Here is a 72,089-nt window from a genome sequence, read left to right on the forward strand (position 1 = left end):
AGTGAATGATTGGGTTTCAAGAACCTTTGTATTTTTGTAATGCAGAATGCACATAACGTACGTGATGGCCCTGTAAGTTGGTGTTTTCCAGCCATAGGATTAACCAAAACTGAATGAAAAAGGAGATTAGATTCAGTGGTTGATATTAAATTCCCACGACAACATCATCCGGCTTGCATTGTATCATTCAGTAATACAAGTTTACTCCTACTTTGACATATTACAAAAACATCCATCCCATTAATCATTTCCATTCCAACACTAAATGGATGACAAAAAATCAATGGGCATGGATTGAGTAGACGGGTCAGCTGCAAGCATTTCCACATGGTTCACAAGTTTCAGTAATATATAGACAACATTATATATACAGAAGCGACTAAATTCTAACACTAAACTAGAAATTACTTATGCACTAAACTGATATTACTTATGCAGCACCAAATAATATGCTACAACAAATGCTAAAGCCCAAAACCCACGGAGTAATGTGCGTGAACGTCTCATTTCTGCTTCATGTACAACAGCCACCAACTCCTTCAGTAACTCCTCATTTCTATTAGATAGTATGACCTCGAATTCGTCTACTTTTTTACGCAAATCAAGAATGATCTTTTCAATGTCGACCAGTTTTTTCTTCAGCTCCTTCTCCCTGCTGGAAAATTCAGTGTGGGTTTCACTTGGGTCCGACAATGGGTATTCATCGCCCTCTACCCACTTGAAATACTTACAATATGGTAATCCCTGTGATTTTATACACATTTTAAAGAAAAATGTTAGATGAACTAAAAAATAATAATAAGCGGAAAAATATTTATTTAGTTACCTCTTTGTTGTACTTTGGACAACCTAAGAAGGGTCGTCCCGGATTATGCTGAGTATTTGAGTATCTCAGTTGGGCTTCAATCTCACAGAAGCATAATGGATGACCCCTCTTTTGTTTGGCAAAAGAGGAAGAAGATGTCGTCGTCGATGATGACATATTCTCAGACTTTTAACAACGATGCCAGAGCTCTAGTAGAGATCAAACCAGGGCAATCAGCAGATGTTGTAAATCCCGATTATGAACTTCGGAAACTTAGGCTCAGTTTTGAGGCATGGAAAAAAAAATACAAAATTAGGTTACGGGAGACAAAGGCAAAGCTTCATAAACTGATGTTCCCATAATGTGAGAGGCAGTGAAGGCATTTGAAGGGAGAGAGATTGTATTTCCTAGTCATTTCTTATAAGATGACTCTTCTTATATAAGTAAATGGTAAAAACAGTTTGGCCCCATCAAAATTACAATTCATGTTGATAAACAGTCCTGCAAAAATCCAACACATTTGTCTTATATCGTTTATTTTTATAAACTTTCTACCAAACTTAATTCTAAAATGAAACAGTCTTCCTTATCTACATCTCTTGAAGTCCTCAGCAAAAGATGTAACAGATCTCTAGTCAACAAAACTATCACTAATTCAAATGATCAAATCTATGAACTAAATTTATGTTTCTCCAAATATTTGAGACTCAATTTGGTAGGGAAGCATTTTTATATCGAGAGAAACACAACCGGTTTGCTTCGGGTATTTTCTTATGAATGATAAGTTCAATGAAAAAGCACCAAACTGACACAACACATTCTTCTCCAAGAAAAGATAAAAGAAAAACTAAACTTGTATTGAACTAGTGCTTAGCTGGTAGGAAGAAAGTCCTAACTCAAGGGGAAGATACATATATAAAGTTGATCTATATGCATTTTTTTATTTTTTTTTAGTTGACCTCTACATAATAAACTAGGCATACCTTTATCCTCCAGGTGGATATCAAAAAGAAGTAAGCGACTAAGGATTTTGGAACAGAGATGGGACTGTTCAGTATCACTAACTGCATTTGTAAAGCCTGCTCATAACATTTTCAACTTAATTTTCTGAATGCATTCACTCCAGGGAGATGTTTAAAGCAACTAGATCAGTGTAAGTTGGGTCAACTAGATCAGTGTAAGTTGGGTGGGATTTTTTGCCCTATGACCAGAAAATTGATGAGCAGCACCATCTGAAGGGTTTTGGACCATAATTGGCAGAAGTGAAAATAAACTATTTATTTATTTTCGTACATTTTCCATAAACCAATAGGAAGATTAAATGCAAAGATACTTATCCTTCAATAAAAAAGTCTGAACAGTTTAGCACTAGGAAATTTCTTACAAACACGGATTCTATATAGAGCATTTTATTTTGTGGATTTTCAACATGAAATAAAATTTCACCCAAACGTGAGACCCACTGGGATTTTGTACAGAGACCCAAACGCAAATAACGTGATTTCCAGAATATGAAAACAATACAGACCACACTCAAACGGCATCCTCCAGTTCAACATTTTTGGAACCCACATTTATCAACCATCTACTGGGATTCTCGAAATGCAAAAGAAGATGAAGTTCTAAACAGTAGGAAGAGGAAGCTCTAAACGCGTACCTCAACAATGGACGCTAAGCTTCTGGAATCGACAAAGATGAAAGTGCGAAGGTGCAGGAAATTTCTTCCCTCGCTGCACAATCGGTTTCGCACGACCTGGTTTCGATTTCAAATGAGTGTTTTCGTAGCATGAAGGTGCAGGAAATCCCTGGGTTTCGCAGCGTGAAGGTGCAGGAAATTTCAATTGGGTTTCGCTGAACAATCGTTTACAAGGAAATTTCTGGAATCGACGACGAGAGCAATGTGGAGGCAGCCGTCGTCTAGCCCTAACTTCATCCGGCTTCTGTACGTGAAGGAAGAGGAGAGGCAGAAATCCAGAAAGGGGGGAATCCCAGCTATTTGCACAGAAAGGTCGACATTGAAACGGAACGCACCGTTTCATTAACACGCCACGTGGACGCGTGTACGCAAAGGGTACGCAGCGCCGTGTGCAAATAACATTTTTGAAAGAATATACTTTAGTCATTTACGAAAAATCATAAAAAATAATGGGCCCGGCCCATTGGTAAAACGGTAAAATCATTTGTATCATTTTGATTTTGATCAATTTTTTTATTTTCCTGTGTTTCTCGCTCTGTTTCCATATATTCCAATCATCGTCCTCTCCTTCCCCTAATAGATTTTTTCATTCCGTTTCAAATGCACAAATTCCACAAATTTCAGCGATCTCTCTCTGTCTCTCAATCCCTGTTTTCGTTCCCTAGGACCCTCTTCTTTTTTCTTCTCTCTGTTCTTTCCCACAAAACCTAATTCTTCCATCCACGCCTCTCTTCTTTCCCCCATTCAAACCACGGCCTCCCTCCCTTCTCACATTTGCAATTTGGCCTCTTACTCCCACCATTGATTCGCCAACACTCCGACCTTGTTTCGATTAACCAGCGTTTTGTGTCTCGTTGGGTTTTGATAATATCTTCCGTATTCAATATCGCCGATTTTATTTTTTATTTTTTCCTTTTTCCCTTTCCTATAAGGGTTTTGTACCCGTTAACCTTGTAGATTTTATTTCAATTTCTCACCAAGATATTCCTAACTTATAATTGTTATTTTTGCAATATATTTTTGCATATACAGTGTTAATATCTGAAATTATTTAGGGTTCTGTGTCTGTGATCTTTTCTGAAACGCCCATAATTCTTGGCGGCATTTACAGCGCACATGCCATTTCTAAAAAGCCTATCTGGGCCTGCTTGTTGAGCTCTGAAAGTTTCCTTTTTAAGCATAACTGATAAATTGTCAGATTCGGGGGTTTATTGGACCCCAAAACAACTTCTTTGTATTAACGTCCAAAGTTACGTCTCTTGCTTTTGATATCTGTTTTTTGTCTTCTTTCTTGTTGTTTGTTTTGGGTGGAAGGAGATATTGTAGTTATTGAGGGTTTTCGGGGAGAAAGTCTAAGCTTGCATGGGCGAACATGAGGAATGGGCACAGCCACCGAGTGGGCTATTGCCGAACGGCCTGTTGCCCAATGAAGCAGCCTCCGTAATGCGGGTGCTTGACCCTGACCGATGGTTGATGGCTGAGGAAAGGACTGCAGAGCTTATTGCCTGCATCCAGCCCAACCCTCCGTCTGAGGAGCGCCGAAATGCGGTGGCAGATTATGTGCAGCGGCTCATTATGACGTGCTTTCCCTGCCAGGTGGAGCATCGATTCATGCATACATGTCCAAATTCTTGAGTGGTTTATGTTTATCTGTGCGTTATTGTTGTTTACACTGATTTGATATGGTGGTCATCGGTATAAATGAATTATTATAACACACGCACAAAGATTGACGGGGTAATAGTTCTGTATCCACACCTATCAAAAAAATAAGTGAATTATTATGCCTTAATAGATGAAGAATTATTAATTTTTGGACAGGTAGATGAAGAATTATTTAAATTTGAAATGCTTGTTAAGTTGTTGCGAGTGTAAAAGGGGATTGTTAGCTGTGAAAGGGAGAAAGTTTTTTTTTTTTTTTTGATTGACACTGGGTGTTCAGGAACAGCTTCCCGACTAATCCCAGGGGTGCATAGGCCCTCGGCAAGAAGTTTCTCACAAATACACCTTGGGTACTTCAAGGGAAGCTGTGAATGTGAGAAGTTAATTGAATAGACATAGTTGATTAAGAATGTTGAGGTGGTAAGCTGCATGCAGAAAGAATAAAGTGCCGGCGTAACTTTGGAAAAATATTAAGCATGATGTTTTGGGTGATTGCCTGTAGCCACTAAAGGCATGAGGGGACAATCATTAATCTTTTGATATAAGTTAGGGAGAGCTAAGAAGGGAGTCGTAAGTTAGATTGGGAGATAGATGGATTTGACCTTGGATTGAGTGCAATAGTGGGATTGAATTATTCTGGAAAATTACAATTAGTAGGTAGTGGACTTGTTTGATTTCAATATTTGTCTTTCCATGATGCAAATTTGGACCAAGAATCATGTTTGTGGAATACCTCATTGTTTGTTCGCATCTTTGAGTACATTAGAAATGCATCATCTTCATGTTTTGTATTGTTATATCACTGGGCCTTGTCTTAAATATCTTAAATTTTAATTTCACTCCACAGGTGTTTACCTTTGGGTCTGTTCCGCTCAAGACTTATTTGCCTGATGGTGACATTGATTTAACAGCCTTTAGTCAGAATCAAAATATGAAAGAAACATGGGCTCATCAAGTTCGTGATATTCTGGAGAATGAGGAAAAGAACGAGAATGCTGAATTCCATGTAAAAGAGGTTCAGTACATTCAGGCAGAAGTATGTCCCTCTTATGTATTTATAATATACTTGATGTTTTTCGATAACTACAAAACAGGACTACAATTAAATGGGCAAGGCTCATGTTATGTCATAGCAATTATTTTAAATGTACAGTAACGTATAAATTTGCATCCAAATAAATAATCCTACACACGTTAGCACTAATCATACAAAATAAACTTCAATATTGTGATTACTATTTAACAAATCTCTGCATTTTCCTAAATGAATATCTCATGGTAGACCAGATTATTAATACATACAAGAAATAATTCTTTTTAACAAAGCTTATTTAACGTGCATATGTACTAACCTTGCTTACTTGAATGCTTTTACATAACCTTATTATATTTGGAGACCAGGTTTGTACATCAAACAAAAGACTAAGTACTTAGTACATCATACGCACTTCAAAAATTAGTAACTATATATGCATGCTTATATGTAGATATATTCATGTTGCACTTTCTCGTATATACTCAGCTATTAACAAATCTACATGCGCGCACGCGCGCGTAAGTAGATTTAGCTACTCTATATATACACAAACATTTATATAAATATTTTGCATGTATATGTGAAGTTGTTTCATGTATCAGCAACATTTGCTAGTATGTACATCAATAAATGTGGCAACCATATATGTCTATGGTGGAATCTTTTGGATTCATATTCGAATTTACCTCTTGTGGTCTTGTGGGGGCTCCTTCACATGGTCATAAAATTGAGAGACAATCCCTCTTGGTCTCTAATAGATACATGTCTTGTATCATTTTGGGATGAGCATTACCAGCTTTAAATTAAAAGACTCTACAATGCTTGGACCACTTCCCATTATGATGATATCAACTTGAGAGGTCAACTTTATTTAAAGCTGTAGTGGATTCCAAGTATGGCTGTGCTTGGGAGAGTGGTGCTTTAATGAGGTAAGCAGACTACATGGAGTAGGCTTGGGGAAGAATATTAGTAAAGGATTGGCAGTCTTTATTATACAGACCTAATCTGGGCAATGCCACCTGGACCAGATTTTAGCATGACATTTGGTGTGGTGAGAGAGCTCACAAGGAAGATTTTCTAGAAGTATATAGGATTGCGAGAATGTAGGATACTTTGATGGCTGATTTAATGTTACTTTTCAATGCCTCCCCTGTGGAATGCCAATTTTTTCAAAGCAACTCAAAACTGGGAAATTGATGCCTTCACAAACTTTTTCAATCTATTTTACGATATGAAAATAAGCACTAGAGTTTTAGAAAAACATTTTTTGGGGTCCATCCAAGAAAGTAAAGTTTAACATCCACCTATTCTAATTGCCCCTAACTATTTTGGACATGAATTCCTTTCCTTGGAAGAAAACGTGGAAGACTAAGGGATCCTTAAACACAACTTTCTTCGTTCAAACAACTTCTTTAAAGAAGATTCGCATCACGGATGACCCAAGGAAACACTGGATTATTGTCATGGATTGGTATTTGGTGCTGAATGTGCAAAAGGGGTGGGGAAACTGTGGACCACCTCCTACTTTATTGTGAGATTGTTAATGCTATGTGGTATGGTATCTTTTGTAGAGGTGGCTTAGATCATGCCTACAAAGGTAGTAGACCTCTTGGCTACATGGACAGGATTAAGGCCTTGTTTAGGAACCTATCTCATCTCATTTTCTTCCCAAACATCACTCAAACAAAAGCACTTTTCAATTATAAATATTCAACTTTTGCATTCAATCATTACCTAATCATTACAATTCTCTCAAACATCCAAACAAAATACAAAAATCAATTCAACCTTTTCAAAATTCCAAAACAAAAATTATATTAAAAAATTATATTCTAACAATATTATAATTTTATAATATTTTTATTTGACTTTTATCTCTTCTTTCCAAAAATAAAAATCCAAGAAAACATCTTAACTCAAACTATTTCACTACTATCTACAAACCATTTCACTGCTATTCATAGATTTCTCATCTCATCTCATTCCCTAAATGAGGTCTAAGAGGCAATACACAAATTGCAGCTGTATGGAAGATGGCTCCCATTTGCATACTTCAGTGCATTTGAAGGGAAAGAGCAGTAGATATTTCAAAGATTGTGAATCTAAAACTTTTTTCCTTTGGTCAATTGCTATGGATTTTAATGCACTGAGCCTCCATGAATTTTTCCTCTCAATTTTGTAGTTTCAACTAGGCGTTTCTCTTATATATGATAGTGTTTGGGCTATGCTTATTGTTATTTACTAATAAAATAGACATTTACCTATTAAAAAAAATATTCAACCCACATAGAAAGTGTCAAATGGATTGAATACCTCCATTGTGAGGGTTTCCTCTCATTATAATGGCAATAATGTGCAGTATATACGGCTAGAATTAAGCCTAAATTACAACAATCAAAATCTGTCTAAGTATGGAAACTAGGATCCTGTACAGATTCCAAGGAAAGAAATATATACAATTGTCTAAAGATAAATAAGGAAACAAAGAGCGTATCATGCAAACATTCCCCCTCAAATTGATGTGGGTCGGTCAAGAAGTATCAATTTGCCAACAAGAAACTGATGACGTTGTCGTGTCATGACATTTGTAAACACATCGGCGATCTGGAGGTTAGTAGAAACGTGAGGAAGTGTAATGATACGAGTGTCCAATATTTCCCGAATGAAATGACAATCCACCTTAATATGTTTGGTACGTTCTTGAAAAGCAAGATTGGCAGCAATCTGAAGGGTACTTGTGTTGTTAGCATGTAGAGGCGTAGGAGCGGACTGAACACAACCAATTTTAGCAAAGAGACCACAAAGCTAGAGAATCTCAGAACAAGTAGCGGACTTGCACGGTATTTAGATTCAGTGGAAGATTTGGAGACATGATCTTGTTTCTTACTTTTCCAAGATATCAAGGAGTCACGAAAAAACATGCACCAACCAGTAATAGATTGGCGCATATTAGGACATCCTGCCCAATCAGCATCATTGTAAGCCACAAGACGAAGAGGAGTTCCAGTAAGGAAGAACAGGCCACGACTAGGGGAACTTCGAAGATATCGAATGATACTACAAATAGTAGCCAAGTGTAGATGACGTGGAGCCTGCATGAACTAACTAACCTATTGTACAACAAAGGAAATATCAGGTCGAGTAATAGTCAAATAGTTTAGACTCCCCACTAACTATCGATACATAGTGGGGTCAGAGAGGAGATCACCCTCTTCCCAATGATACTTCGTGTTTACTTCTAGAGGAGTATCCATAGAAGAAGTATCCTGAAGACCAGCCAAAGTAATCAGATCCTGAATGTATTTATGCTGATTCAAAGAAATGCCAGAAGGATCAGTATGGACTTCCAACCTCAAGAAGTATGTAAGAGGACCAAGATCCTTCATATGAAATGAGGCTTGAAGATCCTGCTGCAGTTGGGTGATCAGAGCAGAGTCCATCTCAATAATAACAATATCATCAACATAAACCAGAAGAACAATGCCAAGAGATGTCTTGCAAAAAAATAAAGAAGAATCATAGGCACTCTGCTTAAAAGAAAATTGAAGCAAAGTGGAGCGGAATTTATCAAACCACGCTTGGGGAGCCTGTTTCAGCCCATACAACGATCTTTTCGACTTACAGACATCCAAGGAAGAATAAGAAGAGGATAAACTAGGTGGAAGGGTCATGTAGCTCTCTTCTTTGAGATCACCATGAAGAAATGCATTTTTGACATCCATCTGATGAAGAGGCCAGCCTTGGGAGGCAGCAACAGAGAGAATAGTTCGAGCCATAGTCATCTTGGCAACCAGAGCAAAAGTCTTCTCATAGTCCACCCCATATTCTTGTTGATTGTCAAGTGCAACCAATTGGGCCTTATACTGATCCAGAGTCCCATCAGAACGCAGCTTGATGGAATAGACCCATTTGCAACCAATGGCTTCACCTGAGCAGGACAAGGGACAACATCCCATGTATGTATATCCTGAAGAGCCCGAAGTTCCTTGGCCATTGCCGCATGCCAACATTCATGTTTAGCGGCCTCAGAATAACTTGACAGGATGGGAATGGAGGATAGAGTAATATGAAGAGAGGTATGAGAGAGACCATACCGGTCTGGTGGACGAGATAATCTGGTCAAACGGCGAGGAACTATGGTGGTATCTAGATCACCCGTAGAGGATTCAATCTGAACAGGCTCAGATGGCGGACCGGTCTCAGGAAGGGGCAAAGTAGGTCATCGTCTTTCATATACAAGTCCAGATTTGAAATAGGTCAGGAAAAGGAATTGGGCATGCATCTCAGGCAAAGACTCAATAGGAGAAGAAAAGAATGACTGATTTTCAAAGAACACAACATGACGAGAAATACGAAATCAGTTAGAGCATGGATCATAGCAAACATAGCCTTTACGAGAAGCACTGTAACCCATAAAAGCGCACCGAACAGATTGAGTAGATAACTTTTGTCGTTCATGGGAAGACAAATGAACAAAGCAAACACAGCCAAAAGTATGCATATCAAGGTATGTAGGATGTTGACGATAAAGACGAAAGTAAGGACTTTCAAAATTCAAGACACTGGATGACAATCTATTAATTAAATAAACTGTCGTAGATAATGCTTCGACCCAGAATTTAGGTGGAACAAAGGATTGGAGCAGTAACATACGAACAACATCCAACAAATGTCTATTTTTACGTTCAGCAACACCATTTTGTTGAGGTGTATTCGGACAAGAATGCTGAGAAACAATGCCTTTTTGGTGAAGAAAATCATGAACTCACGAGACATGTATTCACCACCTGAATCAGACCTCAGAATTTTAATGGTAGAAGAAAATTGTGTTTCAACATAAGCAGTAAATTGTTAAAAGACAGAGAAGACCTCAAATTTTGAGTGAGGAAAATAAATTCAAGTATACTTCGTATAATCATCAATGAACGTAACAAAATATTTATAGTTTGCATGGGAGATAACAAGAGAAATTCCCCACACATCACTATGAATCAAATCGAAACAACATTCAGCATGATTACTATGAGAAGGAAAAGCAAGAGACTTACTTTTGCCTAATTTACATGTGGAACAATCAAAAGAGAGAAGAAAATTGATCTTTATTACCCAACAAACTAGAGTTTATGACATGAGATAAAATAATGGAATTAGGATGACCTAACCATTTGTGCCACACTACACACTTATTGTTCACAGTGTTACAAGCAAATGAAATGACATCAAGAATGGAAAAATACAAAGGAAATAAACATCCAACTTTAGGCCCCTCGCGAGTATCTTTCCCGACACTTGATCCTGCACAAGACAACTATCACGAAAAAAACGAACATCACAGTTGTTATCAACCATTGACCTACTGAGATTAGACTAGTAGAAAGTTGAGGAGATACAAAAACGTCTCTAATAGTGGAATCCATATCTCCAATATCATGAATAGGTAACTGACTACCGTTAGCAATCTGAATGTGTGCCGATTCAGTATAAGTCCGAACATTGCTAAGTGTATCAGAAGAACTAGTCATGTGATTAGATGCACCCGAATCAACAAGCCATGAGGGAGAAACAGAAATGTTACCTTGCAGCCCTAAGGCTGAAAAAGCTGAAATAATCATCTGCTGAACCTTCCTAGTAGTAAGAGTAGAGGAGTCATCAATAGTAGTAGAATAAGCGGAACCCACAGTAGCTTGATAAGCATTAGCCTGACGATTTTGAGGACGAGTAGGACAATCTTTGATAATATGCCCAGGCTTCTTACAATAGTTGCAAGATTTCTGTGCACAGTTATTAGCAATATGACCGTATTCTTTGCAGCTGAAACATTGAACTATCCGTAGGTCTCGTCCCTCACCTTTTCTGTGAGCAGTATAAGCCACTGCATTGGGTATCATTTATTGTGCTGATAAGTGGCCTGGGTGGCAAGATGTTGCTACTTACAAAGTAATTCCCCAAAACAAACATCCAAAGACGGCACGGGAGGACGATTCATCAAATTGGAGCGAGTGATCTCAAATTCAGGACATAACTTCATTAAAAGTTGATCTCCCTTGCTTTGCTCATGAACTTCTTGCACAATAGAGAGAGACTTTTCTAGTACCTTGGTATAAATTATGTCAGTAAATTCTCCCCAGAGATTATTAAATCCAGAAAAATAGTCTTGAATGGAGAGATCGACCTGAGTATAACTGGCAATTTCGTACTCTAACTAAGACCGTCGGGCCGTATGGTCCTGATTATACACCTTTTTGAAATATTCCCACATAGATTTAGCAGTCTTATAGGGTCTCAGATTAAGAACAATAAGAGGATCAACCGATGCGAAAATCCATGTCATCACCCTATCTACCACTGAGCTAATTTAGGAAGCTCAGTAGGAATCGGATTACTCCCATCAATATGACCCCATAACTCTTTTCCCATAACAATAAACGGAATTGAAATTCCCATGCAAAATAATTTTTACTTGTGAATTTCACAGTGAAAGAATCGGAAGACATGATACTTAGTAAAAAAAAAAAAAATAATCACACGTCCAACAAAGAGAATACCTACCCAATTGAAATATGTTGATAACCAGGAAAAAAATTAAAATAAGTTGCCGACACCCAAAGCTTCACAAGAATCTACCGACAACAACCCACAAAGCAGAAACACTCACCAAGAGCACCGAACACCACAAAGCAATCACTGAAAAAGCAACAGAAATTGTCGACAAGAAGCCTAGAACCAGAGCCATGTAGCAAGGAAGCCGAAAGTCACAAAAGCACTAGACCCACAACCAGACTGCACCGAAAATTAGAGGAGAAGCCAAAACTGAACCCAGATGGTGCCGAAACACAAGAACAGAACCAAAAAGCAAGCACAGATGCCGCCGATAACTCAAAAGAGAAAAGCCCGAGAGAAAAAAAATATCGAAGAAAAAATCATAAGGCTAGTAACCTACTCTTGATACCATGTCAAATGGATTGAATACCTCCATTGTGAGGATTTCCTTCGATTATAAAGGCATCAATGTGCAGTTACATGACTAGAATTAAGCCTAAATTACAACAATCAAAATCTAAGTATGGAAACTAGGACCCTGTACAGATTCTAAGGAAAGAAATATATACAATTGTCTAAAGATAAATAAGTAAACAAAGAGCGTATCATGCTAACAGAAAGAAGAAAAACCCTCTCTCACACAAGCATTTGGAAATATTGGTGCGCAAGCTTTTGAAAACTGTGTGACCAGGTTTTTTTTTTTTTTTAATATTTAAACTAACCTTGAATGCTTAAGGAAACTATGTAGATGGGGTTGTTTCTCCCATCAAGCAAATGGTATGCTACCACGTGGCATTATTTTCGTGTGAGCTGGAATCAAATATGTGCCTCATTTAGTGAAAATTTTATTTGACATCAGTTCGAACTATGAACGACAATATCAATTTCAACCAGCTGGATCATACCATATTGTTCAATGGACAGTGTCAATAATTGCATATAGCCAAAAGGGAAGGCAGGGAAGTTTACTTGGTGCTATATAACCCCCCTAGTATTATACAAGGTGTTGTATAGTCCTTACTAGAATAGTTAGTGTTGTATAGTCCTTTTTTTATCAGTAAATGAGAATTTTATTAAAATAGGCAAACCCAAGTACATGGGACATATACAAGAGCAACACCTATGCATGACTGTCTAAAGATACAAGGAAATCATATACGTTCATGCTTTTGAAGTCTATTACAATTGACCAATGGAGTAGAGTATGAAAAGTTGTATAGTCCTTAGTACTATACTTAATGAGACATAGTCTTTTGTATATTATATTGCATTAAAGTATTATACTTTTCCCCTAGTCGATGCTATATAATGTTTTGGTATGTAGGACTTATTATACTTAAGTGCTTCGCTTATAGTATTTTAAACCCCTAGGGTTTGGCTCAAGTGGTAAAGGCCTTGCTCTTGGTGGTATGCTCCCTCCAAGGTCCAAGGTTTGAATCCCACTGGGTGTATCGGATTGGGGGATTCTCCTCTTGAATTACCCAAGGTGCACTTGTAAGAAATTTCTTGCCAAAGGCCTGTTCACCCATAGGATTAGTCGGGATGCTGTTCCCAGACACCCAGTGCTAGTAAAAAAAAAAAAAAAAATTAATTATAGTATTTTAATCATAGTAATTATTGCTACATCAATTATATTATTATCTGATGTGATATGAACTTATAGAAAAAAAAACAATTGTATTATTATCGGATATGAGAAACTATATTATTATGATACATATTTTGAACTATATTACATATGCTATTAATGTTTATGTTAGTATATTGTAATTGTAGTACCTTTAAAAAAAAAAGTATATTGTAATCGTAGTATAATATAAATTATCTCGGCCTTTTTATTTTTTAACTGTATATATATATTTTATAAGTAAGAAGTAATTTTATTACAAACAAATGTATAGGCAAAACCCATGTACACAGGAAGTATACAAAAGAAAACACCTATATACATTCTATGAAACAAAAGGCGACAATAGAAAATCATGAACCTGGGTTGCGTTAATCACTAAAGCAGAAAACCAAAGCAAGAAAGAGTGCACAAAAAAGTTCTGGATTTGCTCCAAAATATACCCTTGTCATTAAAACACTGCTCATTCCTTTCCATCCAAATGCTCCACATAAGACACAAAGGAACCATCTTCCAAGCCATATCAACTTGAGCACAACCAAGAAGCCCGTTCTAACACGCAAGAAGATCAACCACTCTCAAAGGCACCCAAGCCAAAACAATTCTACAAAAAACGCCATCCCACAAAGCCCTCCCAAGGTCTATGTTTCAAATCTTGGGTGCAAACAATTTCTAGAAGCCATGTCCCATCATTTAAAGGACAATGATCTACCTAATCTGTGGGATGTTAATGCGTCCCGGTATTTAATTGGGTGAAAGACATGTTGCGTCTGCCTTGTCTCCGGGGTTCTTCTTTATAAAAAATAAAGTTATTAAAAAATTGTCTAAGAGCATTCAGGCTAGAACTGCAGGTCAACACTCAACGCTCAAACTCCCACCCCTTTTGTTTGCTTTACTTCCAGGATACTTGTCATCCTTGCTGTGAATGTCCCTTGCTAATTCATCTACACATTACCGTTTAGGGTTGAGCTTTTTTTTTGTTATTGGGGCATTGGGAAAAGATCATGCATGGTTGATAAGCTATTTTTCATCTCTTTTTTCCCAGCTTTTAAGCTTATTTTATTTAGAAGGTGCTGTAGCCTATTATCTCCTGATCTTTTTTCTTCTTGTTGTTTTTGTTTTATTTATAATATTTTAGATGTAGCGTTAGTTTATGTTCCCCATAACATAATCTAAAATATCATAGTATTTTGGCTCTTAAGTCTTTACCTGACAATTGATTAGCAATCTTTCTTGTCTTCTTATATTTGCAGGTGAAGTTAATCAAGTGTCTTGTGGAAAATATTGTGGTGGACATATCATTCGACCAGCTTGGAGGATTGTGCACTCTTTGTTTCCTTGAGGAGGTAAGTGCTTCATTTTGGAAACTCATACTGATTCTCTTTCCTTGAAAAAAATACACCATGATGATGTCTAAGTCTCTTTGCTGAATCGTAGTTTTTGCTTCTTTAGGTTGATGATTTGATAAAACAGAATCATTTGTTTAAGCGTAGCATTATATTGATAAAGGCCTGGTGCTATTATGAGAGCCGGATCCTGGGTGCTCACCATGGGCTTATCTCAACTTATGCCTTGGAAACCTTGGTTCTTTACATATTTCATGTCTTTAATAATTCCTTCGCCGGACCTCTTGAGGTGACTATGATTAGCTCCCATACTTGTTTTGTATTATTTCTTTGTCCATACTTCTTTATGTTTTTGTTTTTAATTTCTTGGCATGTTCAGGTCCTCTATCGTTTTCTGGAGTTCTTTAGTAAATTTGATTGGGACAATTTTTGTGTGAGCCTATGGGGTCCTGTGCCCATTAGTTCACTTCCAGATGTAACAGGTATATATAATTGTCTTCAAGATTCTTGTATTAGTACTTGCTTGAAAAAATCCCAGATTTTGCCAAGGTCTTGCAGTGATTTTTTCTTAATTGGAAATTTTCCAGCGGAACCTCCTCGAAATGATGGTGGAGAGTTACTACTCAGCAAGTTGTTTCTAGATGCTTGTAGCTCAGTGTATGCTGTTTTCCCTGGTGGTCAAGAAAATCAGGGGCAACCCTTTCTTTCCAAACATTTTAATGTAATTGATCCTTTGCGGGTAAACAACAATCTTGGCCGTAGTGTCAGTAAAGGTAGATAAATTCTAACCTAATAGACTTCCTAATTAAATATTCTTAAGATTTTTCATTGAGCTTTCAGAGTTGTTTCTTTATTCATGGTGACTACATCTGTTCATGCCTCTGATACATGTATGACTGTGGATTATTAGTTGCTGCTAGATCATTTAATTTATTAATCTTATGTTTTTCTTTGTTCTGCTGATTTTGAGTTGTTTTGATACATTCTCTGTTGCAATTATTTCATTTGGATAAAATATATTTTGGTCATGTTATTGGTTAGTAGCAACTAGTCACAAGCTTCTCCTCGTTTGTTGTTGGAAAATTGTGCTTTCGACTAGCCAGCTTTGGCACTGAATGAGGAGCAAAGAGGATTTATATTTTCCAGCCACTGCATGTAGGCCACATTTTGGCGTTAAAGTTTGTAGTATGTTTAAGTGAGAACACACAAACAACTTGGTAAGATGGATGTTGTGTTATTGATTACATTTTCTTTCCTATTTGAAATGCAAATCTTACTGCAAGTGATATCACTTCACTATTTCCCTCTTGTATAGGCTAATTTTACACTTTTAAGGCCATTTTGGTTAGTGGAATTTTTCAGAGTTCTTGAGAAGTTTTGAAAGAAATTTTGAGATGTGCTCTTATTGGGTTGTCTGAAAGTGGGTGAGAAAAATGAGAAATTGTTTGGAGAAAAATTTGAGATATATTTTGTATCAGAGTTTGTGCAAGTTGGTAGGTAGTTTTGAAAAATTGTATAGATAAGATTTTTGCCGGAGTTGATTTTTGGGCTTTTTGTGAAAGTTGTTTTGATTTTTTTTCTCTTTGTTTTCACAAAAATCCTTATTAGATGAAATTTTTTTCCTCGTGAAATAGAAAAGTTTTTGGGATTTAAAGATTTTTGGATTGGAGTATAAATTTTGAAAGTACAGCCGTGCTGGGTTTGTTCTTACATCTATTTTTATTCCAAATCTTGAGATGGGATTAAGGAATGTGGAGTCGTTATTCCATGGAAATAGTCCCTTGGTTTACAACTTTTTAAAAACAGGTCACCGGTTTTCAAAATTGACTTTTTACTCCGGTTTTTTTTTGTTATATTTTTTTGTTAAGTCCATCCATTGACAATCTGTCAAAAACCCTCACAGAGAAATGGAAGATGCTTTGAAGATAGAGAGCATTCTTTTGAAGATCTTCGCTATTTTTTCTTTTCTTCTTTGAGTTTGTGGGCTAGGATCTTTTTAAGGTTTGATGATAATGTATTGAATCTATTTCTATCGTAGTTTCCTGCTTTCTAGTGTGTAGTAGGTATTTCCTTTGTATACTTCCTGTGTACTTGAGCGGTGCCTATGCTTGGTAATAAAAATCTTATTAACTATATAAAAAAAAAAAATATTGCTAACTCCACGCATGGCATCCAAGAAAATATAAAAAAATAAATGTACTTACAAACAATAAAAATAGACATAGAAGTAATAGGCTGCCATAAAAACTAAAACGTAAAATTGAATCTTACAAATAATAAATTTAACGAATAAAATTTAAGTTGGAAACGGGGTATTTTTATTATGGAATGGTGCTTTATGTGTAAAAGGGAGGAATTGGCGGATCATCTTCTTCTCCATTGTGATGTGGTAAAGGCTTTATGGGATGAGATCTTTGTTAGCCTGGACATTGCTTGTGTGATGCCCAAGAGGGTGGTGGATCTTTTGGCTTGTTGGGGTGAATTCAGGGAAATCGTTAAGTAGCGGTTGTTTGGAAGATGGTGCCATTATGTCTTATGTGATGTGGTGCATATGGAATGGGAGGAATGGATGCTATTTTGTAAATAGAGAAGGCTCTTTGGGGGGGGGGGGGGGGGGGGGGGGGATTAGAGACTTATTTTTCTATTCTTTGTTACTTTGGGCTTAGGCTATTGTATTAGAGGGGGTCAACTTGAATGATTTTTATGCTTCTTTTTCTAGTTCGTAGGTTGTAATTAGGCACTCCTCTCTTGTATACTACCTGTGTACTTGGTCTTTGCCTAATTATGAGGATTAATAAATATTCTTATAAAAAAAGTTTAAGAAATAAAAACTAAAAAACTAGAAAGGAAACAAAACATAAAAGACAAAAATGATGTAGAAATTTAAAACGAATAGAACTTTACAAAAAAAACGTGCATAAAGGACAGCGACTTGTAGACTCAATGGCACCGGGGTGCCGTTCGCACCTGGCCCAATCGTGGGGGTAGCTTCTGAAGCTCCACATCTTTTTTTAGGTGTCTCTGAGACCTTATCTAGGGTCCTACGCACTAAGGTGGAGGAGGTAGATGATTCTTCTTTGGATGGGGGGTCTTCGGAGGTAGGTTCACCTTATGGGTCAGATTTACAGATTGTTTGCAAGGAGCTAAGGGCTGAGACACTGTCAATTAACCCAAGTGAATCTGAGGATGCGCCTAGCCCTCTCTGCTTGTTGCCACCAGCGGGTTCATGGGCTGATTTGCATCTAGAGTGGGTCCTCCAGAAGGTTAACGATATGCGACATTGCTTGGGCATGTCCTATGAGGGATTTGAGGACCAGATGCAAGCTTTACTCATAGCAATTCAAGTTGGCCAGCCTTCTCTTGCTAGATCTGGAGGTAAGAAAGACAGAGAACTTAAGAGATTGACATGTTTCATAAACTATGATGCTCGCGAGGGTAGCGTGAGTAGGGGGAGACACAAGGATGGGGTGAATCTTGGTGATCCATGAAGCCCAAAATTCTCGCATGGAATGTTCATGGCTTGAATGACCCAAACAAACGTCTCTCTATAAAGAACCTCTTGCGGGAATGGAAGGCTGATGTTATTTGTTTTCAGGAAACGAAACTAAAGTTTATTGATAGGCATATCATCAAAAGCTTGTGGAATTGCTCTTATGCAGGATGGACCACCCTTGCTTCTAAGGGTGCCTCAGGGGGTATTTTGGTAATGTGGGATAAGAGAGCAGTTAATTTTGTTGAGGAATGCATCGGTGAATTTTCAGTAGTTTGTTCTTTCTCAAATGTGGACGATAGTTTTTGTTGGGGCTTTGCAGGTGTTCACAGGCCTAATGATGACAGTAGTAAAAAACCTCTTTGGGATGAGCTGGCTGGCCTTTGCAGTTGGTGGGATATCCCGTGGTGTATCGAGGGTGACTTCAACATCACTCGGTTTCTGAGTGAGCGGCCCGGGGTTTCTAGCACAGGTTCAGCCATGGCTGATTTCTCCTCACTCCTATTTGACTTAGACTTGGTGGATCTCCCTTTGACAGGGGGAGATTTTACTTGGTCAAACGGAAGGGCTTGGTCGAGGTTGGATAGGTTTGTTGTTCTCTTCTTCTTGGGAGGCCCACTTTCCCACTTTATGCCAAAAGCGGCTTCCCCAGCTTTGCTCAGATCATTTTCCCATTTTCCTAGATTGTGGGGGTCTTCATGAGAGAAGGAGATACTTTAAGTTTGAGAACATGTGGTTGAAGGTAGATGGGTTCCTTGAGAAAGTCAGGGCGTGGTGGGCCTCTTATTAGCTCACGGATACTCCTAGTTTTGTTCTTGTTGGGAAACTAAAAGTTTTGAAACATGATCTAAGGAAATGGAATTTGGAAGTCTTCGGGAACGCGATCAGCGAAACAATTTATTTTTGGAGCTGCAGCAACTTGATGTAAAACAAGCGGCAAGGACATTGTCAATTGATGATAGGGCAAGAAGATTAACTGTTGTTGCTGAGTTGGAGAAAATTACTCTTATGGAAGAGATTTCGTGGTGGCAAAAGTCACAGGCCCTTTGGTTGAAGGAAGGGAATATGAGCACAAAGTTCTTTCATAGAGTTGCCAACTCTCATCGTAGAAACAATGCCATAGAGGTCCTTCATGAGGAGGGCAAGGTTGTTGTGGGAAGAGATTCGATTAAGGATCACGTTGTCAATTTCTATGATAAGCTTTTGACAGAATAGTACTTTTTGAGACCCAAGGTAGACGGGCTAGTTTTTGATTTCATTGAACACACAAGTGCAGTTTGGTTTGAGAGGCCTTTTGACGAAGATGAAGTGCTTGGTGTGCTAAAAGGTATGAATAAAGACAAAGCCCCAGGACTAGATGGCTTTCTTTCACGCCTGCTGGGATATTATTAAGGAGGATCTCATGAAGGTTTTTATCAAATTTCACTCCTTTATGAAATTTGAGAAGAGCCTTAATGCCTCTTTCATTGCCCTTATTCCAAAAAGGGCGAGATCGGTGGAAGTGAATGATTTCTGCCCCATAAGCCTGATTTGTGGGGTTTACAAGATCATCTCCAAAGTTTTAGCAAAGCGGCTGGGTGGTGTCATGGGGAAGATCATCTCGAAGTCCCAAAATGCTTTTGTGAAAGGAAGGCAAATTCTAGACTCGGTCCTCATCGCCAATGAATGCTTAGAGAGCAGAGTCAGATTTGGCATTCCAAGTATCTTGTGTAAATTGGATATGGCAAAAGCTTTTGATCATATGAACTGGGACATCTTGTATATCCTTGGTAGGTATGGTTTTGGGGAAAGATGGTGTCAGTGGATAAAGCATTGTATCTCAACAGTTAGATTCTCGGTCTTGGTCAATGACACTCCGGAAGGCTTCTTCAACAGCTCTCAAGGTTTGGGACAAGGGGATCCTCTCTCCCCACTCTTATTTATTCTTCTAATGGAGGTGTTGAGCAAAATGCTGGAAGGGGCGGTGGATAGTGGTTTCATCTCAGGCTTCTCGGTAGGTGGTTCTCTGCATGGAAGCTTGACAGTCTCCCATCTTCTCTTTGCCGACGATACCTTGATTTTCTATCAGCCAAATATGGATCAAATTTGATCCCTACGAGCACTTATTCTCTGCTTTGAAGTTGTATCTAGCCTTAAGGTGAATTTAGCAAAGTCAGAAGTAGTTCCCGTTGGCTTGGTCATTAACTTTAGAGAGGGGGCTGCCATCTTGGGCTGCAAGGTCTCATCCTTGCCTATGAAATATCTTTGACTCCCCTTAGGGGCCCCTCATAAATCTAAGATAATGTGGGAATGGATGATTGAGAAAATTGAAGGCAAATTGGCAGGGTAGAAGAGAATTTACTTGTCTAAGGGGGGGAGAATCACATGTATTAAGAGTATGTTATCTAATCTTCCAATGTACTTCATTTCTTTATTCTCTGTGCCTGTAGGGGTGGCGAACATACTGGAGAAGATTTTTCTCGATTTCTTATGGGGTGGGTTAGAGGATGCAAAGAAATTCCACTTGATCAAATGTGATAAAGTATGCATTCCATTGTCTTGCGGTGGGTTGGGCTTAAGAAATTTGCGAACCTTCAACAAAGCACTTCTAGGAAAATGGTTATGGTGGTACCATCTTGAGGGAGACGCTTTTTGGAGGAACATCTTAGATGCCAAATATGGGAGTGTCTGGGGAGGTTGGTGCACTAGAGAAGCAAGAGGGACTTATGGCGTGGGAGTTTGGAAACTTATCAGGAATGGATGGGATAACCTTCTCAATAATTGTAAGTTTGTGGTGGGAAGGGGCACGCGCATCTGGTTTTGGCATGACACTTGGTGTGGGGATGTCGCTTTGAGAAATGCTTTCCCCTCTCTTTTCAGGATTGCGTTTGATCAGGGTTCCTTTGTAGCCAATAATATGTGCAGTACTACTTATTCCATCCATTGGTCTATGAGATTCTCTAGAGCTGCCCAGGATTGGGAGGTGGGAGTCATCACTGACTTCTACAGCGTGTTATATGCAATGAAGTTAAGGCTGGGGGGGAGGACAACTTATTATGGACATGCACGAGGAATAAGAAATTCTCAGTCCGTTCTTACTATAAGGCCTTGACAAGCCACTCTTGCAATGTCTTCCCGTGGAAGAGCATTTGGAGGAGCAATGTTCCCCTCAAGGTAGCTTTCTTCGTATGGGTGGCTTCCCATGGCAAAATTCTGACTATAGACAAGTTAAGAAAGCGTGGACTCTAGTTAATGGATTGGTGCTTCATGTGCAAACACAACAGTGAATTTGTGGACCACCTTCTTCTTTTGAGAATAAGGAACGCATTCTTCAGGGTGTTTTTCTTTCATACCTTATTACTTTGGGCATCTTCTATTGTATTGAACAGAACAAGTCTTAATGACTTTTACGCTACTATCCGTAGCACTTAGTTTGTAACTAGGCTCTTTTTTGTATACTCTCTATGTACTCGGGTTTTGCCTATTTTACGTGGATCAATAAAATCTCTTTTTCCTATAAAAAAAAAAGTGCATAAAAATAAAGAAAATAAATTACATAAATTCAAAATAATTAAAAAAGAAGAAAGTGGGGAACAGAATCTTGCCTTTGCCCCCCGAAACGTCCCACTCTACTTGCACTTGGTGGGGGGAGGTCTTTCCCTCTATTGGTAGGGGTGAAGGGGAGACCCCAAACCCCCCCCCCCCCCCCCTTCTCTCTCTCTCTCTCATCTCTCTCTCTCTCTCTCTCTCTCTCTCTCTCTCTCTCTCTCCCTTGCACTTGGTGGGGGGAGGTCTTTCCCTCTATCGATAGGGTTGAGGGAGCATTTTTATATTTTAATTATTCTTGCTTTATATTTTTCTTCTCTTGTCTTTAAAGTTAGATTTTTTTGAAATATTTTTATTTATTTATTTTTTTCCTTTTTTTCTTGTCTAAAGAAGAAAAGGTAAGAAGAAAACCAACTGATCATTGAACTAGAAAGAATTATTTTAATTGAGAATTGGAGGTAGAAATTAGAAGTTTTATAGTTTAAGAGAGGGAGATAAATGTACAAAGCTTTTCCCTCAAGTGGCTAGCACGAATAGGAAACAGTACTTTTGAGATGCTTTTGGTGGATGGCTCAAGCCTATGGTCAAATTGAGATAAGGAATCATATTGTGGAGTATTATGGGTATATGCTTTCTAAGCGTGGAGGCCCAAGCTAGATGGATTAGCACTTGAGTTCATAGAGCAAGAGATGGCCATGTGGTTTGAGAGGCCATTTCAAGAGTGAGGTTCTCAAATTGGTAATACATATGATTTTGGACCTGGATGGTTTTACAATGGCTTCATTTCAAGCCTGCTGGGATTGTGATTAAAGATGTTACAAGGTTTTTTTTTTTTGATAAATTAAAGATGTTACAAGGTATTCCAGGATTTTCACACCAATAGCAAGTTTGAAAAAATCCTTAATGCTACCTTCATGGTCCCTATTGCCAAAAAAAAAACCCGGGTAATGGATGTTTAAATGATTATTGTCCCATTAGCCTTGTTAATAGGGTGTAAAATATAATTGATAGTCTTTTCTAATTGGTTGAGTTGGGTTTAATTTCAAAGCCAACAAATGGGTTTGTCAAAGGTAGATAAATTGTAGTCTCTATGCTTTTTGCTAATAAATGTCGTGTTTTGCAAGTTAGATATTGAGAAAGCTTATCACTTATGTTCATGTTAATTGAAGTTTCTTTGTTATTTACTTGGGAGATGTGGTTTTGGGGAGAAATGACAATCTTGAATAGTATATTGTATTTCATCTATCTGATTTTCTGTATTGGTGAGTGGCACTTCTGTTGGTTTCTTCAGTAGCTCTCGTGGTTTAAGACAAGATTAGTTGTTTCTGCAACTTTTCATTTTTGTCATGGACGCTGGCCACGATGTGTTAGCTGCAACTGATACGATGACTCCTGTTGAATTGATTTAGTTTTATTGGCTATTGTGGATGGAGGTTCTCTCTGGATTTTTTGTGGGGGCTATTAATTTTGCTGTGCTTAACATTTCTTGACTTTCCCTTGGATGGATGCTCGTACGGAGAAATAAGGCTCTGTGTGACTTCTTTCATGTGGACAATGGCATTGGGGAGGATTCTTACTCTTAGACAACATGAGGAAGGGGGGCATGATAGTGGTTAATTGTTGTTGCATGTGCAAGAAAAATGGGGGGAGCTGGTTGGATCATCTTTCTTCTACATTGTGAGGTTGCTATCATCATATGGAAGATCATCTTTGGCTTCTTTGGGATTGTTTGGGTGATGTCCTCATGGGTTGTGGACTTCCTAATATGTTGGAAAGCTCAATTTGGCAACCATCCGTGTGCATCTTTGGGGAAGATGGCCCCATCGTGCATACTATGGTGTCTATGGAGAGAAACCAAAGTATGGCTTTGATGATTGCCAAAAAACAAAAAGGTGTTGGAGCTCTAGTCTTTCATTTTAAACACCTTTTTTATTGGATAACAGCCCAAGATGGTGTTGCTCTCTCTATTTCTCTTTTCCTAAAGTTTTTACTTTTACTTTTTGTTTATTAGGTGGATCTTTTGTATACATCCTGTGTATTGGGGTAAATCCCTTTTTCATCATTAATTTATCTTATCCATAAAAAAATCCCATATTTTGTTTTGCTAATGATACCTTGGTATTTTGTGGGGGCAAACCCAAAGCGCCTCTGCTCTCTAAGGGCTCTTTTTCATCCTTTGAAGCTGTTTTTGGGTTGAAAGTGAATTTAGTTCAGTCAGAGCTGGTTCTTGTGGGTAATGTTTCTAATGTTGATATTCTGGCTAGCATATTGGGGTGTAAGGTATTTTCTTTGCTTATGAAATATCTTGGCCTTCCTTTGAGCTCTTGTAAGGCTAAGTCTATTTGGGATGGTGAGTGAGAAGATTGAGTGTTGATTAGCTGGTCGGAAGTTGGTGTACTTGTCAAAAGGTGGTAGGATTGCCTTGCTCAATAACACCCTTTCTAATTTGCCTACATGTTTTTGTCCGTTTCCTTCCCATTAGCGTGTCAATCAAATTGAGAAGTCACACCGAGACTTCATATAAATCAGACTAGGTGAGAATTCAAGTTTCACGTAGTTAATTAGGTGATAGTGTGCTCTCCAATTGCCGAGGGTGGATTGGGAGTCTGATTTTTTTTTTTTTTTTTTTTTTTCTTTTGTGTTCAGTTGAGCCCTTCTAAGGAAGTGGATTTCGAGTTTTCAACATGTTCACTAAACTAGCACGCTTAGGCGTTGCTCTTGTATATGCCCTGAATACTTGGGCTCTTGCCTACCCTTTTGATCGATAAAATATTGTTTACCGGTAAAAACAAAAGTTTTCAACATGAGAGGGAGGTCTTGTGGCAGTCATAGTGGATTTTAAATCTGGTTGTGCTTAAGGTGGGTGGTATTCTAATGAGGTACATGGACCTCAAACTAAAGTTGAGAACAGGGAGAAGGGGGGGATGGCTGTAGCTATCTTGCACGGCCACTAACAGGTTGAAATATGAATATTTTCAATGCCGAAGCCAAATCCTTGTGCTAATAGCCGTGATACTTCTTCTGTGTTGTACTGTCGTGTATTGCATGATTAGCTTGGTGCTGTATTTGCCTATTAGTTAGGAGATCTGCACCTTGTTGCACACTCCATATGTAATGAATGATCGTGGCACTATTCACATTTCACACATTCATGTCACCTGCATTGCATGAGTATGTGGAGTCCATTAAATTAATGGGCTGTAGCTAGATACATGGTAAAAGGTATTAAGAGTGAGGGTTCAACAATGTATGGCTGGAAGGTGGATATATATTTTTTCATTTATAAAACTAAGCTTTTTTTTTTCTTGATCAATAAAATCTTATTTTACCTATCACCCAAAAGAAAAAAAAAAAAAAAAAAAAAAAAAAAAAAAAAAAAAAGACCTAAGCCTTTTTTAATATATGTCAACTCTGTGCATTCTTTATGCACTTACCTGGAAGTTACACTCTAGAGGACTGAGAGTCACGAAGATGTCCATTTGTGGAGTTCAGTCTCCCTTGTTTTCCTTGTGTTTATTTTTGTAATCACTTGTTGGCATGATTTTACGCACACTCGTTGGCATTTATAGTAATACATTTTTTCATATCAATATTCAACAGCAACAACACAAGCACGGGCTTACCCTTTTCTACAGACAATATGATATTGATACACGCATATTTTCCAGGTAACTTTTTTAGGATACGCAGTGCTTTAACATTTGGCGCTAAAAGGCTGGCAAGGTTACTTGATTGCCCAAAAGACGACCTATTGTTTGAAGTAAATCAGTTCTTTTTGAACACTTGGGAGAGACATGGCAGTGGCCATCGTCCTGATGCCCCGAGGAATGACTTGTGGTGCTTGAGATTGTCCAATTCAGACCACTTAAATGAGTCTGAGAGTCTAAGGAGTAATTCAAGTGGCCAAAGAAAGGACTTTTTCTCTGGTCATGAAAATGAAAGTCAAGTTGATGGAACACAAAGTTCGCATGGTGATTCCTTCCAGCATGGGAATCATTCCCTGGAAAGTGCATCTAGAACCAGTGATGTTTCTACAGTCTCCCATACTAAAAGTGAAAATGGAAACCCAAACAACTCGAGGATATCCAATCAGGTTAGACTAGAAATTAATTCCAATCAAGGTACACATGTGGATATGGTTCAGAAGAGTTCTAAAGCTGATAAATTGGCGAATGACATCCAGGGGAAGTTTGTCTTTGCAAGGACACGTTCCAGCCCTGAGCTTACTGACACGTATGGTGAAATTTCTTCTCATGCAAGGTGCAGTAGAGCCCCAGAAAGTGGAAAAAGCCAGAACTCTTCTGGCAGGTTGGATAATAGGAGGAGGAAGAACCAAGGATCTGATATTTTGGCAAGCCATAACACTAAAACTGAGGATCCTTCATCCGTTAGGCACTTCTCAACCTGTCAAGGTCTAGATACCGCTGCTGATTCAAACAATGGTTCCAATAGTTACCATGAAGATTCAGGTTCAGGAGCTATGAGTGAAGACTTTGCTACTGTCCTGGGGACACAGGGAATGCATCAGGACGAGCAAGATCTTGTGAACATGTTGGCATCGTCTACAGCACATGGTTTTAATGGACCGGTTCATCTTCCATTGAATATGGCTTCAGGTCACTTACCACTTCCTCTACCATCTCCTATCTCCTCATCAGTTCTAGCTTCAATGGGATATGCTCCAAGAAATTTGGGTGGAATGGTTCCCACAAATATCCCATTTATTGAGACACCTTGGGGAACCAACATGCAATATCCTCAATGTTTTCCTTCGCCATTTGCTCCAAATTTCCCTGGCATGGGATGGAGCTCAAATCCTGAAGATTTGATTGAACTTGGTAAGGAGAACTTTCGATCAGCTGAAATGAACCACAGAGAATCTGATCATGATAACTTGCATGAGCAGGACAGGGGCTCTGCTGGTGGGTTTGATCTTGATCATGAAAGTTTTGAAATGCTTCAGTCGGATGACAAGCAACAGTCAACTTCAGCTAGTTTTAACTTTGTTCCTTCATCGCGGGTTGCTAGTTCTAAAATCTCTGCAAGAGTTCAACAGAAGATTGCAAAAGAAAACCGAGTGTCATTAAGGGTAGATCATATAGACAATGTCGATTATCATGATAACAGAGGAAATTATGTTTACCATGATGACCAAATTGCAAGTCCGAGATCCTTGTCCACTGCACCCCCTAGTTTGCTGAGGAGTAGAACTTCTTCAGAGAGTTCTTGGGAAGGATCCTCGGCAAAGGTCTCAAAGTCAGCCAAGGAAAAACGGGGTAGGAAAACTGTTACATCTGCTGTGCCATCTTCTGTTCATGTGAAAGGTAAGAGTGTGTCTGATCTATCCTCCACTCAAGCAGACGATGAGAGTAGAGACTGGAGTCCACTCCCAACTGTGGGCATTGAAACAGTAGAAAGAAGCATGGGACCTGTTGCTTCTCTAAATGTTCCAAGCCATCAAATTCCTCAAATGCTTTTAGGTCATGGTTCACGACAAAGGGTTCCTGATAATTCTGGAGTTGTTCCCTTGACCTTTTATCCTACAGGGCCACCTGTTCCTTTTTTCACAATGTTTCCAGTGTACAATTTCCCAACAGAGTCAGGAGCTTCTGATGAAGTGACGAATCATATAAGTAGGGAAGAGCAGCTGGATAATGGAGATTCTGGTCAGAATTTTGATTCATCCAAGGGACTTGATCAGCCTGAGGTGTTAAATAATTCCAATTCTATGAGAAGGGCTGACATTCTTAGCGGTGACTTTCCTAGGCATTTGAAAAATTTGCACTTTGGGCGGTTTTGTCAAAGCTCACGGTATCCTGCTCCTATGATTTATTCTTCAACTGCTGCGATGCCTCCCTTTGTAGTACAGGGTCGATTTCCGTTGGATGGGACAGGGAGACCTCCGTCAGCAAATATGAATGTCTTCACTCAGTTTATGAGTTATGGGCATCGGGTTGTTCCTGTTGCTCCTCCTCAGTCTGTTTCAAATAGACCTGCTGTTTATCAATGTTATGTGGATGAAATACCAAAGCAGCGCAGTGGGACTGGAACGTACCTGCCAAATCCTGTAAGATCAATTTTAACACCCTTATAAATTGTTAAGCAGTTTCTTTGCTTTTTAATTTTGCAATTAGAGTATGCCAACGAATTACTTTTACACTAACAGTCTTTCATATTGGACCTTTTGGGTGGAACATGAAAAGTACAAGACCCAACCCGAATTCTGGTGTTTTTTTCTTCCTTGAAATGCATGTATTATTTTTTAATGAGGTTGATGGTAAGCAGGACAAATTTTAATATCCACCAAAGTACTCTGGTAATGAAGTACTTTGGTGGATGGGTTTGAAAAGAGTTTTTGAGAATTATAGTGAATTCAGTGTCCCATATTTTATTTTGCTTTTTTTTTTATTTGCTTCTATCGAGAAAAATATTTTTATTTTTATTTTTAATTAGTTTCAAGTCTGATCTTTTCTGCTCTGTCAAAGTTCAAAATTAATGATGCTATAGGGTTATGGGTAATAAACTTAGGCTTGAAAAACTCCTTTTTTTTCCATTTATCTGCATCATATTGGATCCTATTAATATATATATATATATATATTAAGGATAAGAAACCCTGGAGAACGGGCAAACACAACATTTTTTTGCTTGGTTATAAACCCCAGACATGTAAAATGCGTCACTGTTAAGCTGAACTTACAAGCGCTGATAAACTATGCTTTAATACTTCTATTATGTGGATGTTTTAATATCTTATGTACATACTTCAGAAGGTTTCTAATCCGGACAGACATTCTACAAGTTCCAGACGAGGGAATTACAGCTATGATAGAAGTGACCACCATGGTGATAGAGAGAGGAATTGGAACATTGATTCGAGGTCGCGAGCTGCTGGGCGCAGCCATGGCCGCAGCCAAGCTGAAAAGCCGAACTCAAGATCAAACCGGTTAGTGGCAAGTGAGAGTCGAGCTGACAGGTCTGGGGGACCACATAGACATGACTCATTCCCTTCATACCATTCTCAGAATGGTTCAGTTCGCTCAAACTCTATGCGGACTGGTCCTGCCAATGTGGCATATGGAATGCATCCAATACCATCCATGAATTCCAGTGGGGTTTTGTCAAATGGACCTACTATTCCTCCTCTCGTTATGCTGTATCCTTATGATCATAATACTGGCTATGGATCACATACTGGACAGTTTGAGTGTGGATCACTTGGACCTGTGTTCTCAGCTGTGAATGAAGTATCACAACTGAATGAGGGAGGCCAATGTAGTGGGGGATTTGAAATTCATGGTGTTTCTGCTCAACGGTCCTCACCAGATGAGCCTTCTTCACCCCATATCCAGAGGTAGTTGGTGTGCTTTCTCTAAGACCGCTAATCATCTTAAACCAACTAAAATGCATCAAGTCTGTAAACACTATATTTTTCCAGTTGTGAGCTGCCAGCTTCTGGTTGACCCGATAGTATGGGTCCAGCTCTTCACTGCGCCCCCCTAAAGGAAAAAAAAATTCAACTAGTTTTATGGACTTTGCTGGTCCCTTCCTCTTCCTTCTTAGGACAGCCCTGAAATTTATTTGGGTGGTGGTTTTGTTTATTGTCTTAAACTTGTTATTATGATGAAAATTTTATCTAAAATATTTGTGGATAGCGTGACGTGTAACACCAGGGGAGAGAAGATACTTGTTTATTCTACATTTTCTTCAGTTGCTTCGTATTATTTCACCGGAATTGCTTTATGATGCTGTAATCTTTTTTTTTTCTTAATCTTAACAGGGGGATTTGATTATTTAACAGATCGGTAACTCAGAGGAAATATCAGTTGAAAGCTGAGGATTTTCTGCCTCTTGCATTTCCAACCGAGGAGGGAATGATAATGGGAGAAATTATGATGAGAAACCTTTCCCGTTTTCGAATAAGGGATGCCATGATAGAGGAAGAATTGGCTATCTGATTTGAACATATCTTAATATGTTTCTCATGGAAAGGTCACCCTTAGTACTGGCCTTGTGCTTGTTTGTACAATACATAGTGGGATGTGCTCTGTTTTCAAGGATGACAGAGTTTCGGTGGTGCTGGATGCAGGAAATTAGTTAGTTTTTCTTTTTAGGCTGATAACTTGTAACCCCACTGAAATAGGAACTCCATGGGCTTCGGATTTAGGATTTTTCTTATAAATTTCTTCTGTCAGGTTTTTCTCTTACACAATGTATTAGGGCTTTTTCATTAATATGGTCATCGTATCGCGGCTCTTTTATTAATTTGCCTAATATGTTACCTGTGTATCAATAACAACGATAATTTTGGATGAAAAATTCTACCTAGCTTTAACTATGGTGTTCGTTTCTTTCTTCTTTATGTGGCAAGGCAAAGGACTTGATGAAGAAGCAGGGTTTAGAAGAGGAAGAATGGCAAGAACCAAATGAAAACCTCCTCTTTATAGAGGGTATAAGAGATATTCTTTGTGTTGCTCAGATGACTAACACAAGAGGGGGGTGAATTGAGTTGTATTAAAAAAATAACAATTATAAATCAAATATATAATATAAAATATAAACAAAATATAAAATAACAATAAATATAAAGAGTAAGGGTAAGAGATAATAGGGGTGGGCAGCGGGGCTCCGTTACCCGTTGCCCCGCCCCGTCCCGTTCGGCCCGCCCCCGCATAGGGCGGGGCGGGTCATCCGCACCGTCAGGGCCGGGCCGGGGCCCCCTAGCCCGGAAAGGATAACCCCATGCGAGGCGAGGGACGGGGACGGACCCTCTCCGGTCCGTTTTTCCCCCGCCCCGCCCCGCATCATATATAATATATATAATATATATTATATATTATTAATTATATATATATGTTTAAGTATAACTTAAGTGAAACGGTGCCGTTTTGACAATAACAAAAAGGCGCCGTTTCACTTAAGTGGCACCCCTTACCCGTAACACCCCCCCTCCGGTTCGAAACCCAGAAACTTCTTCAAACCCTTCTCCCGACTCCCTCCCCTCCCCTCCCCTCCCCTCCGAAACCCCCAATCCCTTCCCCTCCGAGCCAAAGTCGCCGTGCCGCACGCCGTCCCTCCCTCTGCCACGCCGGATGCACGCCGGACGCACACCGGACGCACGGTATTATTTTCTTAATTTTTCTCCGTTAAATTATATATATATATATATATTTTTTTTTTTTTTGAGTTTTGATCGGAGATTGGAGGAAGGATGGGGTTGAATCGGAGATGGAGGATGGGATTTGTGGATTGTGTGCTGTGGATTCGTTGATTTGTCAAATTGTGTGATTGTTTCGGATTTCAAGCATTTTTTTCACTTCGGATTGCCCATTTTTGTTGTAAATTTCATTGAAATCCTAACCCCTAAATCAATTTAGGGGTTAGGGTTTCGGATTTGGACCCTAAATTAAATTAGGGTTCCAATCCGAAACCCTAATTTTTTTTAAGGGTTTCAATCTAAATCATATTATGGACCCTAATGTTGATTTAGGGGTTTCAACTTAAATCAATTTAGGGTTTCGGATTGGGGTTCCAATCCCCAATCCGAAACCCTAATTTTTTTTTAGGGGTTTCAATAAATCAATTTAGGGACCCTAATTTTGATTTAGGGGTTTCAACCTAAATCAATTTAGGGTTTCGGATTGGGGTTCCAATCCCCAATCCGAAACCCTAATTTTTTTTTTATGGGTTTCATGGATTGAAACCCTTAAAAAAAAAAACCCTAAACTTGTTTGAGATAATAATCATATACATATACATATATATATATATATATATATATATATATATATATATATATATATATATATATATATTTATATACATATATAAATTATTTATATACATATATATAAATTTATGGAGTTGTGAAACTTGTTTGAGATAGTAATCATCATGAACTTTTTGGCTATATCAGGGTTTTTGGCATCTTTCTTGTCATTGGCTAGGGTTTTTGCTCTTGAAAGTATGAAATGGGATTTTTGGCAAATTTGCACTTTTTGATCTTTTTTATTTTTCATATTTTTTAAACATCTTTCAAGATTTTAAAAATTTTAAAAATATACCAATATACTAATATTAATGTCAGTAACTATTAAGAAAATAATTTTATAAAATTAAATATATGAAAAGTAAAAATGAGAGAACAAAACTATGAAGCATATTATCATTTTTTTTTGTTTTATTTAAAAGTTTTAAATAATTATAACTATTAGATAATTAAAATTCAAAAAAACTCAATTTGAAAATAGTATAAAATCAAATATGGCCTTCATGAATGTCTTTTTTTATTCAATCATTTAAGTACATATCATTTAATTGAATGATATCATTGGGTGATTTTTGACAATGATATCATTGGGTGATTTTTGACAATGATATATTTTGGGTGATTAAAATTATGATAATTTTTTTTATTCAATCATTTAAGTACATATTCAATCATTTAAGTACATGTCATTTTGTCTATTAAAAAATGTCTATTAAAGTGGCCTATTAAAATAATGCCTATTAAAAATATGAAGCATCTCTCTTCGACTCTGATTGTGTGTAGTTTTTATGTATGTAGTTTTTAATAATGCCTATTAAAAGTTATGTATGTAGTTTTTGCTGATTGTGTTGGATTGCACTTTGAATTTTTTTTTTTTGTTGGAAAATCAGGAATGTCTTCGGATTTCAGTGATAGCTCGCCTTCCCCAGCCAACACCCCTACCCCAGAAACTAACCCTACTCCTACCCCTATAACGAGTACACCTTGCCCTGCTCCGAAGCCCACACAGGGCAAGAAACCTGTATCTATAGTTTGGCAACACTTTACCAAACTAGAGGGTGGGGATCCCAACAACCCACAAACTAAATGTAATCACTGTGGGAAAATGTATGGATGTCACTATAGGAAACATGGTACATCCCAGCTGAAGGTCCATCTAGAGGAACAATGCAAGAAGAGTCCAATTTTAAAATCCTTAGTAGAGAAGGGCCAATCTAGACTAGATTTTAAAATGGCTGATGGGAGTAGTGGGGCCGGGGGGCCAACATTGAAGGGGTATACGAAGTATAACCCCGATGAGTGTAGAAGGAAGTTAGCTCGTATGATTATCATGGACGAGCTACCTTTTCAGTTTGTGGAGGGTAAAGGGTTCCAAGAATTTGTCCAAGAGTTGGAACCCAGATTTGTACTTCCTTCTCGTCACACCGTGGCAAAGGATATTAAGAAGATGTACCTTCGTGATAAAGATGTTTTGAGGGGCCAACTCGCGGGTTTGGTAGTTTGCCTCACTACCGATACTTGGACTTCTATCCAAAATATGAATTACATGTCGTTGACTGTGCATTTTGTTGATGCTGATTGGGTTCTGCACAAAAAGATTATTAAATTTTGTCAAATAACTGATCATAAGGGTGAGACGATTGGGAAGGCATTGGAGGCCGCAATAAAGGAGTGGGGGTTGGAAAAGGTTTTGTCTGTGTCAGTTGATAATGCGTCGTCTAATGATGTCGCATTGGGATATCTAAAGAATTATCTTAAAGATGCAAATAAGACATTCTTGGGTGGTGAATACTTACATGTTAAATGTGCTGCACATATTTTGAATTTAATTGTGACTGAGGGGTTGAAAGATGTTGATGACTCAGTTGCACGAGTTAGAATGGCTGTGAAATGGGTGAGGTCTTCTCCTTCTAGATTGGAGAAATTCAAAGTTGCTGCAAAGGCTGCGGGCATAACATCGAAGAAGGGTCTTTGTACTGATGTTCCTACCAGATGGAACTCAACCTTCTTGATGTTGGAAGCGGCCCAGGAATATAAGGCAGCCTTTCAATTATTGGGTGATGAAGACATCCAATATGTCAAATACTTTGATGAGCACGGGGGATCACGAAAGCCTAATGATGATGATTGGGTGGTAGTTTCTACTTTCGTTGATTTTCTTGGATTATTTTATGATGTCACGTTGAATATATCTGGTTCTTTGTACCCTACATCCCATGGGTTTTGTCAACAAATATGTAGGGTAAAAGAAGAATTAGAAGATATGCGTAGGGGTTCCAATGAAACGATGAGGGGGATGGCAGTGACCATGATGCTAAAATATGACAAGTATTGGGGAGATTTGACTAGAATGAATATTTTCTTATATGTGACTGTTATTCTTGATCCCCGTTTGAAAGTTTCAGGCTTGTTATATGGGTTGAGACTTGTTCACGATCAGGTATGGACTGACATTATTGGTGAATTGGCCCAAGATACCCTGAAAAAATTGTATGACGAGTTTATGGCAATTAAGGGTGGTACTACATCGAAGACACATACACCGACCCCAACTCCTTCCACAGACACCGTGACCGGGCCTCCTACAAAGAAGCGCAGAATGCCGTGGACTAAGACCCTCGCACAGAATTCCACACTAGTCCAGCAATCTACGGAGGTCGTTTCTGAGTTAGACAACTATTTGTCAGCGGATATGGTCCAAGATGATGATGATCATTTCGATATATTAGGATGGTGGAAGAATGCCTCAAAGAAATATCTCATCATTTCTGAGATTGCCCACTGTATTTTGGCCATCCCTATTAGCACCGTTGCCTCAGAGTCAGCCTTTAGTACCGGAGGTCGTATATTGGATCCTTTCCGTAGTTCATTGTCTCCTACAACTGTAGAGGCATTGATATGCACACAGAGTTGGACGATAGGAAAGGATATTCATGTTCCGGATATTTTAGATTTTAAGGAGACCGATGAGGGTGGTGATCAGTCTGGATTTGGACCACCTGATAATTATTTTTTATTTTATTATTTTAATTTTTTTATATTCATTTCCATTTCATCGTTATTAATTTTAATATTAATTTTTGTAGTAACACATGAGACGTCTAGCACCTCTGCAACATAAAAATGTGCTCAAGCTCGGGCCGCTCCAACTGTCACACCCCTTGACTCAAAGACAAGCCACAGCTGACAAGCCTCTTTAGAATGATCAATTTTTATTGATTTGTAAAAATTTTGTATTCAATAATTTGTAATGTTGATACAATGTCATTTGGACACTTTTATGTTTGTAATTTTGTAATTGTTTAGCCTTTCAATTTTGTAATAGCTTAGTTATTATTATTAGCTTATTACGTATTAGACTCTTAGACATAACACTTTTTTTTTTCTTTTAATCTGGGTTTTAAATTTTTTTTCCTTTTTTACTTATAATTTTATGGGCTGAAAAATCAAAATGGCCTACAAGGTATTTTTGGGCCAAAAATACATACTTGTGGGCCATTTTGGCCCATTGCTGAGATTTCTGGGCCCAAAATGGCCCAGAAATTGCTTCTGGGCCCAGAGGGGATGCGGGGGGCCGGACGGCTTGCCCCCCACACCTGTACCCCGTCATGCGGGACGGGGTACCCAGCCCCCGCACACCGGAGGCGGGGGACGAGGGGGATTTTTCCCATCCGCCCCATGCGGGGGCGGGGGGCGGGGGGGGGGGAGGGGGGGGCTACCCCGCACCGTATGGTGCGGGTAGCACCCCTAAGAGATAAACAAATTCAATATATTAACGAGGTTCGGCTTCACTGCCTACGTCCTCACCTTAAGCTACCTCTTGAGCATTTTTAAATTTACTATTCAACTTCTTTCAGGTGGAGTTAAAAACCTATTACACCTTTGAATAACACCGCTACAAAGGATCCGTGTAGAACATCTTCTACACTTGCAATCACCTTACACGTGGTGATTCAACTTCTACACGCACAAGGGTTATGCACACTATTTTTCTGATACAAGAGCTGATACTGATAGGTTATCAGAAAACACTTCTCAATGAGTGAAATAAGAACAATACAGCGAAAATTATATCTTTTAAAATGCTTAGAGATGAGAGAATGAAAGCTTTGAATAAATGTTGTATGCTCTGGATGTTGTGAATGTGAAGCTTTCAAATGATCTATTTATAGGCATATGAGACTTCATATTCAAATTTAAAAAGATTCACATGTCAAAGACATCATTCACTTTTTCAAAAAATTCAAATAAAATGTTCTTTTTTTTTTCAATTGTCAAAGATAACATCATTCATTTTTCAAAAACTTCAAACCTAATGTTTTACTTTTGGCATATGACAAAAGGAGCACACTTTACTTTTCAAAATTTTCAAACCTAATCTTTTTACTTTTTGCATATGACAAAAGGAGCACACTTTACTTTTCAAAAAATTCAAACCTAATCTTTTACTTTTTGCATATGACAAAAGGAGCACACTTTACTTTTCAAATATTTCAAACAAAATCATCTACCTTTTGCATAAGTCAAAAAAAGCATCAATCACTTTTGAAAATATTCAAATAAAATATGCATATGTGAAAGATGACAATCAATCATTTTTAATATTTTCAAAGTTCAACCCTTTAATCAAGGTATACACATGTGAAAAATGACAATCAATCATCTTTCAAAATTTTCAAATTTAATTTTCAAAAAATTCATGCACATGTGGAAAATGTATTTTAATGCGTTATGATAAAATATTAATTTTGAGCCTTAATCCTAATTTCAAATTTTTAAGAGATTTACAATATTACTCTATCACTTTAATGTGAACTTGTTCCCGTCTTGCTCATACTTGTTTCCTTGATGTGCTTGACTTCATTATGTAGATAACTTGAGTTTGAAACTCCTTTATTTTTTGAATTCATTTGTTATCATCAAAATCCATGTGTAGATATATAATTACACAAAACTTGAAACCTTGGGTTTAACAATCTCCCCCTTTTTTATGATGACAAATACTTGATAGAACCTGAAACCTGTATTAATATTTAAGCTCCCCCTGAGAATATGCGTTAGTTTTTCAAACAAAAGTATAAATATAATTCCAAACATATATAATAAGTTTAACAATTCGAACAATATTAATGTTCTAGTCTAACACTTCTCCCTCTTTTAGCATCATTAAAAAGGATCCGCAACAAGTAAATGTACTGAAGAAAACGGTGCGTTAGTAGACACTGTAGATAGTTGAAAAAAAATTGGATCCGTCCGTGACTCGACAAATGTGGCTGGAGATTTGAAAAAATCGCCTGATGTTATTGACAAACGAGATTAAAGACTCCGAGTTTCTAAAAAATGTCATTTTCACCGATCGGGAAAAAAAATCATATTGCTTTTTGACTTAGATGATAGCTCATCTGGTTCTTTATGCTATCTCTATAAAATCAGTCTTAAAGTTCATCTAATCCGCATCAAGTTTTCTTCTCATCTCTATAACTCATTTGCATTCCTTCAACATTCTCGTTTTAAGCCTTCTATTCTTTTCTCAATGGTTCATTCTTCTAACATTTCTTTAGATCCATCCATCAGGCATTCTACACTTCAACCTCCTATCCTTTCAGCAGCTGTCATTGGTGCCATGTTGTAGCAAGAAAATAAGAATCTGACTAATAAGTCAGATTCTGATGCTATCTATGACTTGGTAAGTCTTGGGACTCGCTACTCTTCCTCTATTGTTGCTTTTTCCCAGCGGCTACAAGCCAAAAATCATGAGTTGAAAAGCTCAAAAAATAAATTGTTGTACTTCAACGAATTGTTCAAGAGTCTCACACAAGGGAATAAATCATTCGGCAGAAGAATAAACAGTTGAAATCTTTATTAGATTCTTCATTCTGCTTGCCGGTTCCTATGGATAAAAATGACATGATATTATATGAAGAGAATGAGCGTCTCAAACATGAGGTTAAGAATCTCAAGTTTATGTAAAAGTATTTAAAAAAATTTGTCTCTATTTTTATTGACTCTAGTCTCTCTTTTAAGAGATATTCATAGCATGCATCATACCTATTTCTCTTCTGATCATACATAATTTATCTTCTAGTAAAGGTTTTGTGAAAATATCTGCTAACTGATTGTGTGTATTTGTGAACTCTAGTACTATATCGCCTTTTTGCACATGATCTCGAAGAAAATAATATCTTATTTCAATATGCTTAGTTCTAGAATGTTATATTGGGTTTTTTGAAAGATTTATAGCACTTGTATTATCACATGATTATACATGAGTTTAAAATCTTCAAGTTGTTGCTTCATGTAGAGAACTTGAGCACAACAACTACCTGCAGCAACATATTCTGCCTCAGCAGTAAATAGTGCAACAGAATTTTATTTTTTACTAAACCAGGAAACTAGTGCATGACCTAAGAAATGATATGCTCCACTAGTGCTTTTTCGATCCATTTTACAGCCAGCATAATCTGCATCTGTGTAGCTGATTAGATCGAAAGATATGTGCTTAGGGTACCATAACCCTAGGTTAATTGTACCACTAAGATATCTAAAAATGGGCTTAACTGCAATTAAATGTGATTCTTTTAGAGATGATTGAAAGCGTGCACATAAGCACACACTGAACATAATATCTGATCTACTGGTTGTTAAATATAATAAGCTACCAATCATACATCGATATATTTTCGAGTCAACTAACTTACCGGATTCATCTTTATCAAGTTTAGTTGATGAGCTCATTGGTGTTCCAATTTCCTTAACACTTTTCATCCCAAACTTTTTTAGTAATTCCTTAATATATTTTGATTGATTGATGAATGTTTCACTTTTTGCTTGCTTAATTTGCAATCCGAGAAAGAATGTAAGTTCTCCCCTCATGCTCATCTCAAATTCTTCCTGCATAGTCTTAGCAAAAACTTGACACATATTTTCATTAGTAGCACCGAATATTATATCATCAACATAAATCTGAATCAAAAGAATATCATCATTTTCATATTTAATGAAAAGAGTTGTGTCGATTTTTCCTCTTGAAAAACCTTTTTCAATCAAGAAACCACTGAATCTCTCATACCAAGCTCTAGGAGCTTGTTTAAGTCCATATATTGCTTTTGTGAGTTTGAAAACATGATTTGGGAAAATATGATTTTCAAAACCTGGAGGTTGCTCAACTTATACCTCTTCATTTATAAAACTGCACTTTTAACATCCATTTGAAAAAGTTTGAAATTTTTATAACAAACATATGCAAGTAGCATTCGAATAACTTCTAATCTTGCGACTGGTGCATATTTCTCATCATAATCGATTCCTTCTTCTTGATTAAAACCTTGGGCTACAAGTCGAATCTTATTTCTAGTAATGACTCCAGACTCATCTTTATTGTTTCTAAAAACTCATTTTATTCTAATAATAGTATGATTTTTGGGTCTAGAAACAAGTGTCCAAACATCATTTCTTTCAAATTCTTCTTGTATAGTTAGAATCCAAGATTCATCAAGAAGTGCATCATCAATATTTTTGGGTTCAATCTGATATAGAAAAGCAGTATGATTACAAATATTTCTAAGAGATGATCGAGTACTTAGACCTCGTGAAAGTTCTCCCAAAATTTGTTCCATTGGATGATTTTTCATAAATTTCTACTGTTTTGTTGCATCTTGTATTAAATTTTGATGATCTTTCCTGATGGTTCCATGTTGAACTTCTTCTATTGTATTCTCTTTGTTGAGATTGAGACTTTCCGTATTATTTATACATCCTGTTTTTTCATCAATAGATTTCTTGTAAAATGGAGAATTAGATTCATCAAATACTACATACATAGATTCTTGTACAGTTAAAGTCTTTTTATTGAATACTCTATAAGCTTTACTATTAGTAGAATATCCGAAAAAAATACCTTCATCAGATTTTGCATCAAACTTGCCTAAATTATCCCTATCATTCAAAATAAAATATTTGCATCCAAATACATGAAAGTAACCAATGTTGGGCTTTTTCTCATTCCAAAACTCATAGGGGGTTTTATTTAATTTAGATCTTAGCACAACTCTATTTATAACATAACATGCAGTATTTACCGCTTCGGCCCAAAAATAACTAGGCAAGTTATTCTCATTGAGTATTGTTCTTGCCATCTCTTGAAAAGATCTATTTTTCCTCTATACTACCCCATTTTGTTGAGGAGTTCGAGGAGCAGAAAAATTATGCACAAAACCATTTTCATCACAAAATATTTCAATATTTTTATTAACAAACTATTTTCCCCTATCACTTCGGATACTTAAAATAGTATAACCCTTTTCATTTTGAATTCTCTTGTATAACTTGGTAAATGCATTATGTGCCTCATCTTTATGAGCAAGAAAGATGACCCAAGTATATCTAGAGAAATCATCAACAATAACAAATGTATAATATTTTCCTCCTAGACTTGCAACTCTATTTGGTCCAAAAAGATCCATGTGTATCAGTTGCAATGGTCTAGTAGTGGAAATATGTCTCTTGGTTTTAAAAGAAGTTTTTGTTTGTTTACCAAATTGGTATGCATCACAAATTTTGTCTTTAAGAAAATATATTTTTGGTAAACCTCTCACAAGATCATTTTTTGAAAGTTTAGAAATAAGTTCCATGTTGGCATGACCTAGTCTTCTATGCCATAACTAACTAATTTCATTTTGAGCTGAAAAATAAATTGCATCTTGTGAGGTAATTTCTTCAAAATCGATTGTATAAACATTGTTCCTTCTAAAATCAATAAAACAAATATTACAATCATGATCATTCAAAATAATGCATTTATCCATTTTGAAAGTAACTGTAAATCCTTTATCACATAATTGACTTATGCTCAAAAGATTATATTTAGACATTCAACAAGTAGAACATCTTCAATTATGAGAGAAGATTCATTACTAATTTTACCTATTTCCATGATCTTCCCTTTCGAGTTGTCTCCAAATGTCACGTGTCCTTCTTCTTTAGATCTAAGATCAAAGAACTTAGTCTTGTCTCCCGTCATATGTTTTGAACATCAACTATCTAAAAACCATTTGTTTTTGCTTGAGGATGACTTCATGCATACCTATAAAAACAATTAAAATGATTTTTCTTGGTACCCAAGTTCTTTGGATCCTTTATTTATTAGTATTAGAAGAAACAAGATTTTTAGGTACCCATATGGCCCTAATAATCATTGTATGATTTCTTCTAATAGGACAAGTATGATAATTATGATCATTTCTATTATAGAAATTGCAAATAGCATGTGCCATATATGAAGAACTTGAATGATTATAATAATATCTTTTTTCGACAAAATTATTTTTATGAAAAGAATTTTGAATATTGGTCTTTGATGTAGAAGGATTATTAAAGAAATTTTTATAAGGTTTGTATTTTTGTTTTGGCAAATATCCCAAGCCTGCCTTGTCAAAAACACATCTTTGACTACCAAGAAGTTTTTTAAAATTTCTTTTTCCATTCGTAAAGTTTTCAACAATATTTTCTAAATCAGTTTTCTTCTTATTCAACTCAAGATTTTCATCTTTCAAAATGATACTTTTTTTTCTTAAAATATCAATTTCGTTTGTTAAAGAAAAATTTTTCTTTTTCAAAACAGTATACTTGATACCCAATTTTTCAAATTCCTCATACAACTCTTCTAAAACATTTTGCAATTCTTCATATGAAGGATCTTCAATATTATCAAAATTTGTTACCTCAATGTCATCTTTAGCCATAAGATAAAGATTTGCTGATTCTCCATTGTTTGCTTCACTATCTGAGCTACTTAAATTATCATCCCATGTAACTTTCATTACTTTCTTGTCCTTATTTTGATCTTTCTTTAGCAGAGGACAATCTGACTTGATATGACCAGGCTTATTGCATTTATAACAAATTAAAGTGTCATTTTTACCTGAATATTTCTTTGAAAACTTTTTAAAGGATTTCCTCGGAGGAGTTTTATTTTTCTTTAAGAACATCTGAATTCTTCTTGTTATCATCGTAACTTTTTCATCTTTGTCTTCATTTTCCCCATCGTCATCACTTTCACTTTCATGAGAAACAACTTTAAGTGCCAAGCTCTTCTTTGACTTTCCTTCTTCTTCTCCTCGTTTCAATGTGCACTCATGGGTGATAAGTGACCCGATGAGTTCATTCACTTCGAGTTTCTTGAGGTCTCTAGCTTCAAGAATCGCTGTCACTTTTGATTCCCAGCGTTTTGGTAGATAGTTGAGAATTTTTCTTACTATCTCCACTTTGGAATAAACTTTGCCAAAAGCTGTCAAGCTGTTTATGATGTTAGTAAAATGAGTATGCATACTATAAATAGATTCATCATCATTCATCTTAAACATTTCATATTCATAAATAACAATATAAATTTTTGATTCCTTGACTTGCGAAGTTCCTTTATAAGTAACTTCCAAATTATCTCAAATTTCTGTTGCCGTAGCACAAGTCATTATTCTATTAAACTCATTTCCATTGAGAGCATTAAATAATAAATTCATAGTAGTTAAATTCAAAGTATAAAGTCTATTGTCTTCACGATTAAACTCTTCTTCTTCCTTTTTGACCTTTACTCCATCAACCACTTTTGTTGGAATATAAGGTTCATTTACAATGCATTTCCAGATTTCTCGACCTTGAGTTTGAAAGAATATTCTCATTCTAACTTTCCAGAATGAGTAATTATCTCCACAAAAGAGTGGAGGCTGACTGCTAGATTGACTTTCACCAAATGAAACTGCAATGTTAGCCATAAGATCTTAACTCAAAAGATAGTTAATCTTATAATAGAGCTCTTAGTTCTAATACCAATTGTTGCCCAGATGACTAACACAAGAGGGGGGGTGAATTGAGTTGTATTAAAAAAATATTAATTATAAATCAAATATATAATATAAAATATAAACAAAATATGAAATAACAATAAATATAAAGAGTAAGGGTAAGAGAGAAGCAAACTCAGTATGTTAACGAGGTTCGGCCCCACTGCCTACGTCCTCGCCTCAAGCTACCCCTTGAGGATTCCCAAATTCACTATTCAACCTCTTTCAGGTGGAGATAGAAACCTATTAGATATTTGAACAACACCGCTACAAAGGATCCGTGTAGAACACCCTATACACTTGCAATCACCTTACACGTGGTGATTCAATTATTTTCCGTGTAGAACACTTTCTACACGCACAAGGGTTATACACACCCTTTTTCTGATACAAGAGCTGATAGTTGGTAGGTTATTAGAAAACACTTCTCAATGAGTAAAATAAGAACAATACAACGCAAACTATATCTCTCAAAATGAACAAGGATTAAGGCTCAATGCTTAGAGAAGAGAGAATGAAAGTTTTGAATGAATGTTGTATGCTCTGGATGTTGTGAATGTGAAGCTTTCAAATGATCTATTTATAGGCATATGAGATTTCATATTCAAATTTAAAATGATTCACATGTCAAAGACAACATCATTCACTTTTTCAAAAAATTCAAATAAAATGTTCTTTTTTTTTCAATTGTCAAAGATAACATCATTCATTTTTCAAAAATTTCAAACCTAATTTTTTACTTTTGGCATATGACAAAAGGAGCACACTTTACTTTTCAAATATTTCAAACCTAATCTTTTATTTTTTGCATATGACAAAAGGAGCACACTTTACTTTTCAAAATTTTCAAATCTAATCTTTTTACTTTTTGCATATGACAAAAGGAGCACACTTTACTTTTCAAAAAATTCAAACCCAATCTTGTACTTTTTGCATATGACAAAAGAAGCACACTTTACTTTTCAAATATTTCAAACAAAATCATCTACCTTTTGCATAAGTAAAAAGAAAACATCAATCACTTTTGAAAATATTCAAATAAAACATGCACATGTAAAAGATGACAATCAATCATCTTTAATATTTTCAAAGTTCAACCTTTTAATCAAGGTATGCACATGTGAAAGATGACAATCAATCATCTTTCAAAATTTTCAAATTTAATTTTTAAAAAATTCATGCACATGTGGAAAATGTATTTTAATGCTTTATGATAAAATATTAATTTTGAGCCTTAATCATAATTTTGAATTTTTAAGAGATTAACAGCATTACTCTATTACTTTAATGTGAACTTGTTCCCTTATTGCTCATACTTGTTTCCTTGATGTGTTTGACTCCATTATGTAGACAACTTGAACTTGAGACTCCTTTATTCTTTGAATTCATTTATTATCATCAAAATTCATGTGTAGATATATAATTACACAAAACTTAAAACTTTGGGTTTAACACTTCGTATAGCAGGTAAGTGCTCATACTTATCAAAAACAAAATTGTCCATATTGTCAAAAACAAAACTTCTCATACTTCTGTCTTATATTTTTTAATTTTTGGCTGTAGTTATGTTAGGGATCTTAATGATCCTTTCATGCAGAAAGAATTAAAGAAAGAGCATCAATTGTCCCTTCAATTTTTTCAAGTTGTTGAGGCTGAAGTCTAAGTCTGTTAATAAAGATATGGTCTAAAGGGCCATCGATAAAACTGGGTACTTTTTTTTAGAATCTGATTAGAATTTTGGATGTGTTGGACGCTGACAGATATTAATGTTATCTTGGTTAGTCAAAGTGATGAGGTAATAATGCATTGTAGGATGAACATTATTGAAAAATCTCGGAGTTTTATGGTATCTAATATTTATGGTGAGAGTTGCTTAGCAGGAAGTGAAACATTATTGTCTAATGTTAGACATAGCTTTGTATACTTCGGTTTTATTGGAATACAGGGAAATCTTGGGCCAGAGATGGAGATTCAAGGTGAAAGATACTTGCCAGCCAGTATTCAGGTTGGGTTTTCCTCACTTTGAAGGTGAAAATCCATATGTTTTGCTTTTCATCAAACAGACTCCCACCAACCAGAGAGACATCATGGCTTCTTTTTAACTTAGAAGGGGATGTTTTGGTATGGTTTCGGGATGTAGCAGGAAGTGGTCTCTTCACTGGAAATTTTTTAAAAATTTTGTTTGCCCAGCAGCATATAATGGAAGCTTGGGCAAGGTTGAGAATCTTCAACAGTTGCTATTTATTAGTCACAATTCAAGGCTCTCAAATATAATTGAAGGGTTGCTAGAGAAGCACAAGCCTGGCTGCATTCTAACTTCTAAGTAAGAGCACTAGCATTGTACTTATCAAATTTATCTTTAAAATTTGATGAAAAGTACATATTTTTTATAAATCTAAAATCTTCATATATATAATTCTACATTGGATTAGCCATTTGATTCATCAAAATAATAATATAATATTATTTTTTTAATAATAATATTTTTAATTTTTTTCTTCATATTTTGTAATTATACTAACTATATGGACATTAATAGTTTAATTTAGTATTTAAATAATTGATTCCCAACTAATTTAAAATAAAATAAAATAAAACTATTATCTATTAAAATTAGAATAAAATATTAGTTTAAATGTAGAATAGTAGACTTTTAAATTTGAAGGAAGAGCAACAATTACTGTAACTCAAAACTTCCCAAATACCTCTTTGATAAATTTAATGTAGATTCATTTTAAGTAAATTTATTAAAATTTGAAGATGTATTGATTTTTGATGAAGTTAATGCTAGTGCTATAAGGGATGAGATAAAGGTTGTGCGAGTACTAGATTTTAGAATTGGGGCTGAATTCTGAAATTTAAGCCCATGGGCTTACTTTTTGGGTCATTATAATGGGCTAAGTTTTAGCCCAATCTTGGATATAGTAGCATGCAAGCAAATGCAATGGAAATCTTAAATCCTACTCAAAATTATAAAAACCTGGGGCATTAAGCCGTCCAGCCGAGATTGACTGGTAGACGGTTCAAAACTTCCTAAAACACTTTCAGCTGCCACATCCAAATTGTTCTAAATTTCTGCACTGTATTTGGGGAATAATTCTTGGGGTTCTTCGCCTTAACTTGTGTATTTCTCTTAACATTAATGACTACTTTATTCAAGAAAAAATAAAATAAAATTCTTTAGAAACATAAACTTTTCTTTCTCAGTCCACCAGAAAGAAATCTATTTTCAGTTCTCGTGTGGATAATGGAACACTAACGCCCAGTTTAGATTTGGAAAACATCTCGTTTCAGCTCATCTCATCTTATTATTACAAATTTTTTAAATTTTCACACAAAATATAATAAACAATTCAACTTTTTTAAATTTTAAAATAATAATAAGATTAAAAAATAATATTTTATTTAATTTTTATTTTTCATCTAAAATCATCTCATCTAATTTTTTAATTCATACCGGTCTGATGCGAATATCCAACAATACATTTATTTTTCCCAGAAATTAGGCGGAAAATTCAGTAATACCCAAAAAAATATTGGTCTTAAAAGTTAAAAAAACCTTGGGTTCAGATCTTATACAGGATCCATGTAAAGTAAAATTTGTGGTTGTCCAAGGTCTTGTCTATACGAAGAAGAATAATATAGAGAAGATCCAATTTCACAATCAAGTATCATCAGCTTGATGGGCTGTGAGGTTTTGAAAGAAAAAAGCATGGACCACACTGATGGCGTAGGCCTTCAAAACCATACAACAAAAATAAATACAATAATAACAAATATTGCAGCAGCTATCAATTTTAGCAAAGCTGCCTTTGGTCAGGTCTCTCAGTGATAAAACAACCAACAAATTGGACACCGTTTGCTGCAGTTTTTGTCATTTTCTCTCTTCCCCTGGTAGAGAAATGTGCACAAACACACCTCACAAATTCTGCTCACATGTCGTTTTAGAGGCTTTTTTTTGTTTTTACAGATAATTTGGTCTCATCTTATTTTATATCTTTTAATTATTATAATTTTCTTAAATTCTTATATAAAATAAAATAAATAATTTAATTTTTCAAATTTTAAAATAAAAATAATATTTTATTAAAAAAAATCTGCTGCTTTTTTAAGGCTTTTTATACTGAGGTTGTGTCATTGTGACCTAATTCTTACGCCACTTCTGTGTTGAAGAGTGGTTGGAATCTTGGATCAATTGGCAATCAATGTCTTGACAGATGGATGCAAGTTTTCCATGTAAAGCCAATAAATACATTACTTCAATAATGAAAAATTTTAGGATACGTTAGATTGTTTTTTTACAGGATGTTGTTACTCAATCCCATCATTTTGATCTATCAAAGTTACCATTAATGTAATTGTATTTTTTTTCCTTTTCTTTTAAATATTTTTTAAATATCGTTAAACATTTAAAAAAATAAATACAAAAATTTACCAATAATCACTTCTTTAACCATTAAAAAAAAAATACACGAGACGGGGCAAAACTAGGGGCCACTTATCATTTTTTCTATTTTATAATAAATTAACTTTACAATCTAACATATAACGTCAAGTTATGTTGATTTGTGGGTTACTTACGTGAGATTTCTTTGTAGTTAAAAGTATTTCTTTAATTTAAATCGACATATTACATCCTCTAATCACAATCTTTTTTTTTTATCAAATATCACTTTTCTTGTTGAAACATAACTTTTAAGATAACAAAACAAAACACAATAATACAATTATTACTGTTGAATCTCAATAATGTGTTACTTTATAGCATGCAATAATTGATAGGTTTTTTAGTGAGTTGCATTGTTATTGAATTTTATGAAAATAGATAGAATATAATAAGTATTTTGAATGGGAATTTTTGAAAAAATATATAGGTATATTTAAATGTTGTTTGGATAGAATTGTTTTGGTTTTTATACAAGTTGTATTAATTGTTGTACTTTTATATTTTCATTAAAATCTAGAAAATAGATTGAATGAAAAATGAAAAGTTAAAATAGATTTTTTTTTTTTCCAATTTAGAGATGTTTGGATTGAAATTACGATTTTTTTTTTTAAAAATAAATTGAAAAAATCTATTCGTCATCTATTTTCTCATCATCTTTTCATAATTCCATAATGCGGCATTTGATAATATGTTCATAAATAAAATATAATAAATAATTTTTAATCATATCATGAGATGATGAGAATTAAAATGATAAGTAATATTACTAAAAAACAATTATGAGAAAACGTTAACCATTAACTAGTATTGTTCTTATTGCATTCTCTCATATGATAGATTCACAAAATTTTTTGAGTCCTAATCTAAAAAAAAATAGAGGAAAATACATAAAATCCTCTCAAACTACACTCATCCCCTAAATTATCAACCTTTTGAATTTCCTCCAAACTATAAAAGAATTACAATGTATTCCTTTTCCCCTTAAAAAGGCAACTTTTTCCAGTTTTTTTAAAAAATACTTTCCAGGTTAATATATATTTTAATTTTTTTTGAAATTATTTCACACAGTTTAATTTTTGATTTTTTCATAATTTATTTTTTTAATTTTTTTTTATCAAGGGTATTGATGTCCTATTTTTCATTGAGGTGGAAAATTGTAATTTTGGGTTGTTGGAGGGAGTGATTGAAAAAATTAATAGTGTAATGGGGTAAATATTAAATATATTTAAAAAAAAAAAACTTACTTTTCTATATTTAGTTATTGATACGTTAAATTTAAAATTTAAAATTTAAATTAAAAAAATAAAAAATAAATCTTGTAAATAAAAATAAAAACAAACAGATAACATTACTCGGATGGTAGTTGAAAATAAAAATGAAAACTTTATTTAATCCCGCAACTTATCACAAACATTTTAAGAAGATCCCCGTTACGGATTCGTATCACATTCACATAGACCTCGTGATGGCGACGAGAAGTCGCACCTCAAGCCGATGAAGCTTCGTTGAAATCTCTATTTCATTTTCGTTTTTTTCGTTGTTTTTAAGTTTTTCCCAGAAAATAAAAAAACGTATAGAAAGTACAAAAAACAAAGCAGGAGTGACGGTCCCAGTTTGGTGAGATTTTTTTTCGTTTCTGTTTTCATTTTCTCGTTCCCTCTGTTTCTCCTTCAGATTCAGAGTCTTCTCTGCCTCTGTCTCAGGCTTGTAGTATTATCAGGGTAACCCTCGCAACATTTTCAGTTGACCCAAAAGAAATCCACTACTACTTCTCTCCTTTCTAATCTCTATTATTGTGTAAATATCAGTTCATTCCCCAAACATCATTTTAAACCTTCCTGCATTTCAGCTTCCGTGGAGGATTTTGTTAAACAGTCCTGCAACTCACAGTTCAGGTCTATCCTTTGACTCTCAAGTTGTCCTTTTGTAATTCTTTGACGTTTTGGTTAGTTAGAGCTTCGTTCTAGTCGATATTCTTCGAATATTGGCCTCTGCTAAATTCGCCGAGATAAAGTGTTTTCTTCAGTGTCTTCGGAGATTTAACAAGTGGGTAGAAGGTAATATTTTCCAGATCTTCATTATTTGTTTCCTTTCTTATCCTTCAGCCGTTTATATCTGTTTTCTGCAGAGTGGGACTAAAGTTTGGATAATTGGTGTTTTCATGGTTATGCAACTGTATGATGTGCAAGTGGCAATAGTTTCTTGAAACTGTTTGAGATCTGTTTTTTTTTTTTTTTTTTTTTTCAATTTTCTTTTTCTTTTATGTTTTTTCTTGGTTGAGATGTGCGACGTTACAGTTTTGTTGTTACATTATTTTAACAATGGCCTTATGGCTGAAGTTGGATCCTCAAGCGTTGGAGTTGTGGAGATTTATGGATAACAAGACTAACTCTCCTCAAGATTTATGGATAACAAGACTAACTCTCCTTATGGCTGGAGTTCCATCTTTTTTTAATAATAAAAAAAGATATTCTAATATATAAATTTTATTTAAAACATTATGTAGGGTCTAATTGGTTCTTACACAACATATACTTGTATCATTGTCCAAAGGCGGGTGTGTTTGTTACAAGAATTAAATGGGAATTGCATTTTTGAAGGTAAACTTTCCCATTTTATTTTTATTTGTTGCATTACAAAGTCCAAATTTTCTGGAAGCTTTGAAATGTTACTTGCGGAACAATTTGCAGAGAGGATGTTTATTAGTGTCATTATTGCATACTTCTTGTGGATTATTGGAACATCTTCATGGCACTAATTCCAAATTTTGTCCAATTGAATAGCTAAACTGGAAGCGGTTGATTTTTTGTGGGGGTAACTATTTTAGTTCTTTTAACTGTTTGAGTTTACTTTTGAGATGTGTCCCAGTTTGTGTATGCATGTTGTTGAGTGGCAGAAAGATGGCTGATCAGATAGTTGATGAAAGACATTTTAATTTTCATGTTTTCCATTCTTAGTAATTCCATTAGACCCGTTGTAAAAAGTGAAGATTTAGCAATGGCAATGGGCATCCCGTTTTTGTTTTGTTTTCATTATGGTGGCGTATGTATCCACTTATTTACAACTTTCATACTTGGAGAACTATACAACTTTAAATGCTCCATGTATATATCCACAGATTACTGACTTAAAAGAATGATCCACAGACTTGCAATGTTCATAGTTGGAGACTATACAACTTTAAATGCACCATATTGGGATCAATACAATTTTGTCATTAGAAGAGAACTTGTTTCTATGCAGGAAAATCACGATGATTTATGTTTACACTTTCAGGGGCTTATAGTGTGCTGATCCAAGTGGTCTACTTAACATTTTCAGGTGAAAACCGCTTCAATTTAGCAGATATTTAGATATACATGCCAAACTCTCAGCCCCAATGATCTAGATGCCCTTGGCTGCAATCAGGGAGTAAATAAGCTATTTGAAGAAATGTGGTTGGCTTGCATTCAGCTGAAATGAAGACTATACAGGTTCTGCTGATCTACCACTTTACAAGTTTACTCTCTGAATTTTAGCATGGAAATCTCTTTCTTTTTGCTTTTAGATTTTAATTCTTTTATGAATATTGAGTTGTCGATTTTCTACCCTGGATCTCATACAGCCTTCCCAAATCATGATATTCACAAACCATTACATGCAGCGCATTCCCAAATCTCATTTTCATTGCACATTCTACCACTTCATAGTTCAGATTATGTTGTGAAGTAACATTTTTTTTTTGTAAGTGATTATGTTTACAAATAACATCAATACCATTTAGCTTTTAACAAGTAATGTGCAATTCTGAATTCTTTTTATATATATATATATATTTATTTTGATAAATAAGAAACATTTTTGATCGAATGAAACTAGGCGAAACCCATGTACACAGAAAGTATACAAAAGCGACACCTAATTACATTCTGGAGAGCTGGAAAGAAAACAGGAACTCATGAACATTCCCTCCCTTTAGTACAATAGCAGAAAACCACTGAACCAAAGAAGATACAAAAAAATTCGAGATTTGCTCCATAGCTCGCTCCTTGCTGAAGCATCTCTCATTCCTTTCCATCCATAAACAGCACATTAAGCACAAAGGAATCATCCTCCACACTGCTGCCAGTTGAGAACTATTATGATGCCTAGTCCAACATGCTAGGAACTCCACCACACTTTTTGGCATAACCCAACGCAACCCAGATCTGCTAAAAATGCCATCCCATAACTCCCTAGTCACCTCACAATGTAGAAGTAGATGATCAATTGATTCACCATTTTTCTTACACGTGAAACACCACTCTATTACGGTCATCCCACATTTCCTTAAATTATCAAATATCAAAATCTTCCCTAGTGCAGCTGTCCAAGTAAAAAAGGCAACTTTAGATGGCACGGAAACCCTCCAAATACTCTTCCACGGAAACTAGATATGCTGTTGATCTGTCAACACCTTATAAAATGATTTAACAGAAAACTTGTTGCTCCCCGTATGTTTCCACAGCATTCAATCTATCCCATTTCCTATTTTCAGGGAATACAAAAAGCTGAAAAAACCTGCTATCTCATCAATTTCCCAATCCTGTGATTACTAGTAAATATCACATTCCAATGCACAGTCCCATTAGCACGACACAACACCTCTGAGACAGCAACGTGCTGATTTTCAACCAAGCTGAAGAAATTCGGAAAAACAGTATGAAGAGCTCTCTCACCACACCATTCATCAAACCAGACATGCATTCTTGCACCCTCTCCTACCTCAAACTTAAGATGTTTTTAAAAAAATGTGCCACCCCTTTCTAATAAATTTCCAAAGCCTCACACCATAAGTCCCACTACCCTCCTAGAAACCCTTCCCCCCCCCCCCCCCCAAAAAAAAAAAATACTTCCATACTTTCGATCAACAACCTCTCTCCACAATGAATCCCCTTCTAATTGATATCTCCACAACCACTTTCCTAATAGAGCTTTATTAAAAATTCTAAACAATTTTTCAATCCAATTTGCCACACCCACCGGTCGCGGAAACAAAGAAAATATGTAGGGAGATTGGAAAGGGTGCTTTTAATAAGGGTTAATCCCCCCCGCCCCCCGATAGATATAGCCGCTTCCAACCTTACGATCTTCTCTCAACCTTCTCTACAACACCATCCCAAATATTCTTTGCTTTAAAAGATGCCCCCAATGGAAGCCCAAGATATTTCATTGGAAGGGAAGCAACTTTGCAGACCATCAAATCCGCTAAGAGCATTCACATCCCATTCTCCATCCCCATCTCTATAATTTAACTTAAAATCACCTTTCCTCAAATTTTTCCCTAAATTTTATTCATCTTCTAAAAACCTCCCACATCCCATTCCCCATCCCTATCTCTATTCTATTAAATAATATTTCTCTATTCTTTTTTTTATTACTTTTTTCTCTCTCTTCCATTTACAATCTTAACTACTAACTCTTTTGTCTTATTATCTTTTTTTTCAAATATCAATTTCTATTAAATTTTTTTATGATTTTGACTATCAAATACAATATTTTTTTAACCGAAATTCGTATTATAAAAATAGTAATTTTTTTATTTAATTAGTGCATTTTCCGAACTGAATATACCCAATTAAAAAAAATAGAAAACGGTAATTAAAACAATAAATACCCATTCAATCAGACCTGTAAAATTGCCTATAACTCACACCGGGCATTAGTTTAACAGCAGAACTCGTCCCTGTACTTGCCTACTTGGCCCGAGTTTATAAGTGTGTTTTCTTTAAAATCTCCTAACTAAACCATCCATTATCCAAACAAGAAAAACACTCGAAACCCATACCCAATGGCCCTGTCTGAGAACGGCGAGATTGAAGTGACGGGCGCATCTTTCAGCCGATTCGACGTCGTCTCGGATCAGTCCGATCACTCCTACTTCCTCCTGAACCGGCCCAAAAAGGACGCGAGATTGCTTTGTTAATGATAACAGTAAGACGCACAAGAAGATCATGCAGGAGTGGAGGATTCTAGAGAAGAACCTCCCGGAGTCGATCTTCGTGCGGGTCTACGAGAAGCGCATCGATTTGCTCAGAGCCGTGATCGTCGGCGCCTCCGGCACACCGTACCACGATGGGCTCTTCTTCTTCTTCTTCGTTAGTTTCCGGGAAAGCGTTGCGTGAGCGAGAAACTGAGGGAAAGAGACTTATTGAAGTGGGTTTGGAGTCAGGCAGAATCCAGCCGTGCTGCGTTGCGAGGTAGGGGGGGAGGGGGGGAAAAGAAGACGCGGGCTGGAAGGGGCAACCGTTGGGGCGAGAGAGCGATGCGGATGTACAGTGGGTCCTCAAATATGGGGACCTCCTGTAGCACCCCTAATTTTCATCCCCATTTTGGGGAACGGGATGGAGAGGGTTTTTGAGCCAAACCGCATAATTTTTCCCTAAATTATAAGGATAGGGTGAGATGCAGAACGGGATGGGAATGCTCTAAGAGGTTGATATTCTCCACATCCCCCTACGGAACTTTATTATTATCATGCAAGCAATTCTGAATCTACAGTCAAGCATTTGTGATACTGTATTATTATCAACTATAATGGTTGAGTTGATGTCACCCCTACTTCCAAATTATTGTCCCCTACAGTCACCAACAGTGTTGGTAAAAATGCGCTTAAGTGCAAAGACCGAAGAGCGTTGCTTACCAAAAGCAAAGCACATTTAGAAAAGCATGCATCAACCATGCTTATTGGCTCTTTATTTTATAATGAGGTTAAAGCACAAATAACGCACTATTGCAGTAATTACAGTTTTAACTATTGTTTTTTATCTAGACCATTAATTTAGATTAAGTAGATGAGAAAGAAGATGAGGCTACAAATATTTTGATGATAATGATGATGGTCCTATGCTTAATGATGAGAATGATTATATACTTTAGAATTTCACGGTATTGCTTATTTTAGCATAGAAGTCTTGCAATTCTTGTGTTTTTTGGTCATTGCCTTTTGGCTATACTTTTATTCTACCATGTACATTATTTTGATTATGGCTACTGCATATTGTGGTTGTGTATATTTGTAAAACACAAGAAAATTATGTAAAATGTTATGTTGAAATTTGTGTAATTAGTTGATCGCTCGATTGACATGTTGCATAATATACTGATAAAATATCACGTTGCATGATACTCTAGGAAATTGAGTTAATAGGTAAATGTATTACTGTCTTGCTCTTAAACCTTTTTTATTGTATTTATGAATATTTTGTTATTAGACACTATTTTTTGAAAATAAAAAGCTCTACTTTAATCAGGTGTGGGATCCACTTCATGCTCTGAGTCTGTGCTTGGGTTCTAGGTGGCATTTGCACTTAAAGTGTGCTTGGCGCTTTCACCAATACTGGCCACCAACAAAACACTAACACCAATTTGGCTTTTATATACACATATGATAAATGGATTAGATAAGTTGGGTATTAATAGCAAGTAATATCTTTTTTTTTTTTTTTTGATAAGTAAAACCAAAGTATATTAATGAAAAGAATAGGCAAAAGCCATGTTCAGTACAATGAAAGCCCTACTATGTAGGCTCAATAGATACAAGAAAATCATGGAGATTTTGGCCATTAAAATTAACAGCAATGGCCCAAGTACAAAGAGTTCTAAAAAAGAAAGCTTTTAGTTCCTCCATAGATCTCTCTTTGTCCTTGAAAGTCTGTTCATTATGCTCTTGCCACACACACCACATGATGCAAATGTGGATCATCTTCCACATAACCTTGATCTGTTGAATGCCTCTCAAATCTGTCCAACAAGCCAAAACCGCCACTACTGTCTCAGGCATAACCCAGCCCAAGTCTAGTCTACTAAATTTCTCATTCCATAACCCTCGAGCTACCTCACAGTGTAGTAAAAGATGGTCTACAGATTCCCCCCCATTCCTACACATGCAACACCAATCCTCGATGATTACCCTTCTTCTCCTCAAGTTGTCCGTTGTGAGAATCTTACCCAAGGAAGCGGTCCACACATAGCAAGTAATATATCTATGGATTTCAATTAAGCATTATGGTCTTATAGTCTTCTATATATAACCATATACATTTTGCACACATAAAGTTATGGTAGAGAAGAAATTATGGTGAATATTTTTACTTATTTTAGAAAGCCAAAATAATTAACTTGTGTTCTCCAAAACCAAAGTAGATATACCGTCCTTTCTTTTCAATACTAATAGTGGTGCGTTTCTGCTAGCTGCAGCATTTGTGATATCTCGTCACTAAATGAAGTGAGCTTCTATGGAGTCACAGAGCACACAAGAAATACAATCCTCAACTCAAGTTTCACATGAGTCCCAAGGTGAACAACCAAACAACCACAAAACTGAGGCTCCTGTCACAGACTCAGGTTCAGTATCTGCTTCGAGCAATGATAGCAAAAAGGTTTCGCGCGAAGATATTGAACTTGTAAGAAAACTCTTTCCCTTTTTTGTCATTCTAATTATCTTACTAAGGAAAAAAAAGGGATTTCAACTAATGTTTTTCTTATATTTATGTGGATAATTATACAAAATGGCTGTTGTAGGTCCAGAATCTAATAGAGCGATGTCTACAATTATATATGAATAGAGATGAGGTGGTTAAGACCCTCTTGACTCGTGCAAGGATAGATCCTGGATTTACAACTCTTGGTAGGCTGCCCATTTTTAGTCTTTGACCTGCTGTTTGTTTGTTGTATTAAAAATTTGTTAATTCTGGTTGGTCGGTAGTGATAATACTCTAATGGTTGCTGCTTAGAAAAAAAAAATAATAATTGAATGCTTGATGAAGTGGAAAACTGAAAAGAGAAATTTTTAGTTTTTATTTTTATTTTTTCAATTTCTTTGTCACATATCATTATCTGTATTTGTGAATCTATTTCTTTAATATGAGATTGCCCTTCAAAGTAATCAAAATACGTGATTGAAGCATTTTAATCTATAGCATTGCTCTTTATTTATATATTTGTTTTTTATTCAGTATGGCAGAAGTTGGAAGAAGAAAATGCTGATTTTTTTAGGGCCTATTATATACGGCTAAAATTGAAAAAACAAATCCTCCTCTTCAATCATCTGCTTGAGCATCAGTATCATCTGATGAAGTATCCCGTACCTCCAAAGGTTCCTTTGGCCCCAATACAAAATGGAATTCATCCCATGCCTGGTAAGTCTTCGCCCTTCACTGTTATAGTTGTTAAACAGAACTAATTACTTGTTATGTATGTGAGTAATAGGTAGTTTATTTTATAATCTGTTGTTAGTTATTAATTAGGAATAAGAGGTTAGATTCATGGTTATCATTTTAGGTTAAGGTTATCCTTTGACTTTTATCAATTTAGGACTCTTTTAGGATATAGGTATGGTAGTTGATTTCTTATATCTTCTTTGTTAGCCTTTATAAGGTATTTAACGTGAATGATAAATGAGTAGTGAAGAAATGAGTGGCGAAGAAACTCATTATCAAACTGTCTCTCTCTGTTTGGGAGGTCAGTTTTCCATGAATTAAACTAATTCAGAAGGTATTTGGTTCCTTCACAGAAACTGTAAGTTCCTTCTTATGTTTGCACGGAACACTTGGTATCATAGCAAACGTAATGGACCACCAGCATGGTTCCTGTTGTGAAGCCGAGCATCAAATGTTGGAAAAAAATTCAAGAAATATACTTGAGTATTATGCTAGAGGTAGATTTAATTAGGGATAAAAGACAGGAACAAATACAGCATTTGCATTCCCGATCGACTGGGCCATACAGCTTCTTTCCCTTCTATGGAAATTCTAGTTCTAATGAGACAAATATTGAGATGTGCATATCTCCTAGATTCACAGATAAATTGAAATTCTCTGATGATGAATGGCTGGCTGTATCAGAAACTTGTATTTTCACAGAACCTACCAGTGCCCCCACCGCTTTAGGTTTCAATTTCAAAAGGAAAATCTGGTTCACCTGCTTACATGATTAATAAAGAAGCAATGTGCCATCCTAATTTCCCTTGTGGAGCATGACTTAATGGCTTATGCCCAAATTGTTCTGTCATGGCAACTACTGTAACAGCAAAGACCACTGCTAAGGCAAAGATTGTACCCAAAGCCAAAGATCGAGATGGGCAAGATAGAGAGGACATCAGAGGAGCCTCCAGGGAAGGAAGCCTCGGCTTCCAAAGGTAGTCAAGAAAGATATGAAGCTCTAGAGCATTAAGTCGCTGGTGAAGAAGGCTATAGCCAAGAAGCAGAATTAAGGAGTTGGACATGCAGTGGGAGTGTTTGATCTGTTAGTAGTAATGGATCCATACTTATTGAACAAGAGTTATGGAACTGGAAAAGCAGTCGGAGTGTTTGATCCAATTAATGGTAGCAGATAGTGCCTGCCTGTAGTGATGGAGCCATACATATCAGTGTGCTTGACAACAGGGCTTGGATGAAGTCGCTGGTGAAGAAGGCTATAGCTAAGAAGCAGAATTAAGGAGCTGGACAAGCAGTGGGGGTGTTTGATCTCTTAGTAGTAATGCATCCATACTTAACGAACAAGAAATATGGAACTGGACAAGCAGTCGGAGTGTTTGATCCAATTAATGGGAGGAGATTGGTGCCTGTCTGTAGTGATGGAGCCATACATATCTGAGTGCTTGACAACAAGGCTTCTGGATGTAGAGTTTCTCCAACTCATCTTCTACAACGTTTTGATATTTCATCTTTTCCATAGAGGGAATATACTACAAGTTTGAGGAAGAACTGAAAAAAAGGAAAAAGAAGATGAAACCATGATTCTACCTTTGAGTACAATGGTGTTATTAAAGGGCAGGATTAGGAATGTTATGTGCGTGAATAATAGGCAACTTGTTTGATAAGTTGATAAGTAGTTTTTAGTTAGGAATGCGGGTCTAGATTAGTAACTATTTTTTTTTTGATATGTGATTAGTAACTATTATTTTATATTGAGGTTATCATTTGACCTTCATTAATTTTAGGACTCTTTAAGACAATAGGTGTAGCAGTTGATTTCATCTAGATCTGTAAGCTTTTATAAGGTATTGAATGAGAATAATAAAAGGTTAGTGAATAAACTTGTTATCAAACAGCCTTAGTATTTTGGGATGGCAGTTTTCCTCGAATTAAACCAATTTAGGAGGTATTTTTTTCCCTCAAATAAACCATACTTTCTTTGTTAGTCTGCGCGTAACATTAGCCCTCCTATAAGTTGAGCATAAATGCATACAGTGAGCTTTTGGACCATTTCTGTGTGTCCACTTAACAAAATTTTTGAAATATCGGTTGATAAATATCTAACTCCATTTTCTAATAAGTTCCTATTAAGGTGGATGTTGCATTAAAGCTATCCTCTACCAATAATAGTTCATGAAATCTTCTTTCCTTTACAGAAAACTTTGTAGGGTTTGCAACTCTTTTCATTTGTATATTTCCTGGATCTTTGGTGGATAAGAGGGGATTGCATGGGGTTTTCTTTTTTTACTTGTGGAATTGTGCTCACTTAAGAGTCTTGGGTGAAAAACTTCCATTGGCTTTGGAAGGGTATTTCTCATGATTTCATAAGGAGTGCTGTCATTAATGGAAACTCAGTGGTGGCTAATGGTTATAAACAAGACTTGTGATATGACATTTTTATTTGTCATTGTTATAACGCTACTTGTGTGCAGTGCAGTTAACAACTTACCTATGGGATACCCTGTCCTACAGCAACCTTCCATTCCAGCTGCAGGTCAACCTCATCTCAACCCTATGGGCTGTGGAATGTCAAGCTGTCACGTGGTTAATGGAGTCCCTGCTCCAAGCAATTTTCATCCCATTCGGATGAATTCTGGGAATGAGTGAGCACTTTCCTCTATTCATATTGTCAAACACTGATTTTCTATTCAAGTAATGGCGCTGACTCTAGTTGGTCTATGTATTTCAGTTTGTTTGTGTTCTTTGACTTTGATTATTATTGCATTACTTATTTGAATTTCAAATGGTTTGACCATAAACTATGAGTTGTTTGCATGTGTATGTTCTCATGGTAAATGGTCATGTTTACATGGGCCTCCATATTTGCACTCAGCATGCTTCTATGACTATCTCGTCCATGTCAAAACCTAATTTGATAAATGAAAATTGAATCCCAGTTTTCCTTCTTTCTAGCTATGTATTTTTGCTGTTATGGAGATTATGCCAATGGCAATTGCTTTTGTTTTTGTTGAAGTATGGTGATGGAGAGCAGTACTGCTGATGTGACTCCCATGGTTCCCCCAAATGGCACCATGTCATCCATGTCAGAGATGGCTGTGAGTCCTACATCAGTGGCATCAAGTGGCCATTTCCCCTTTACCGCATCAGAAATATCAGGAATGGGGGTAGACGCATCTGCGCTTGATACAGCATTTACATCAGATGTGGCAAGTTCAGTAGGATTGCAACTTGCTCCAGATGGTGGAGCTGGAAATTCCAGGGATTCTCTGAGATCGCTGGATCAGATACCGTGGAGTTTCAGTTTATCAGATCTAACAGCTGATTTGTCAAACTTGGGAGGTAATTCATAGCTCGACTTCACTAGTCAAAGGGTATGCACCATCTTTTGAGAAAATTCAAAAGTTGAGTATATGACTGCTACAGCAGACATGTCTGTGGTTGCACATACAAATTAAAAGAATTTATAAGTTGATCGATAAAATGAAATAAAATAAGAGGAATGCAATGAAGTTTTTCCTAAAAGAAAACTGGGATTGTACTTATTAATATAGAGATTCCTGATCTAATATGGCATCTGCACCATTCTTCTCGTGAGGAGCAGTGGAACTGATTCGTACAAGTTTTCAAATTGCTTCTTGCTACTAGCTCATAAAGAATATAATATCTTATTGTATACAATAATAGTTCTGTTATTATGGCCAAAAAAATTCAGAAACTAAAAGCTGTCCTAAAGGATTCTGGCACCACAGAATACTACATGTGTGAATGGATACGCTTATCATTTAGGTCTAAGCACTACATACAGATGAAATCATAATGTCTTTTGGATATCTTCAGGCTTTTGCTAATGCATTGCCTTCAAAATGCTTTGCAGACTTAGGAGCCTTGGGAAATTATCCTGGTTCCCCCTTTTTGCCATCTGATTCAGAACTTTTGCTTGATTCTCCTGAGCAAGAGGATATAGGTAATGGAAATTGCTTATCTTGGTTTTGATGTCTATTCGCAATGGTGTTGGTTATTAGTAATTGGCAAACGTGGTGCAAATTATCCACTTCAAAATACAAAGATATCTATAGGACAATCAGATATAACTCAAGCACTACAGGTGAAAAATGGTGTTTTGATCCTCTGAAATATCCAGTATGCATGCAAGAAAAGGAAAAACATCATTGTAGTAGCATCAACATGTTTCGACCATTGGCGTGGTATCTTGATATATTCTACATCTGAGTACTTTATTCTTTTTAGAGTTCGATTTATGGGCATTAACACAGTCAATTGTCAGGTGTCCAAGTGTACCTAAAGATTTATTTATTTATTTATTTTTTAACAATATCTAAGGTTAAAATTTAAAGTGTTTCATCTGTGCTGGCTCATCATGCTAATTGCTTGACCTCATTCCAGTGGAGGAGTTCTTTGTTGATTCTGTACCAGGACCATCATGCTCTCAATCAGATGAGGAGAAACCTTAGAGAAAGGCGAGTCACATCTGGTTTTGCTTTATATTTGTGATGATAGGATAACATTAGATCGATAAATAATAAATCTTCTTTAGGTTTCTCAGCATGTTGGGATCTTGTTATTAACGCATTTGAACATCGTACTTTGTATTCTGCATTAACTTGCAGCTAGGAAAGCAACCATGCCAATGGAAGTTATAAATTTTCTATTAGTAAGTTTTTCAGAAATCATTATGATCTAGAAAGTGGAATGTATTGTCTACATTGATGTGAACTTATCTATTTAAGTGATTGCTTAGGAATGCCGTTGTTCCACGCAACATACTAACCAGGCAATGGATTGAATTCTTACACTCAAAGAAAACGGATGGGTGTTTGACATGCACTTCAACCGAGGATGCCGTTTAGATAATAAAAAATTAAATGAAAAAGTTTCATGAAAAGTCCCAGAATGGAGTGGGCTTTTTTCCCTTAAATTTTACTTCCCTTTATTAGTTTTTCAAGGGGAGTATCGCTAAAACTTCTAACTCGTTGAAAGGAGTAGGACTAATAGATATTTTATTTTTTTCAAGCAAGCATATTATATATATATATATATATATTTAACAGTTACATGATACAAAAGTCAGTAGGGTGGGAGTTTCCAACATTAATCTCAAATTAGCAAATACAATGTAAGAAAGAGAAAAAAAGAGGGACATGAGGCTAATAACTTGACTAGTACTAACCATTTTTCATAAAGGGAAGTTGCACGAAACAATTTTGATACAGTTTGATAAACAGATTGTAATACTATAACTAGAAGTTACGGTAAAATGTTTTGTGTTGTATTTCATTGGTCTAGACTGGTTGAAGGAAATTTTCACTACCTCTTTCCCACAATTCTGGGTTAGGAGAAGTGAAAACTTAGTAAGATAGTAAGTGGGAGATGCGTCAAATTGCCAATAGATGATTGTTAGGGATTGAGGGGGCGCGTGGAGACCACCCGTTACACTAAGAGAGTGGAGGTTGGTCAGATCTAAAAGATTCAAGGCCGCTAACCACAAAAATGCCATGCATGACTACGATAGTCTCTCCTCTGTGAGGTAGCATTTGGATCTCATGCGTTGCTTAAGCTGTGCATAAGACGTATGCACCGCTTTGTTTGACATTCTGCTTCGACAGCTCGAAGGATCAACAGTGTTGAACCCAATGTTTTAAGTTTCGTATAATTATATATCTATACATGGATTTTGATAATAACAAACGAATTTAAAGAATAAAGAAGTCTCAAATTAAAGTTGTACAATGGAGTCAACCACATCAAGGAATCAAGCATGAATAAGAAGGGAACAAGTTCACATTAAAACTTATATAGTAATGTTGTAAATCTCTTAAAAATTCAAAATTAGGATTAAGGCTCAAAATTAATATTTTATGCATTAAAATACATTTTCCATATATGCATGAATATTTTGAAAATTAAATTTGAAAATTTTAAAAGATTATTGATTATCATCTTTTACATGTGCATGACATGATTAAGTATTTGAATTTTGAAAATATTAAAGATGATTGATTGTCATCTTTCACATGTGCATGCTTTATTTGAATATTTTTAAAAGTGATTGATGTTTTGTTTTACTTATGCAAAAGGTAGATGATTTTATTTGAAAATTTTAAAAAGTAAATAGTACTAATTTTGTCATATGCGAAAAGTAAAAAGATTAGGTTTGAAATTTTTGAAAAGTAAATGATGTTGTCTTTGACAAATAAAAAAAGAAGAAACTTTTATTTGAATTTTTTGAAAAATGAATGATGTTGTCTTTAATAATTGAAAAAGAAGAAGTTTTTATTTGAATTTTTTGAAAAAGTGAATGATATTGTCTTTGAGATGTGAAAATTTTTAAATTTGAATATGAAGTCTTATGTGCCTATAAATAGATCATTTGAGAGTTTCAAATTTACAACACCAAAAGCATACTCATATCAATGTAAGTTTTGCAACATTCATTCAAAACTTTCAATCTCTCTTTTCTAAACATTGGACCTTAATTCTTGTTTATTTTGAGGGAGATATAGTTTGCGTTGTATTGTTCTTATTTCACACATTGAGGAGTGTTCTCTGATAACCTATCCACTATCAGTTCTTGTATCGGTAAAAGGGTGTGTACAACTCTTGTGCGTGTAGAAAGTGCACATGGAATAGTTGAATCACCACATATAAGGTGATTGCAAGTGTAGATGGTATTCTACATGGATCCTTTGTAGCGGTGTTGTTCAAATGTGTAATAGGTTTCTACCTCCACCTGAAGGAGGTTGAATAGTGAATTTGGAGATTCTCAAGGGGTAGCTTGAGGAGAGGACGTAAGTAGTGGAGCCGTACCTCGTTAACATATTAAATTTGTTTCTTTCTTATCCTTACTCTTTATATTTATTGCTTCTTTGTATTTTGTTTATATTTTATATTGTATATTTAATTTATAATTATTAATTTTTAAATACACTCCAATTCACCTTCCTCTTGTGTTAGTCACCTAGGCAACAAATGACTAGGGAATCCTGCGGTGGGGTGCGTGGCAGTAGGCCGAGAAGCAATAAATCGATGCTTCTCCTAGCTATAGATGGAAAACAAAGTATAAATGGATAAAAAAAAAAAAAAAAAAAAGGTTGGATAGCTTTAGGACATGCCAAACGGGAGGAGGGTGGATGGGCTCCTTCTGGTGGAGAAGACGAGATAGATGTTTAGGTTTTTGGTTGAGAGCAAAATCACTTGGAGAGAGAGGAGAAAAGAAAAGAAAAGAAAGAAGCAAACCTAGGCTTCCTCTTCATTGTAAGACTAATGGATGAGTATGTAATCATTATATTGAGGGTAAAATATATCAATTTCTGTGATTTCTAGTGGAGACAAATAATCTGTGTTTTCAATTTGGATTCAATGTTTATCATGCTTGTGAAATTTATAAAATAAGTCCCTCTGTTTGTCTGTCATTGGGAAAATTAATGATGCCTTAACCAGGTGTTAATCCACATTAGCATCATTATCCTTTTGACACATACTAAAAATAGCAAAATTTAAGCAGAAAATGAAAAAGGGTGAGTGCCCCTCCTCCTTGAGGGAGGGATAGCGTAGCCACCCTATAATCCACTTACCATTTCACAGATTCAACCTGCAAAGGGGCTTTCCCATAGGCATAGGGAGTACAAAGACAGAATTGTATTTTCCTTTTCCCCTTGGAGTCGGAGACATAGAGTTATAGACAAATAGAATTGTTCATAAATAGCTGAAGCTCAATTCAAGTTCAATCCGTTGATGAAATGAAACGAGCTTTAACCAAAATTCAGGATCATTTAATATGAGCTTAACTTGTATAATTCTTGTTCAATTAGTATGAATTCCTATAAAGTAATTAAAATATGAGACTAAATACTCTTCCTAATCTGATGGATGTAGCTTAAATTCTTGTGAATATGGCTATATATATAATGTCCATATTTGTAAATTTATATATAAAATATTAAAATTATTATATAGACTCCAAACTTTATTCTCTAAACTTATAAATAAGTCATAAGATATGGTACAAATTAATGTATTCATAATAAAAATATACGAAGAATACAAGACGATATACAATATAGTCCATAAATGTAATTAATCTAATGAACATGAACACTATATATAATTTTAATGGTAATTAATTCTTGATTAATCAAGTTTATTAAAAATGTATAAAATCTCATTGATAGTATTTATTTTATGTGGAACTAACAAATTAATTAAGCCATTTGCAAATAAGAATGAGTTTATTTAAAATAAGTTAACTAATTGTGAATATTATTTAAATTTTATATTTTTCTTTGAGTTTTTAAATCCTCATCTTTATTTTCTATCATAAAATATTTAAAATGAATAAATGCACAAAACATTAAAGTAAGTTGAATTACTAGAAAAAAAACTTATAGAAAACTTCTTGTCGAGAGTCTATATCGCTGACATTAATTGGAACTTTATCCTAGACAAATAATGAATCCTTGTGAGTAGTCTCTCATGTCACTAGTCGTTGAGACTTGATCTCTTTATATCAAATTGCAAAGTATCTTATTAATATGAATAAAATAAATTGCAAATGGTCTTATTAAAAAATGATTAACTTCAATATTTCTTGGTCGACCCACCCTATGGGGTGGAATTAGGATCTTTGGGTCAACCTACCTAACTATATATGCACATATAAAAATAGGCAAATTTAAATTTAATCCCATAGTAAATTGCAAAGCATAGCTGAATATAAAAGTTATATGCCTATGGTAAGTAAGATATTAAATAAATACTAAAGACCATATATCTTTTTCCATCAGGTAGGTAAGTTGACTTGACCATTTATGTAAGTAAGGCTGAGTTCACATGGTATTAGATCAGAAATTTTGAATTCGAACATTAATTCTACACTTCATCTCACGTGTTGAGACCACCTATTAAGGGATAGTCTAGCTCATATGTAAGAGTGGGTGTTTTAAGATATAAAATAAATAATAAAATCTACTATTTCTATTAGCTTAAACTTATAAAACAAATGGTGACTTTCAAATGTTAAAATCATTTAAAAGAGTAAGGCATGAGTAAGGAAGGATTTTCGGCTTTAAAACTAGACATGTATAAGGCATATGATATGATTGAATAGCCTTTTTTGGAAGCTATAATGAGGAAGATGGGATTTTCTAGCCGATGGATAGGGCTTATAATGAGGTATATTACCACTGTTTCCTATACTTTGCTCATTAATGGAACCCATACAAAAAGTTTAAACCTCCAAGAGGCATTCGACAAGGCGAACCTCTCTCGTCTTATCTTTCCAAACTTTGTTCTAAAGCCCTATGTCAACTCCTAAACCAAGCAAAATTTTAAGGACATATAATTGGTGTGTCATTGGCTAGGGGCCAAATCCATATTGAATATCTCTTTTTTACAAATGATAGTCTCATTTTCTGCAAAGTAAGCTCACTAGAGTGGACTAGATGGCTAAGGTTACTGGAGATCTATGAAAATGCATTAGGACAGAGGCTTAACAAGGAGAAGACATCTATATCCTTCAACATGACTACTAAAGAAGATACAAAGAATATTATCACTCACATTGTAGGAATTAGATCTACTCAAACCTATGAGAAACAACTTGGACTACTAGCTTTAGTTGGAAGATTTTGAGCAAGTTCTTTCAACAGTATTTTGAATAAAGTTAGAGCAAGAATCAACAATTGGAAATCGAAACTTCTATCTCAGGTTGGCAAGGAAATCTTTTTTAACTCAATTTTTCAAGAAATTCTTACCTACTGCATGGGTGTATTCAAGATTCCAAAATCAATCTTAACGGAGATCAACATAATAGTGCATGACTACTGGTGGGGTCAGAAAGATAAGAAGAAAAGGATATATTGGATCCCTTAGAACAAAATGGGAAAAGCAAAATTTGTTGGAGGGCTAGGACTCTGAGACTTTGAGACTTTTAATTTGGCTATGTTAGCAAAACAATGTTGGAGGCTAGTGCTGGCACCTCATTCACTTGTTGCTAAAGTTATATCTTAGTAATATTATCCAGTAGGGGAATCTCAATAGGCAATAATGGGTAGGATTGCCTCATTCTTCTTGAGAAGCTTCATGGTAGCAAAACCACTCTTTGAAGAGATTATTTTGGAGATGGGCAATGGAGAATCTATCAAGATCAGCTCAAACAAATGGATCCCTTAACCCACATCATTCAAGATCCAAAGTGGTTTCCACAAAATTCTAACAAAGGAAAAAGTGGCTATGCCGATAGACCAAGTCTCTAGGCAATGGAATATGTAGCTAATCAATGAGGTATTTTCAAGTAAAGAAGCTGAAATAATAAGCCAAATTCCTCTCAATCATTGTGGCAATGCTGATAAACTAATATGTAGAACATAACCAATAGTTCATTCACAGTTATAAGTGCCTACCACTTACAAGGATGTTTATAAGAGAGGAACAAGGGCCAATCATCCAACAATCAACACCAAGAGGATAAGTGGCATAGGTTGTGGGGTTTGTCAGTTCCTAATACTGAGAAACTTTTCTTGTGGAAAGCTTACCAAGATAGTCTATCTACAAAATTTAATTTTTTTCAAAAAGAAATGGGTGGAAAATCCAATGTGCCACATCTTTGATCAAGAACAAGAGACCACTAAGCATGCACTCTTGACATGCGAATCAGCAAAGGATGTTTGGGGACAATGTTCCCAGAAACTGCATAAAAATAGTTTTGGTCATAAGAGTTTTAAAGATACATTGTTTTTAATGTTAACATCTATAGACAGTGAAGTGATGGAGGAATTTGCAGAAGTAGCATGGATAATATAGAAAAGAAGAAAGAACTTGGGTTTTCAGAAGGTCTTCACCCATCCAAATATAATGATCAAACAAGCATCTCATAAAATGCAAGCTCTCAGACTAATCAACAAAATAGATCCTGCTGAATGTGCAAATCCTCAACTAGATAAGTAGTGTATGGGTGGCACCTCCAAGGGATGTTAAGATTATTGGGATGTAGCCATCAACAAACAACTACGCAGAGTAGTGTTTGTGTAATTGCATTAAGAGACTGAGAAGGAAAAGTTCTAGCATCTGAGGATGAACAAGCCATTATTTCCAAACCCTACGCTTGTTGAATCATTGCTGCACTCCAGGCTACTATATTTGGGATTGGGCTCGGATTACAAAAGATCATTCTAGAAGGTGATTTGTTACTTCTTGTCAAGGCCATCAAATATTCAGACGAAAGCTGGGACAACAAAGAGATGATAATTGTAGATTTTAAAAATTTGCTCTCTAAATTTGTTAGCTGGTCTGTAAAACATGTTAAAGGGATGCAAATAATGTAACTCATGCTCTGGGCAAGAGTGTTTTGAAAATTTCTCAAAAATACTAAGATTTGTCCTCTTAAAAAAAAAAAAATCATTTAAAAGAGAACTTCAAATATGTTTTTATTTTGTTATGAGATGCTCGAACAAAATTCTAAAACATAACATAGCATCTATGTTTAGATCATATACTTGAAGACAATCATTCACGAAAAGAAACTCATATGTTACTACTTATGTAGTGAAATTATTTGCACTTTTTTTTTTCTCTCATTATAACTACCAAATCAACTTCTGTAATTGTATTGTAGTGTTTGAGCTAGTTTTTACATGTTTTAAAGCATAAAATCTCATTTTATAGTGGTAATAGAAACAAAAACATGAAAAGTCAACAAGAGATCACTAATCAATCTGTCAATTAAATAATACATCTCATAAAGCTCTGAAGTTCTCTGGGAGTTACCCAAAAAGAATGTCAAAGTTTGGTGAGGAATTATATATTTGCTCAAGTAATAAGATTTGCCTATATATATATATATTTATATAAGGTGGGAAGAATCAATTGGAATCGGCCATTTTACTTAGAGTAGGAAGATTGTGTTATTAAACATGATAAGAATATAGTATTAAAAATTTTAGAAAATCTTGATAGTCACTAAATTCCATTAAATTACCATCAATATAGCTTCTTTTTTTTTTTTTGGCCCCTCTTAAATACACTTGACTATGAATGATACTAATTATAAGATATTAAGTCAAGCCAAGCCAAGCTAAGTCGAATTTTGAATTAATGAGCTCGAACTTGCTCAAATAACTTAGGTTACATTTATATGTTGAGTTGAATTGAGATGAATTGAGTTCTTCATGAATAATAGTGAGTTGAAATGGTGGAATTAGCTTTATGGGAACTACTTAAGATGAGTTTAGATATGTTTAGATGTTAAAATGAGTTCAAATGTATTTATGGGAAGTTAAAAAATGTTGTAGGTCCCATGTATAAAGAGGTGTTGAGTTGAAAAAAGTTGTGAGTCTAACGTGAAAAGAGATTTTAAGTTGAATGATATTTAGTAATTTGAGAGTTGTACATTTGGATGTTGGGATTGTCAAGATTGTAGGGAATAGCCTCCTTGTGTGGCCTTGAGTGTTCTGTATATTATATATGGACTTTACAAGAATGTTATACATGGAAAGAAAGTAAGTTTCCAAATGATTTTAGCCCTGTATATAGGAACTATATTCTGTCAAAGTTGTATGCTAATTGTACAAGCATAAGTAAAATAAAAAAAGCTGAAATAAGGAAAGAAGAATTTTGGACAGCAAAGTTGTCCATTGACAGCCCCACTCAAATTGCTGCAGGTTGATCTCAAATTACTGTGGGTTGATCAACAAGCATCAATTTGCTACTTAAGAAGTAATGTCAATGGCAAGTGAGAGCTTTGGTGAAGATATCATCAATTTCTAGTTAAGTGGAAATATGTGGAAGAGTGATAACACGAGCTTCAAGGCTTCATGGATAGAGGGACAGTCGACTTCAATATGCTTTGTGCGCTCATGATAGACAAGATTGGCCATGATCTGAATAGCACTCGTATTTTTAGCATGTAAAGGCGTAGGATCGGTCTCAGAGAAGTCGAGCTCAGCAAGCAAACCTCGAATCAAATAATTTCGGAACAAGCAAAAGACATTGCCCGATACTCAAATTTTATGAATTACTTACAAACTTTGCCTTGCTTCTAACTCTTCCAGTAGATCAATGCATCACCTAAGAACACATACCAACCAGTGATGGAGCGACGTGCATTAGAACAACCATCCCAATCAGCGTTACTATAAAGAATAAGTTGCCGAGCAGAAGTGCCCTGAACATAGTGTATGATCATATAGACATCAACCAAATGAAAATGACGAGGAGTCTGAAGAAACTTTCTGACTTGCTGTATTACAAAGAAAATGTCTGGTCTAGCATACTTATGTTGATTGAGTGAAATACAAGATAGACTATGATGCACCTCAAGATTAAGAAAATATGTGAGAGATCCAAGATCTTTCATATGAAATGACTTAGAGAGATGAATCTTGAGATGGCCAAGTAAAGCAGAATCGAAACTAGTAATTACAATATCATCAACATAAACTAAAAGAACAACACTACCCGTGTCTGATTTATGAAGAAACAAGGAAGTGTCATACTTGCTTTGCTTGAATGAAAATTATAATAAAGTAGTTCAAAATTTATCAAACCAAGCCCTCAGAGCTTGTTTGAGACCATAAAGAGAGTGATGAAGCTTACACACATACGAAGTTGAAGAAGAAAACAATTTCGGGGGTGGCTTCATTTAAATACACTCTTTAAGATCCCCGTGAAGAAAAGCATTTTTGACATCCATCTGATGTAGTGGCCAATCATTGGACTCAGCAAGAGCTAGGATAGTACGAACAGTAGTCATCTTAACCACAAGTGCAAAGGTTTCTTCATAATTGACACCATATTCTTGATTATTCCCAAGTGTAACAAGCCAAGCTTTGTAATGATCCAAACTCCCATCAGATTGGACTGTGACTGAGTAAGCTCATTTGCAACCCAGAGGAATAATGGTGGGAGGACAAGACATATCGTCCCAAGTGTGAATGGCCTCTAGTGCGGCGATTTCTTTCTGCATGGCTTCTTGCCAACATTTATGCTTGTGAGTAGGATGTGGGAATATCAAAATTAGACAACACAGAAGTAAGAGCTAAAAGAAAAATGTCAGAACTGGAAGAAGGAAACCCAAACTTATTCGGGGGTATCGACACTCTATGAGAGCGACATACCAAAGGCGCCGGGGGTACTGTAATTGACTGAATCTGGAGTATGGTAGGATCATATATTGGGAGAGCCATCGGAAGAGACTGTGGGCGAGGACGTCTCGTATACACAATACCTTGTTTAAAGCGAGGGCTAACAGGATGAGAATTCAAGAACCGCTGCTTCAAGAAGGGGAGGACGACAGTAGAAGAGGAGGACAAATAAGACATAGGAAAAAAATGTTGATTTTCAAAAACAATAACATTCCTAAAAATACGTGTATGATGTAACGTAAGATCATAGCAAACAAAGCCTTTTTGACACACATTATATCCCAAGAATACACATCGAATAGGTTGAGCAAATAATTTATGTTGCTCATTAAGAGGTAAATGGACAAAGCATACATAACCAAAGGTACATAGATTATCGTAACTAGGTTTCTTAGCAAATAAGTGAAAATAGGAAGACTCCATGTGTAGGACTCCATGAGTGGCAGTTTTCATAGTCTCGATCCAGAACATGGAGGGAACAAAGGATTCTAACAAGAGATTACGTACCACATCTAGAAGATGGTGATTTTTGCATTTGGTTACTCCATTTTGTTGTGGAGTAGCTCGACACGAATGGTGATAAATAATACCTTTAGAAGCCAATAAGTCTTGAAACTCATCAGACAAATATTCACCGCTAGAATCTGTGCGAATGTTTTTATAGAAGCAGAAAATTGATTTTCAACATACGCTAAAAACATAGTGAAAGTACAAAAAACCTCATATTTAAAGCGAAGAAAATATATCCAAGTAAATATGCCATGATCATCAATGAAAGTCACATAATATTTAAATTTTTCATGTGAACTAACAGGGGAAGGTCTCCAAATATCACTATGGATAAGATCAAAATAGTGAGAAGCTCGACTAACATGCAAAGGAAACGTGAGAGATTTGCTTTTACCAAGCTTGCAAGAAGTACACTAAAGAGAGGAAGAACACAAGTTCTTTATTACCAAGTAAACTAGAGTTTAATATATGAGATAAAATCTAAGTATTGAGATGGCCTAAACGACGTTGCCACACCATACTAAGATCTGGAACATTATTAAAAATAAAGGAAAAACTAGGAGAAACTGAAGAAAATGCTAGAACAGGCAAAAATAGTGGAAATAAGCGCCCCACTTTCGGTCCCTTCGCAATCGGCTTCTGCATTACCTGGTCCTGCACAACACAACTATCACCTGAAAAATTAATAGCATAATTGTTATAAACTAATTGATCAACAGAATTAAGATTCGTAGAAAGCTGAGGAGCAAGAAACACATCAGTAAACTTAGAAGAGACATCGCCGATAGCAACTATTAGCAAGGAACTGCCATTGGTAGTTTGAATAGTGGATTTACCATTGTAGGGCCGAACATGACAGAGCTGTGGGATTATTTGTCATGTGATTAGAGGCCCCTGAGTCCACATATCAGAGTTTAGTAGGATTGTAACCTTGAAACCACATTGTTGATAATGCCGAAATTAGAAGATATTACACCATTTTGGGTGGGCAATAATTCACTGTAGGAGGTTCAGGAACATAGGAATCACCTGGAGAAGAGCCATTTGCCGCAAAAGTCGCTACTAAAGGGGTAATAACAAAAGTCTGAAATGCTTGAGTTTGACAATTTGGGGGTAGATACGACATTCTTTACTAATGTGACACTTTTTCTTACAATAAGAGCAGTATTTCTTGGGACAATTGACAACAATATGCCCATTTTCCTTACAGCAAAAACAATGCAAGTTTTTAGGATGCATAGGCTATCCTCATAGTTGGACAGCATAAGCCACAGTTCTTGAACTGCCATGAGATTGCTCCAGAGTAGCTTGAGTACTAAAACGTTGTTTTTTGCGTAGTAACTCAAAAAAAAAAAATATATTAAGTGAAGGAATAGGAAATCTGTTCAGTAGAGAGGAGCGAACAAATTCATATTTTGAACGTAGTTTCATAAGAAACTAATCGCGCTGAGTAGTTTCGTGAAGAT

At 35.9% G+C, this 72,089-nt stretch overlaps 3 protein-coding genes across 10 annotated transcripts; 2 read left to right on the forward strand and 1 right to left on the reverse strand.

The window, feature by feature from the left end:
• Positions 1-426: 426 nt before the first annotated feature.
• On the reverse strand, positions 427-1,381 carry LOC122301669. The gene is made up of 2 exons (XM_043113064.1): positions 827-1,381; positions 427-744 (listed from the first exon to the last, which is right to left on the reverse strand). Exons 1-2 carry the CDS (start codon positions 980-982, stop codon positions 427-429), a joined length of 474 nt encoding a protein of 157 aa, XP_042968998.1. The 5' UTR covers positions 983-1,381.
• A 1,643-nt stretch (positions 1,382-3,024) lies between these two features.
• Positions 3,025-30,065, forward strand: LOC122299713. Of its 6 annotated transcripts, none has more exons than XM_043110136.1 (9): positions 3,025-4,097; positions 5,011-5,199; positions 14,620-14,712; positions 14,819-15,001; positions 15,092-15,194; positions 15,300-15,485; positions 25,396-27,794; positions 28,498-29,081; positions 29,529-30,065. In XM_043110136.1, exons 1-9 carry the CDS (start codon positions 3,864-3,866, stop codon positions 29,683-29,685), a joined length of 4,128 nt encoding a protein of 1,375 aa, XP_042966070.1. In that variant the 5' UTR covers positions 3,025-3,863; the 3' UTR covers positions 29,686-30,065. The 6 variants fall into 6 exon arrangements, with proteins under 6 accessions (XP_042966070.1, XP_042966093.1, XP_042966077.1 ...); XM_043110159.1 differs by having other exon boundaries at positions 28,498-28,673; XM_043110143.1 differs by having other exon boundaries at positions 28,501-29,081.
• An 18,142-nt stretch (positions 30,066-48,207) lies between these two features.
• LOC122299742 lies at positions 48,208-60,648 on the forward strand. 3 transcript variants are annotated; one of them, XM_043110182.1, is made up of 9 exons: positions 48,209-48,838; positions 50,058-50,254; positions 54,999-55,204; positions 55,323-55,428; positions 55,757-55,939; positions 58,434-58,599; positions 58,971-59,296; positions 59,832-59,921; positions 60,362-60,648. In XM_043110182.1, the coding sequence occupies exons 3-9, from the start codon at positions 55,037-55,039 to the stop codon at positions 60,427-60,429; spliced, it is 1,107 nt and encodes a 368-aa protein (XP_042966116.1). In that variant the 5' UTR covers positions 48,209-48,838; positions 50,058-50,254; positions 54,999-55,036; the 3' UTR covers positions 60,430-60,648. The 3 variants fall into 3 exon arrangements, with proteins under 3 accessions (XP_042966123.1, XP_042966116.1, XP_042966111.1); XM_043110177.1 differs by having other exon boundaries at positions 50,103-50,254; XM_043110189.1 differs by lacking the exon at positions 60,362-60,648 and having other exon boundaries at positions 48,208-48,838; positions 50,103-50,254; positions 58,971-59,328; positions 59,832-59,911.
• Positions 60,649-72,089: the final 11,441 nt, after the last annotated feature.

The sequence above is a fragment of the Carya illinoinensis genome, chromosome 2 (assembly GCF_018687715.1).
Source record: "Carya illinoinensis cultivar Pawnee chromosome 2, C.illinoinensisPawnee_v1, whole genome shotgun sequence".
In the NCBI taxonomy this organism is placed as follows: domain Eukaryota; kingdom Viridiplantae; phylum Streptophyta; class Magnoliopsida; order Fagales; family Juglandaceae; genus Carya; species Carya illinoinensis.

Excerpts from the sequence above, each read along its gene's own strand:
- LOC122301669 (XM_043113064.1), bottom strand. The coding sequence starts at position 982 with ATGTCATCATCGACGACGACATCTTCTTCCTCTTTTGCCAAACAAAAG. Across the intron at positions 745-826 it reads GTCCAAAGTACAACAAAGAG|GGATTACCATATTGTAAGTA; the intron begins GTAACTAAATAA and ends ATAAAATCACAG.
- LOC122299713 (XM_043110136.1), top strand. The coding sequence starts at position 3,864 with ATGGGCGAACATGAGGAATGGGCACAGCCACCGAGTGGGCTATTGCCG. Across the intron at positions 14,713-14,818 it reads CTCTTTGTTTCCTTGAGGAG|GTTGATGATTTGATAAAACA; the intron begins GTAAGTGCTTCA and ends TTGCTTCTTTAG. Across the intron at positions 27,795-28,497 it reads GAACGTACCTGCCAAATCCT|AAGGTTTCTAATCCGGACAG; the intron begins GTAAGATCAATT and ends TACATACTTCAG.
- LOC122299742 (XM_043110182.1), top strand. The coding sequence starts at position 55,037 with ATGGAGTCACAGAGCACACAAGAAATACAATCCTCAACTCAAGTTTCA. Across the intron at positions 58,600-58,970 it reads CGGATGAATTCTGGGAATGA|TATGGTGATGGAGAGCAGTA; the intron begins GTGAGCACTTTC and ends TTTTTGTTGAAG. Across the intron at positions 59,922-60,361 it reads TCCTGAGCAAGAGGATATAG|TGGAGGAGTTCTTTGTTGAT; the intron begins GTAATGGAAATT and ends ACCTCATTCCAG.